Source organism: Tursiops truncatus, chromosome 13 (assembly GCF_011762595.2).
Source record: "Tursiops truncatus isolate mTurTru1 chromosome 13, mTurTru1.mat.Y, whole genome shotgun sequence".
Classification (NCBI taxonomy): domain Eukaryota; kingdom Metazoa; phylum Chordata; class Mammalia; order Artiodactyla; family Delphinidae; genus Tursiops; species Tursiops truncatus.
Genome location: NC_047046.1, coordinates 83,421,344 through 83,493,432, shown reverse-complemented (window position 1 = coordinate 83,493,432; position 72,089 = coordinate 83,421,344). Strand labels below are relative to the sequence as shown.

Here is a 72,089-nt window from a genome sequence, read left to right as displayed (position 1 = left end):
GTAAACTGCTTATTCTCTTTGTGAAATGTTTATCTTTCAAAGTTGGAAAGCAATAGATATTGCCAGATCAAAGCAATGGAGAAAACTGTGTAGAGAGCAATACGCTTTGCTTTTTATAGGAAGCCAATGTCTTTAATTTTATCAAAGTAATATATGCATTGGAAAAAGCATAGAATTTATTATCAAAATACCCAAATGAAAGACTGGCCTAGCCCTCTGCTTATTAGCTGGTTAACTTTGGATAAAATTATATAATATAAAATCTTAGAAAGTCAGTTTTATCACTTCTAAAGTGGTGGTAACAATATTTTCTTTAAAAGATCATTGTATGGATTAAATAAGAAAATGTGAACTTGCTTTTTAAAAACTCACACTCTATATAATGTTTATAAAAAACACATTTGTTTTCACAAAAAATCTTCAATAAAAGATATGTCTTGGGCTTCCCTGGTGGTGCAGTGTTTGAGAGTCCGCCTGCCCATGCAGGGGACACGGGTTCATGCCCCGGTCCGGGAAGATCCCACGTGCCGCGGAGTGGCTGGGCCTGTGAGCCATGGCCACTGGGCCTGCGCGTCCGGAGCCTGTGCTCTGCAACAGGAGAGGCCACAGCAGTGAGAGGCCCGCGTACCGCAAAAAAAAAAAGAGATATGTCTTGAGCTAATTATTCCCCTTATACCAATATAGAAATGGAAGTTAATAATGTTTTAATCTTGGTCCAAAATTATTTTGTATAGATATAGAGAATTCTAAGAACTGGGCTATAAAGCAAAAAGGGTCAAACGCTCAAAAGTTAATCACACAGTGAAATGCATGACAAAAAGCTGGTGGCAACTATCTAACATATATATATATATATATATATATATATATATATACACACACACACACATACACATATATACCTCAGTTTTCTAATCGGTAAAATAGGAATAATGATAATATCTACTTCATATGGTTATTGAGGGGATTAAAAAATAATACATGTAAAGTACCTAAATTAAGACCAGGTATACAGTAAATACTGAAGACTTGTCGGCTGTTCTTCTCTTAGTTTTTATTTGTTTGTGCAGAGCAGTGGTTAGTTAGCACAAAGTAAATATTCAGTGGTGGTGAATTATGAGTGATGGAGTGTATGAATATGAGCATTAGGGTTTTTTCCCAAAGGGTCTCCTAATTACCTTCACGAATATTTTATTATCGTATGCATTTCTCCTCTAAGCTGCTTGTTGGAAATGAACTGGATTTACAGCTAGGCATTTTTCTTTAAATAAACTGTAAAATTATTCAATTATCACGAATATAGGCATATTCAAATACTCTAAAGTTAGTTTTTTGGAATGATAGACTATATTTGTCTAACAGAGTTCAGTTACTTAAGATGCCCTAGGAAGTCAAAGTACTTGTATTATGATGATAAACAATTTTCTACTTTATATCATTAAGCCTTCATTAATAAACTACATGTCTGGCCTGAAGGTTTCCTCTCTGGGGACTCATTTATTTATGGTTTCAATTGACAATAGTGTCTGTAGACTCTTGAGTGCTTTAGCATTTGTGTCTCTGCTGGCTGGCTCCAGATTGTGTTTCTTCCTTCAGAACAATTCTAGGGGAATAAATAGAGCCATTCTCCTGATCATGGACAGCTTCACGGGAGGTAGAAAATAAGGTTTCTTTTATCTGGCTTTTGAAAATTCTGTCCTTAAAAATGTAAATAACTGAAAATTCTTGCATTATCTTTTGGGCACTCTCTGAGTTGCGACCATATATGTGTTTAAATATTTGGCCAGCCTTGTCAATTTCATGCATGATTCTATTATGGCTAGTTCTTTTTTTTTTTTTGCAGAGCACAGGCTCCGGACGCGCAGGCTCAGTGGCCATGGCTCACGGGCGCAGCCGCTCCGCGGCATGGGGGATCTTCCCAGACCAGGGCACAAACCCACGTACCCTGCGTCGGCAGGCGGACTCTCAACCACTGCGCCACCAGGGAAACCCATGGCTAGTTCTTATACTGGGTGAATGACACGTGTCTTATTAGGAGGACTTTGTGTTAAAATTGAAAGGTGAGGATGGAAACCATTCTGTAACCAATCATTACATATTCCCTATTGAAATGATTTCCAATGTTCATAACACACTCAATAATCAAACTTAAAACACATATAGCCTTATGGACCTCTATCATGATTACTACTCAGATGAATTAAAAATCATTATCCATTCACTTATTTAATAACTAAAGTATGTAATAAGTGCCTCCACACAGTCTCTGGAAATTTAAAGATAATTAGCAATATCACCAATCTTAAGGAAGTCATGAAAGAGAGAAATAGAATTTAACATTTTATAATGCAAATTGGTTTAGCGAAGGTTGTTATTAGAGAAAAAGATAATAAACATTCTATTTTTCCATCAATTCAGTATTGCTACCTTATTTTATCAGAATCATAGTGATATGCTGGACCTCTTTTTAAGCAGGAATGCTCTTTATTTTTGTTATTATAATTTTGTTTTCCTTTCTTGATCCCCATACTACACTGGCTCTATTCACTACAGTAGAGGTGGAATATTATAATTTAGCATTAAGGCATGTCCAATACCAGTTCCCTAACCATACGTATGCCCCTGTTTTTCTGAACTTTTAAAATTCTTTGAATAAGACTTGCCCTCTCGTGATTTTAAACATGTGGTTCTCTTCTCCAGGAGCACACATTCTTTTCACATTCAGGAAATTTTTACTTCTCCTCTGGTCCTTCAGATACCCTTGTTAACTTCACCTGATACTTTTTTGACACATTTAGGTTAAGTTTGATGTCCCTGCTGTAAAATTTCATATCACCATATACTACTGGGTTATGGTACTTATCACTCTGAATTATAACTTCTGCTTGGCTGTCTGTCTTCCCAACCCCACTGTAAACACCCTGATGAAAGGGGTTTGCAATCTGGCCCACCTCTGCGGTCCTCATGCTTACACGGTGCTGGGAATATAGCAAGCCTTACATCAGTCATGAAATCAGATATTCTGTTAAGCATGTAAATAACACTATAATATTAAGTGAGTGCTTACTGCGTGCAGCTTAGTGCTGAGTCATTTATATGCCTCGGTCTTATTTAATCTTCTGGAAGTGCCATTACTGCTCCCAGCATGGGAATTATACTACAATCCTTTTACAGGTTTGGCAACTTGTTCAAGGTCACAAAACTCGTAAGTGGCACAGCCAGAACCGAAACCCTGTCGTCTGTCTGACAACTAAATCAACACACTTGTATGCAATGGATATGTTAATCTCTGATATTTAGCAGAATCATTAGTACTAGGTTCACATTTGCATATGACCCTTGTGGTTACCTATTGTCAATAATTAATCATGCCTCTTTACCAGTTTCAATAATGTTTTTGGGCTACAGTTTATTCTATGTGAATAAATATATGTGGCAATTTCCAAAGTACAGGAAGCTTTAAGAGAATGACACAAGTACAACTAAAAATAGACATCGGGGAAAATATTTCTATGTGAGTATCACTTTATAGTTATGAAGATAGATATATGACCATCAGCTATGCAGTTTTTTTCTAATAAAGGATGAAACAGCATTGTCTTTTGAACTATTCTATTTGAAGCATATCGCCCACATAACAGTAAAGTGTAAGATTGATAGATACAGAGATGGATGGATTTTATTATAAGTGCTCATGAATCTTAGTATGATGGAAGCAACTGGGGGTGATCAAGACACATTATCACTGAATAATGGAAACCGTTCTAAATTTAGATTTGTTTTTTATTTACGTTACTCCCCGTGGTGGCTATAGATTTTTAAAAGAGAATTTGAAAATAGCAAAACTTTTTGTTAAGTAGATTAAAAACCATGAAGAATAGAACTGTTCTTATGTTTTCTTCCGGTGCTTTTAACTGTTATCCCTTTTGTCTTCCAAAGCAAATGTTAACGGCTGCAAATGTTATAGAGACAACAAACGAAGGGCACATGAATCTCCACTTTGTTATTATCTTTATACGAATTATATACTTTTATACTGATCTTTATGACTATTGTTGGGACTACATGTCCAAAATCAGGGTGTTACAGGACCACACTTCCTCCTTCCTTGCCTCTTCTAGCTTCTAGAGGGGCCGGCAGTCCTTGGCCTTCTTTAGCTTGTGGAAGCATCACTCCTATCTCTGCCTCTGTTGTCACGTGGCCATCTTCTCCTGAGTGTCTCTGCGTCTTCATTCGGTGCTCTGGTCTTACAAGGACACCAATCATAATGGATTCCTACCCATTATGGATTACTAATAGCATACGATCTCATTGTAACTTCATTACATTAGCAAAGATCCTACTTCCAAATAGGGTCACATTCTTAGGTACCCAGGGTTAGGACGTCAACACCATATCCTTTGGGGGCCACAATTCAACCCACAGCAATGCTTAACCAGATATGTACTCAAATTCAATCAGGAGAAGTAAGTACACGCTCCTCCGTGTTCTGGGATTCCAATCTGCAATATGACACTTTTCAATGAAAGGATGCAAAGCTATTGCAGTATTCAGATCACAGAGTGAGTAGAAATTAACAATGAGATGAGGACAAAGCAGTTTCTTTCTGTTACGGGCTTCATATTATTTAAGGCTTTTTATGGATCTCTAACTTAATTTTTGAGTGAATGACATATTCACATATTTTCCCATTTCTGTCCATCTGCTATGTTGTTGTTGAACGAATTAAAAGTAATTTGCAAACATTTTGGCATTGAACACCTAATAATTTGGCGAGTGTTGCCTAAGAATAAGAACTTTCTCTTACATGACCACAAGACCTTGATCACATGAAGGACACAGAATATTAGTTCAATATATTATCTCATATATTGTTCATAAATAAATTTACCCATTTTTTCACAAAATTATATTCGTAGCTGCTAATTTTCAAACCAGATTCAAAGTGTTCATGGATTGTGTTTGATCATCATGTCTCTTCATTCTCTTTTAATCTGGAAGAGTCTCCACATCTTGTTTTGGTCTTTCGTGACACTGACATTTTTGAATAGTCTAAGGCAGTTTTTCGGTAGCATGATTTTTCTAATTGTTTCCACGTGGTTATTAGATTTAGTTAACATTTTTCCTTTTGCAAATATGTTTCACAGGTAATAATTTTTATTCCCATTACAAAGTAAATAATATCACTTGTCCTGCTAATTAATGCTTATGCTAAGCTTGGTCACCTGGTTACTTTAATGATAAAGCTAAATTTTTCCCTTCATAATTATAAGTAATAATGTGATTGAGGCTTTGAGATGATATGAATATGTTGTATGTTTGTCTTTGGCACTCAGGGTGATGCTTAGTGGACTAAACTATTAATTTTGGTGTTGGTGTTATGATTTTTTATTTTAATGATTCTTTCTATGTTCTTGAATGCATTTTTCTATAAATAAGACTTTTTCATTTTCTCCTTTCTATCTTTTATTTTCTTGGTCCCTTGGTCTCTTGCTCTTTTTACCATATTATTGTAGACTCACAGAACCTTATATTTTCTCTATTTTTTCTAAATCCTGGGGTGAACAAACTACAATGCAGAAGCTGAATGCAGTCCACCAACTGCTTTCATACAAACTGTGAGCTAAAAATGTTGTCAGCAATTTTTAATAGCTATAAATATACAGAAAAACACTTCATGACACATGGAAATATAAATTTCATATGAAATTCTAAGAGGACAGGAGAAGTTGTGTGATGAAGCCAGTTAGAGCTGGACCAGAGGAGGAGAGAAAAACCCTTGTCAGAGATCCAGCTCCTGCAGCAGAGGTGTGAGTGAAGCTAGCAAGAGCCTGAAGAGATACCCCTTGTCCTCTTTCTTCTCTCGTGCTCAGATGCTCTACCTTTGCATCCCACTGGCCAAATTCAGCTAGAAGACAGGTATCAAAGGGGTCCTCAGGTCAGTCTCCGGGACCCAAAGTAAGAGTGTACAGAAGGAATGGGCTGGGGGCTGGTACAGATGAAGAATAGCCAGCATATTGAAAGAGAGTGATTTCTACAGGAAAAAAAAAAACCAGTAGCATAAATGGCGGTCTAAGTCAGGTGCAATTTTTATAATGAAATCAATAGTACTTGACTGTATACTTAAAAATCCCAACTTCTAAAGTGAAATAAAAAAGCACAAATACAGTGAAAAGTATTTCGTTTATTTATTTATTTATTTATTTCAACAAATACTTGCAAGCTCAAGAAAGTCAAGCTTGAGAGAGTCAAAGTGTTACCAGACATCTCAAGGTATTTGTGATGTGTACTTCGAAAGTTCGAAAAATTTCTACCCCAAATAGTTAAATATTCTTTTTTTGAGTATTTGTAATATGTCACAAGTGATTTATATCCTTTATCCAAAGCACTGAGATATTGTTAGTATTATTCTCATTTTGTGGAAAAAGAAGCTAAGAAAGATGGTTAATTTAGATCTCATAGCTAATATCAGAGCTTGATTGAAATCCAGGTCTGCCTACTTCCCTCGAGCAGTTCTGTGCAAGTCCCTTTTCCCTTTACATGTACATCCAAGTGATTCAGGCTCGTACAATAATAAGTGCACGGATGGCTGGGAAATACAATATAACAAAATAAATTCATGTTCACTAAATTTGAGTTTCAACCACCATATTTAACATTTTTTTTTTTTTTTTTTTTTTTTTTTTGCGGTACGCGGGCCTCTCACCGCTGTGGCATCTCCCGTTGCGGAGCACAGGCTCTGGACGAGCAGGCTCAGCGGCCATGGCTCACGGGCCCAGCTGCTCCGCAGCACGCGGGATCTTCCCGGACCGGGGCACGAACCTGTGTCCCCTGCATCGGCAGGCGGACTCTCAACCACTGCGCCACCAGGGAAGCCCATAACATTTATTTAATATCTATCCTTTTCTTACTTGAAGAGATTGTTAAAAATCATGTTGCACTGTAGGACATAGTTCTCCCAGGGATTTCATAAGTGAACTTGGCTGGCTAATTTTTCACTCTTCAAAAATATGAAAGGAAGTGTTGAAAGAAATAAATAATAGAAGAGAATGCATGTCAGAGAGTCATTCCACTTGGCTTCCACTACCACATGTAGCGGTTACTTTAATTGTTGTCTGCAAGCAACATTTTCAGTAATTATAAAACTTGAATATGCAATTACTAGGTGCCACAGGCTTTGTGGCTGTTCTCAAGGCCCTTTTCAAATGTAAATAGAGCACAAATACGTCTACACACACAAAGAGTCTCGTCCCCTGCCATTTGACATGACTAACATAATATGCCCTGCTATGTATTTAGGGATAAAAGCTCTGCTTCTCCTTACAATATGTCGTCAGGAGAATGTCTCAGTAACAGTTGTGTAACATGATTCCTCTAAAATCTCTTGTGTTCAGTTTCTACTCCTGTGCTCTCTTAAAATGCCAACCAATACTGCAAACTGCGTTTGCAGTCCCAGACACCACCTGCTGTCTCCTCGGTGCACCGATGGCTTGTCTGATGAAAGGGTCAATTTCATCATATGTTTGGACTAAACAATGGAAATCTTCAGGAGTCATTGTCAACGCAAGTTTCCAGTTCTGCATAAATAACTAAGGTACCCTGGGGAACGAGGTTGGATGTTGTGATCATTGGGTATATTTTTCTATAATTTAGTGCAAAATCACATTAGCTTTGAGCTTTCTTTCTGGATGCTTTTCACGGCTAGATTCTGTAACCAGTGAAGAAGGCAGGAAGAAATTTGGATTCCTCAGAATGTCTTTAATCCACCTGCCAAAAGCAGGTACCAGTTCTTTTGAAACAGATTATTTCTGCTTGTTGATATGGAATCATTAATCTTGTTTCATCGAAATGTGACCTGGAATTGTTGCTCCCCGCAGCTCCCAAGAAACCTCGGTGGTGGCTTTTCCTCCAAGTGTGTTAGTGTCTCCCTCACTGAGTGGTGGAGTCTACTCCTCCAGGCCTGGATTCTAAGCTGGCTTGTGGACCAATAGGATATGGCAGAAATTGTACTGGGCTAGTTCTGGGCTTAGTCTTTGAGATGACTGGCAACTTCTGCTTTGTTTTCATGGAAAACCCACTAAAGATAGATGCCATGTAAGCAGCCCAACTAATACAGTCATGGTGTAGGACATCCAAACCAGCCACATAGAAAGGACGTGGGGAGAGAGAGAGAGAGAGGCTGTAAGAGGATACTAAGCCCGCAGGTGTTCCAGCCATCTCTTCCAAGATGCCAAACATGTGAATGACAAACCGTCTAGTGAAAATGACATGTATGTAATTCATCATAAACATATGTGGTGAATTTTATGTATCAACTTGGCTAGCCCATGGTACCCAGGTATTTGATCAAATGTTATTCTCGATGTTTCTTTGAATATATATTTTAGATGAGGATAACGTTGAAACCAGTAGATTTTGAGTGATGTAGATTGTTCTCTGTAATGTGGGTGGGCCTCATTCAATCAGCTGAAGACCTTACTTGATTAAAAATAAAAACCACAAAAAAGGCCCATCAGAAAACCACAACAAAAACCTGACTTTCCTAGAGGAAGAGGGAATTCTTCAAGCAGATGGCCTTCAGACCCTAACAGCAACCCTTCTCTCAATCTCTAACCTGTTGGCCTATCCTGCAGAATTGGGAATTGCCAGCCTCTACAATTATATGAGCCGGCTCCTTTAAGTCAATCAATTAATCTCGATACAGATAGATAGATAGGAGAGACACATCCCATTGGTTCTGTATCTCTGGGTAACCCCGACTAATATAGATTTATATAACCATTTAAAGTCTCTGGAAATTATCCAAAAGGCAGACACCAAATGAAGAAACATTTATTCAAGAACATCTACTAAAAATCTGTGATAACAATACAATCACCTCGACTTCTCTCTCCCCATCCCCAGCTCATCAACAAGAAGCTAGTCACATGAAGCCCAATGAGCCCACTCACCACCCGCCCTCAGTCTAGGGCCACAGTGTTCTCCCAAGAGCAACATACTAGCGAAAAAGCAGACGCACTCCAAACATCCTTCAACAATGAATAAGCAAAACGTGGCAGGCATATCCACAAAATCGAATATTATTTGGTAATAAAATTAAATAGCATATTGGTATACGATACAGCATGGACGAACCTCGAAAACATTATGCTAAGTGAAAGAGGTTAGTCACAAAAGACCACATATTGGTTGATTTCACTTCCACGCAATATCCAGAATAAGCAAATCTATAGAAATAGAACATATTTTAGTACCTCTAGGCCTAAGGCTGGGGGAGGAGTGGGAGCCCCAGTGGGTACAGTTTCTTTATGAGATAATGTATTCTTCAAAAATTGTTTGTGTTGGTAATTATACATCTTCATGAATATACGAACAACCAAAGAACTGTGCACTTTACTAATGTCAAATTATATTCTAGTAAAGCTGTCAAAAATTTGAGGACATGGCATAGCGTCTTACAAAATTCTTTTAGCAGGCCAGGACGAAAAATCCGGATGAGTACGGTTGTGAATCATTTCCTTCTGAGTCCTGGTCTAGCTTAGGGTCCCCAGTGGTGGAGACACCTTTATTTTCAGCACTTTTCTCATCTGCTGTAGTCCTTCATGCTTACTTGTTATCTTAAACCTTACATTCTAGACCTATCTCTGATGACCAGGACCCATCTCACCTAGGACATGGTCAAGGATTCCATTATGGTTTATAGTGGAAGGCCAAGTCTACCGATTCTACATGCCTTGTGATTTCCAAAGGGAGGCAAAGCCAAAGCCCAGAGCTTTTGACCTGCTCAGACAAACCTCCCTGTTCTCCGGCTGTGATATAACTGTGCAGTCTGTGGTGTGTGCTGCTCTGCACTGCTCAGCACTAACTAACCTTCAGGCCTCTGTCCAGATTTCAGGAAATGCATGCAGGAGCCAAATTTTGTCATACCCACTATCTCTTTTCTTTTCACTTTTTAAATATTAGACATCAATAATGAGGAATGAAAGGGCAAATTCCATCTGTTCTTACTGTAAAGAATCCAACAACAGCTGACAGATGACTTTTTTTTATCCAAGACAGGTAATAATCTTGACAATCAAGAGACATTATACTAAACCCCTACTTCCAACTAGCCATTGAAATATATATTTAATGTTGAAAGTTATTTACATGAAAGCATTGTAAAATGTCTTTTTTTCCACAGAGTCAGCTGATTCCGAATTGTTTCCAAATTTCTTTAAAAGTTTAAAAAATTTCTATAAGTTTTCATAAATTAATGCTTGCATGAAGAAATAAAATTTAATACACTTGAATATTAATTTCCTACTTCTAGTTATTCTATTTCTTAGTACTTTTATAATTGCATATAAGCTATGGAGCTATTCAAGTAAGAAGCTTACTGTTTTACGTAAAAATCACTATAATTTAGAGGAAAATTATACCACGTGTTGATAAAAACCTGGAAGGTATATGTAGTCATTCTAAACCCCATAAAACATACTACTGCAAGGTGAGTGGGAGTAATCACATTTCTCCTCTGCTCTTAACTTCTGTGTTCGGATTTTCCCTCTGCAAAGAACAGGAAAAGGATTTAGCTAAAATTTCTCAAAACTGATATTGCCTCATGGAGACCGGTAACTTTTCAGAGGGAGCAATGGAAATTTTCTTCACTAAAACCCAGCCCTGTAGATTCAGCCACATTCCCTGGGACACAAAGAAAGCCACGTCTAATAAAACTACCCGCAGGGGCTTCCCTGGTGGCGCAGTGGTTGAGAGTCCGCCTGCCGATGCAGGGGACACGGGTTCGTGCCCCGGTTCGGGAAGATCCCACATGCCGCGGAGCAGCTGGGCCCATGACCCATGGTCGTTGAGCCTGTGCGTCCGGAGCCTGTGCTCCACAGCGGGAGAGGCCACAACAGTGAGAGGCCCGCGTACCGCAAAAAAAAAAAAAAAAAACAAACTACCCCCAAATCCCTCCTCTGTCTCTGCCCATGTTCATGTTGAAACTATACTCATTTGTCAAGACCAGATTAGGTCAGAAAAATGCAAATTTGAATTGTGAGGTTGAAAGTATGTCAGTGTCTCTTTAGTTTCCTCCATTTAGGTGTTGCATCATTTTAATTTTATTTTTTAATTGTAGGTATTCTTTCAGCCATCCTACTAAGGCAGTTCTCAAGCCTTTCAGCAAATTAGAATCAGTTTGGGGGCTTTAAAACAATACCGGTTGCTGAGCCTGACATCCAAAGACTGATTTAATCGAGTAGAGGTAAGTTCAAACCTCCCGAGCAGATTCTAATGCCCATTCAAGGCCGAGAACCACTACATAGTCTTGTCTGTGCACATTATTTTCTACAGTTTGAACCGGAGCCATTGATTCATACTGGAAACCCTTCATTTGGAGAGTTGCCTGCTACCTTCTTGGGCATTTCCACCCCTTTCCTTCTTTCTTTCCTCATTCCTCCCTTGCTTTCTTCCTTCGTCTTTTCCCTCTTTCTTCTCTGTTCTTTCCTCTTTCTTTCTTCATTGTTATTGAGAATATTGATACTCAGCAGCTAGGTCACTGTACACCAATTCCACACTCTGAAATTTTCATTTCATTCAAGAACTATCTATAATAGACTTTATCATTCACAGAGACAGGATGTGAATAATGCAAGGAAAGAAAAAAAAGAACATAAGTAAGAAGTTTAGAAAATATTTCCTTGAGTTGTTTAGGCTTTATTTCTAACTTTTTTAGAAATAGTGGACACAGCTTTCACTTCCTCTCTTGTCACACAACTGTATGGCTTTTACATTAAACATAGATTTGCCATCCCTATTCTCTAGCGTCTATGGAATATATATATATCCTGTAATATATAAATATATTATCATTATTATATATATATAACTCCTGTAATAGGACATAGGAAAAATATTTTATAAACCTCAGATTCAATTGGTTTTGTTTGAGTGAGTGTCTGCATTCTTGTCTTTCTCTTCTTCTTATTATTTTTCAAAAGTTCATCTTAAATCTCAGTGTCCTGATACAGTTAGTGAAATATTTTAAAAGCATAAGTATATGTTCATCGAGTCTAAGTAAAAAATCAAATTTTTGACATACGAGGCCATAAAGTTTGCTCTCATACATCCCTTGATAACAAAGAATAAGGAAGACATCACAGCAGATCTAAACAAATTGGGTCAGTCAAAGTAAAGAAAGGAAGAAGAGATAAAAGAATTAAGAGATTGGAAGGAGAACTAATATTCCCAGTTTACAAAGTGTTCACCAAGGTATAGCATCTATACTTGATGTATGGAAAATTATACTGTAGGTCTATCATTTAGTTTAAATGCATAATCAGTAGAGGAAATAAACATGGTGATAAAAGAAATGGTAAGACAAGGAGAAGGGAGGTGGTTCAATGACAGTGCGGGTCTAGCCTGCACAACAAAATGCCCATGTGTGCTGGTGATGGAAGGAATAGTGAAAAAAAATACAGGTTAGAGACTTGGACACATTTATGACACATGTTCAAAACAAAAATCGTCCTGAAAGATAAAGTGATTCTCTCTAGCAGCAGGACAAGTGAAAAACATTGTGGCCAGAGAACATTTCCTTTTATTAAAAGCAATAATTTATTTTTTACTTTTTAATCTGTATATGTAATATTTTTTAAAACCTACTGGTTACACAATTTAAGTGTTTGGAATAATTTCATTTCTTTATCTTTCTCCTATTGGTATAGCTCTTAATGTTTCCATTTACATCTTGGAACCAAGCTCTACTACTCTTTGATTGCTTGCTTTCGTTTTGTGTTTGGTTCCATGCAGCAGAATTTTGAATATTAGGAGGGACGTCACATAGTTATTGGTTTATGTGGAATATGGAGTTATAAAAGATAAAGCTTCCTACAGAATCTGTTTTTCTAAAGAAACAGCTTCTCTTCCTGAATTTCTTTATTAACTTTTTAATTGTGAAATATTTCATAAATGCAGAATATTTAAAATATGTATTGGTGTTTATTTAAAAATGCTTTAAAAACAAATGTGTAACCAGCAACCAGATTAATCAATAAAACATGGCCAATGATTTGACTTTATTGGTATTTCTTTGATTAGTAATGAAGTTGAACATGGAGTCCTCTAATTATCAGCCATTTGTACATCTTCTTTTGGGAAATACCTGATGAAAGCTTTGGTTCCGGGTTCTATTTTTCTTTTTTTTTGTCTTTTTTTTTTTTTTTGGGGGGGTACGCGGGCCTCTCACTGTTGTGGCCTCTCCGGTTGCGGAGCACAGGCTCCGGACGCGCAGGCTCAGCGGCCATGGCTCACGGGCCCAGCCGGTCCGCGGCATGTGGGATCTTCCCAGACCAGGGCACGAGCCCGTGTCCCCTGCATCAGCAGGCGGACTCTCAACCACTGCGCCACCAGGGAAACCCTATGTGTTTGTTTTTAATTGCTTAGTTATTTTCCCCATCTTTCAAGTCATCAATACCTAAACAAAGACTACAGTGCTCACTGTGTGATGTTGCCAATTTTTCCAAGTAACCTTGGTTACAGCTACAACTTAACAGATTTATTTTCTATGATTATTTCTTTATTAACCGTGACTAAGGATTATATGCAAACAGATCACTATTTACCATTACATGTTATTTCAGAGATGGTGTCCAATAATTCAAAAAATACTATTTTCTTATTGTCAAGCTATCAGGGAATATGATATACATTGAGGAATTTAAAACCTTGTAAAGCCCTTGCAGTAAGACCAGCTGGCAGCCATTCTGCCGCAGAAATGAAAACTGAGATATTGTAACTTTACCATTGAATGGTAGGATTGGCCCCAGGGAGCAAAGAGCTTTTGTTTGTACAGGAAAATTGCTTGGTAGTGACAGAGATTCATTTCAAACCTTTCATGAAGTTTTGTATGATTTCCCAAGAGATGTCTCTAGGGGTCAGAGAAGAATGGGAAACACAAATCTGGCCCTTCTATTCTCGCTGGAAGGGAAGAAAATTAATATAGGGGAATTTGAGCTGTATCCATTTCACTCAGAGAACAAGCACTTGTGTTAGGAACTGTTTTTTTTGTGAGACCCTTTCACCTCCACCCACTTCTATTGCCCAGTTTCACTGGCGTCATTCTGACAAAGAAAACTGATGGAGTCAATCATAATATGAATATGGTTGTTTGTGTTCTTCTTCTCATAATACCAATGTGTGTTTGGTTAGTCGAGGTGGTCAACACTGGTGGTCCCAGTACCTACCTCAATGCTGGGCACAAGGTAATAGTCAAATGGTATTTGGTAAAATTTTAATAACCTTTAATGTATGCTAATAAACACAGATGGTAATTTAATAATTGCTTAAAGGAGAAAAGTGTAATATATAAAAACGATTAGCAAGGAGACTCATGTTTAATGGTAAAAGGATAACATAATACAGCTTCTATGGGAAGGAATTTGAAGACATCCAGCACAATTAAAAGGCAAATTCTTTCACGCAGACATCACATTTCTCAGAATTTATTTTTAGGATATTTATTGCAGCACTCTTTAAAATATTAAAGGATTAGGAATTGTATAAATATCTAAATACCTCATAAATGAATTATGATGCTTTAATATAATAAAATGCCATGCAGCTCTTAAAAATTGTCAGATCCATGCATGACCTCTCATAGAATTTCTAAAATATACTAATAACTGAACAAGTGAGACACAGGAAATTATGTAGAGTTTGCTGTAATTTGTGAAAAATAACAGAGGTGTGTGTGTGTGTGTGTGTATGTGTGTGTGTTTATACACATTCATACAAATACATTTAAATTTGTGTACACAGTCAGTACTCAAGATACCCAAGAAAAGTTGTCCCTGGAAAGATAAATGAGTGGCCAAGTGTATATGGAAGGAGGTGAGAAGGAGATTTCCTATTTAATTTTGTGCCATTGTAGTGTATTGTGTTATCAAAATAATTAAAACTTATTTTAATATTATTGCAAGAGCAAAAATACAAATTAAGACAATGAAGTAAAGATATTTCATGTATTTTTGTTGTATCAATTTTGTTCTTAAATGTATGGAAATCACTTCAGTATTTGTTCAATTTGAAACTTTTCAGAAACTGTCAGGATTTTGCACCATTAATTTGGAAAACTCAAATTCAGGAAGTTCATTGTTGAAGATAATGGAGGTAACTCAGTGGGTGAGATGTCCCTATAAATATATTTCAACATTAATGAGCAATTAAGTGAACATTTTGAATTAAATAATGTTTGTTCTCATTTTAACAGCTCATGATTCACAACCATTTTAAAGGATCTGTTTGTCTAAGTAAGTCTGTTTAAAAATTTCCCTTAAATTACTATATGCGACCAGTAACTTGTGATTTTTTAAAAAATTGACTCTCCTGAGTCATATTGTCAGGTGCTGCATGGTCATCTCAGTGGGGACATTTCAAGTAAAATCACTTGAGTTTTGAAAAACCCTACTCTTTATCCTGGAACAATAAAAAGCATGTTTATTCAGAGTAGAATATATTTTAGATCATTCATGAAATTATTGCAACATGAAAAAGGGGAAAGGGAGAAGAGAACAATTCTTTATAAAACTAATATCAGCTATTAAAAATAGAAGTAATGATAGATTAGAAAAATCATCTTGGAACTGCCCATATAATATCTGATTCTGGTGAAGATTGTCAGCAGATACTAAAAGACAGGAAGAGAGATGTTTGAAAAAGTTATTCCAGTGGGGCCCCAAAACCCCCAACGCTTACTCATTAATAACAAAGGGAAACATTTACCTGTACTTGGAAAGAGTTGGTAGTCACCACGGTCACCAAGTGAGTACACTCGGCATGGCCAACATTTCCAAGATGATATTCTTCCTAATATAACACTTAAAAAGAGCAAACAATAACCTAGTATTGCTGAGGAAGCATTGTTTCTCTGAAACTCAGTCCTGAGGTACATAGACAAAACCAGAATGTGGGAATAAAATCAACAATTTAGCATGACCTTGACTTTCAAAAAAAAGATGTCACAAAAATCAAACATGGGGTGACTTTTGTAGATTAAAACTCACTAAATGACCAAACATAAAAACCAAATATAGCATGCAATCCTTAATTATATCTTGGATCAAATCAAGAGAGTTATACAAATATATTGGGCCATAGAGGAAACTTGAACATGGACTGATTGTAGCTCGTAGTTCACAATTCTTGTTGATTGTGTCAGATCTGGTAATGGCACTGAATTTATGTAGAGAATGTCTCTATGTTTAAGAGATGCATGCTGAAGTATGTACGTCTGTAACCTACGTTCAAATAATTATACCCTGTATTGGGTTACACACACACACACACACACACACACACACACACACTATATGTTTTTATTTATAAATATAATCAATTTGAACACAAGCATGTATCTATGTATCTACGTATCTATCACTACCACCTCTTTACATATAAAGATATATAGACAAATGTGTTTCTACATATTCATATCTATGTCTATCTAAAGCTTAAGATTCATTTTTATGACTGTATGTCTGTGTCTACAAACTCCATGGCTGATCTCTTCATGGATTAAAACATTATATACATTAATAGCAAAATTGGAAAAGAGAAAATGACCAATTTGACAGTTATTCTCCATTTTCTCCTTCCCTAGCCTAGATGTATTCTCCAATCTTCTGTGCCTTAATCTATTGTATATTCCAGTATGGTGATCTCTAGAGACTGTATGTTAGAATCCTTTGCTTCGAAATTTTTAAAAGCTGATTTGCATTATAATATGAAACACGTTTATTTTATCTTTTCTTGAGAGCACTGATTATAATTATAATTGTGTTAGCATTATTGTGAACAAAGTAATGTGCTGAGCCCTGGCTTAAGTGTTTTTCACGTGTCTGATACATTGTAGTTCACTACTAGTAGGTGTTTATATATATAACAAGAGCCAAAGGTGTTCTGTAGCTACAGATTTTCTGAAGATTCCTTAAGGTTTTGTTGAAAATGAGTAAACTTCCATGATGAAACGTAAGGCATGTGCATTTTGCTTTACATTAACACTTACATAAATGTATGTCTATTGTAAATAGTATAGATTAAGATTCTGAAATAAAGTGCTAGTTTTCCCTCACCAGAGATGAGTCAGCACCTTGATCCCAAGTGGCCAAGTGTCTATGTTAACCTACTCCAGACTCATCTTCTCCCCTGTTTGACCTCCTCGCATTCTGTAGTTTACTGTTCATCCTCCCACACTGTTGATTCCATCTATGCTTGGATTGACTGTATTTTTCTTTTTTTTTTTTTAAACTAGATCCTTACTCTATCTACAATTCCCCTTTCTTCTTTGCCTTTAATATTTATTTATTTATTTATTTTTGGCTGTGTTGGGTCTTCATTTCTGTGCGAGGGCTTTCTCTAGTTGGGGCAAGCAGGGGCCACTCTTCATCGCGGTGCGCGGGCCTCTCACTGCCGCGGCCTCTCTTGTTGCGGAGCACAGGCTCCAGACGCGCAGGCTCAGTAGTTGTGGCTCACAGGCCTAGTTGCTCCGCGGCATGTGGGATCTTCCCAGACCAGGGCTCGAGCCCGTGTCCCCTGCATTGGCAGGCAGATTCTCAACCACTGCGCCACCAGGGAAGGCCTGACTGTATTTTTCAGTAGAAGAATCCTAAAGAACTCTATGCTTAGATTCACTCAAAGTTCTCTATAAATTGCCGTCATGAATTGGATTCTAAGGAAATTTTCTTATTTTTAAAACAAGAGAATTTGCTTAACACAGGAACGGCTGCTTTCAGCTGTAAATCTGTCCATCTCTAACCTGTGAATAGTAATTAAGATGTTGATGAGGAAATAATATCGTGCAATTCTGAATAATATATCCTAGGCTCTGATTTGAATCCCACTGGCTGTTTGACTTGGGCAACTATTCACATACTCTGTACTTCAGTTTCTTCATCTGTGATATTGGAAGTGACATAGTATCTACCTTATAGTCTTGCTGAGAAGATCAAATGGATAAACACATCTAAAGGGCATAGAAGAATAAATGGAACACAGAAGTCACTTTATAAGGTTACCATGGTTATTACTTGTAGTAGTATTATCAGCATTATCATTTTAGGCTTGTTGATTTTTTTTTTTTTTTTTTTTTTTTTTTTTTTTGCGCTACACGGGCCTCTCACTGCTGTGGCCTCTCCCGTTGCGGAGCACAGGCTCCGGACGCGCAGGCTCAGCGGCCATGGCTCACAGGCCCAGCCGCTCCGCGGCATGTGGGATCCTCCCGGACCGGGGCACGAACCCGCGTCCCCTACATGGGCAGGCGGACTCTCAACCACTGCGCCACCAGGGAAGCCCAGGCTTGTTGATTTTTGAATGGAATTCAAGATGAAAACAAATTTTATTATAGAAGAAATGTATGGATGTAGTCAGAGAGAAAGTTCATTACAAATGCCTCGTTTACACCTCACTGAAACTGTTGAAAATGTTTCCCTACTTAAACAGTTCATGCTATCATAATGTCTATCTTGCCATGGAGTGAATATTGCCTTTCAAAAAGCTCTGTTCTGGATATATATTCTTCAAACGCTCATGCTTGTGAAAATGAGACAATGTCACTAAATGCATTAAAATATCACTCATTAGTATGAAGATAGTTTTAAGAGAAAAATATGTTAATAAGTGCTTTATTAGACACCCTGATATCTGTATTTGAAATAATCTAGTGGAATAGTGATTGCCGCACAAACAGATTTTGAATAATGATGCTCAAATACTACTTCCAACAATTAATATATTTTAAAGAATTTACTGTTTTCTTGTACAAAATAACACACACCCTTGAGTTCATTTGCTCCATGAAGTGAAACCATTTAAGCCACTAATTAACAGAAAGGTCAATACACAATGAATAAACCATCCTCCATCACTGAAAGATGTTTCTCAGTCCATCTGTTGATATTAAAACCTTTTGGGCCTTCAAACATTGTTACAAATGTTTCTTTTTAGTCCAAGTGAAAATTTTTACTAATTTCTAGAACGTGATGCCAAAGGTTACATCTGGATATTGAATAACTCTCTAATTCCTAACAGCTGACATTTGTAAGGGTAATCATGTTTGGGAAAAATAAAATCACTAGACTGTATTTTGAACCCCTGCGAAGGCAAACCTAGCCTGTTGACATCTAGAACAGATCATTTTGAATATCTTCTGCTCTATATGACAAACTTGTTTTGGTAATAAACATAAAATGTGTCACATATTTCAAAAGAGGTACAGGCGTTGCTTTAATTGTCTCCACTTTTACCCTATTAATTAATTAATAGATCAATATTTTTCATGTTGGCAAGGGCATCTCCCTTGAAATTCTTATGGAATTCAGAATAAGCAGGAGCTAGTGGCTGGTTTCACAAATATATAGAAGTAATTGCAAGTTCCTCAAAATTCCTGCAGGATAAGAAGTATGATTTTTATTTCAACAGTTTCTATATCTGCCTAAAATTTTGTACTTTGATTCTTTGGTTTCCTTGAGCTATTACATTCGTTTATATAAATAAATGCCAAGTAATTGGTAGTTTTATTTACTAAAAGCAAAACGTCATCAGAAGTTATACGTTTGGCATCTAATTGTGCCACTAATGTTTATGTTCTGAGTCACTCATTTCTTTTAAAGAGAGCATCTCAATATTAAAATAGAAAAATAAATTTCAAGGGCTTCCCTGGTGGCACAGTGGTTGAGAGTCTGCCTGCCGATGCAGGGGACGCGGGTTCGTGCCCCGGTCCGGGAAGATCCCACATGCCGCGGAGCGGCTGGGCCCGTGAGCCATGGCCGCTGAGCCTGCGCGTCCGGAGCCTGTGCTCCGCAACCGGAGAGGCCACAACAGTGAGAGGCCCGCGTACCGCAAAATAAATAAATAAATAAATAAATAAATAAATAAATAAATAAATAAATAAATAAGTAAAACTTCAAGTTTGAAAATATTCAAATTCGTCAAAGATTGTATATAAATTGCACCAAGTACAGATCATTACACCTCACACTTCACACTCTTTAAAATTTTAAAATCAAATTTAAAAAGTGGCAATATAGATTTGAACTCTTAAAGACAAGAAACCCCGTTCTTTTCTGGGCTTGGTATCTGTTCCTAGCACAACACACCTATGATATGCCAAGGGACATGAACATTTATGATGTTGTGTCTTTGGAGACAAGGAGAAAGATTTTAAATTAGTGACTTTTATTTCAGTATGAGAACTGGGTGACATTCCCCAATGCAGTCTCACCGAACTGGTTCTTATAATACATGTGAAAAAAAATTGAAAGGAAGAAAATACATTATAGGACTTCCCGTGTGGCGCAGTGGTTAAGAATCCACCTGCCAATTCAGGGGACATGGGTTCGAGCCCTGGTCCGGGAAGATCCCACATGCCGCGGAGCAACTAAGCCCGTGGGCCACAGCTGAGTCTGAGCTCTAGAGCCCGCGAGTCATAACTACTGAGCCCACACGCCACAACTACTGAAGCCCACGTGCCTAGAGTCCGTGCTCCGCAACAAAGAGAAGCCACCGCAATGAGAAGCCTGCGCACCACAACAAAGAGTAGCCCCCGCTTGCCGCAACTAGAGAAAGCCTGCGTGAAGCAACAAAGACCCAACGCAGCCAAAAGTAAATAAATAAATAAAAATTTAAAAAAAGAAAATATAATATCAAACCCTGCACTAATAATTAGCTGTTAGAATTTAGAAGGACTTCATCCTAATTTTAAGGTAGGTGGAGTGGAGTGAGAAATTTACAAAGATTTCATCACCCATTGAACTGAGATTTGGCTTCATAAAAACAGTAATTGGAAGTAACTAGAAAGATGTTTTCTACCTCTTTCTCCTATCTATCCCCTCACCTAAAATATACTAATTTTCCCCTTCATCCTTCTTCTTTTAACTTTCATTTCCCTAACACCCACGAAGAAGAGTCTTGATAAAACAGTGTTGGGTTTATTAGCCTTACTATAGTGACAGAGAAACCCCTTAACAGAATCTTAACAGAAATGGGGATAAAGGGATGATAGTGTTAGGGTTTCAGCAGTTTTGGGGTTTCCTTCATAAGGAAAGTGTCCTTGGTAAGAAATCTATTTGCCCAGGTGTTTGGGTAAATTGTTCTGCAGAAACTTCCTGAAGTAAATAGTGAGGTTAATCAAAGGTTTACAGGTTTTTCTTCCTGAACAAGTATTTTCTAGAACAGAATGGTCATGTGGACACAAGTGTCTCCGTTCACAGGTAGGTCTGACAGGGAAGCTCTGGGGCGCAGGGGTACTCAGCTCTTACCGTCCTGCCCTGTGAAAGGGGATCCACTGTGTTTCCTGTTAGCTTTCTCACCTCCATTCCATTTGTCAATATTCATGCTTTTAAGCAGAAATTCTAAATCCTTATAAATGGTAATAGAGGGAGTTAGCAGTGCTTTCTTCTGTTCATCTAAGAAAACGTTACAGGTGGGGAGAAAAAGGGAAAATGCCAGCTGCAAGTTGAGTTTTATTCTTTCTAACGAAATTATCAGTATCATGACCTAATTAAGCAGTGGAGATTTAAGGAAAAGTGTTCTTCCCGGAGAAAAATGAGGTGCACTAGAGAAAGACATGATAGTTGGGGAATAGAAAGGGGGTCTACTTAAAGGGACCTGCCTTCAGATGTGGATCAGAGTGGCCTAATATCACAGCACAATGTGCAGGTACCAGGATGCAGGAGAACCTTCCCCTGCGTCTGAAGATTAACACCTAGCTTGGCCTAATTGCTATGTAGTTATAAACAAACAAATTAAGACACAGATGTTTAATATTGCAGAGCAAGAGTGAAAGAATGCAAAGGAATATTGATAGAAATCATAACAAATTTTCAGTTTAACAGATTGTTACCTGGGGGGAAAGGATTAAGAGGTTTGAAGCTCTGCAATGAATACTGCCCAGTGAATAAGTTTTATTTAATTTATGCATGACTATGAAAAATTTTCCATGTATATGAAAAGTAAAAGGATTAATACGTTGAGTAAAAATATTCTTGACTAGTGAGCATGGGTCATTGATTTATTATGAGGCAAAAAAAAGATCATTGATAAAGAAATAAAAAATATCGGGGAATTCCCTGGCTGTCCAGTGGTTATGACTCCATGCTGTCACTGTTGAGGGCCCGGGTTCAGTCCCTGGTTGGGGAACTAAGATTCCACAAGCCGCATGGTACAGCCAAAAAAATAAATAAAATAAAAAATATCTAATTAAATTCCTAAAAGTGAAATACTTATGACTACTAGGAAATAACAACATTATATGTACATAAATGCATATATTTGTCAACCCTTTAAAATTAAAAATGACCCTCCTCAGAAACTCCTAGTTATAAAATAATGACAATGTAACCATTACCTATCAAAATATGTGGAATGAGAAAAGCCTATACTTAGTAGATGAATCATGTTTCATATTTCAAATCAAAGCACTACAAAAATATTCCACTCTAGACAACACAAGGAATGTTACGGCCAGTACTGCCCTGAGAAAAAAGCCAGTAGAATGTTCACAACATTTTTCAGATTGTGAACTTAGAAATTGGTAAAGATTGGTAGTGATAGCAGTACATATTTTTCTGTATAAACATTAATATTTATGCCCGATTTTTGAAGCTATACCAACAATAATATAAGATATATTGGGGGAAATTAGAGTAAGATAATTTTAATATTCTCATATTATATAAAAGGGGAGTAGAAATAATGAATCATTTTAGCCCTCAGTAATTTAAGCATGCATAGCAAAATTTCAAGAGGAAGTCTGTTAAGAAGCAAGGCAGAGTTTATAAGTTACAAGCATTGTAGGGAAACATATAATAAGAATATGAAACATTGTGGGGGAAATGAGAAAGTAGACAAAATAATGAAAATAAAGATATCACTAACACATATTCACAGAACTATCATTTCCAAAAGAAGAGACTGACAAATTCACCATTATTATAGATAATTTTTTTAAGCTGGCAAAAAGTACTTAAGGTTAGAGAAGATTTAAACAACATGCAAATTGATTTGAACAAACATACATAGAATTGTATACTGCCAAGTTAGAGGATGTGAATTTTTCCAAGGCATGAAACATTACAAAAATTGCATACACAATAGGCCACAGGTTAACACATTTAAAAAAATAAGGGTCATACAAGATAGGTTCTTTGATTAGAATGCAATTGGTCAGAAATCAATAACCAAAAGATAAAGTTACCATTGAACACCAAAAGAAAGCCAAACTTCAGAGTATTTCATGAATCAAATAAGAAATAACTTCGAAATTACAGGGAATTACCTCATAAACTCTGCCCAAACCCAACTAGATATCAGGCTTGAAAGAATTGTCCAGCCTGGATCCTAAATCCTTGTAAATTCTCTTCCTTAATTTCCTCAGTTTGAGACATTATTAAGATTCTGTCAAAGTAGTGTTCTCTCTTACTGCACCAAATCTAATAAGCTTCTTTTTTCTTGATTAACATGTTTTCCTGAAGGCTTCTGGGGAGTCAGCATTTGACAGAAGGCATTTCATCTGGAATTACATTAAGGCACCTTAATAGATGAGCATTAGTGAAGACCTGGATTTCTGTGTTTTCGCTGAATTGGGATGAATAAAAGTCTCACAGCTAATATTTTTCTGCCTGTGTTCAAGACAAGGAGCTCAAGTCTTTCTTCCACAAAATAGAACCGAACGGTAACAAAAATGCTACCTATCAAAATTCAGTGATGTAGTTAAAGATGGTACTATGGAAGTTTAGAGCTTTAGATGCATAGTTTAAATAAGCAATAACTCAGACTTAAGAATAATGATGCAAACATCCAAATGAAGTCAGGAACAGATGCAAAAGATACAGAATACACTCATTGACAAAGAGAAGTAAATGATAAAGAGAAAAAAGAAATGCATTAGAAATCAAAAGATATATTAAAGGGTCTCAAAAGATGACCCTTTGCAAGCACTAAAATGTTTTAAAAGTAGACCTTTTTACTTATCACAAATTGATAATCAAGTCACATATAAAAAAATATGATAAAAGGGGCTGAAGCCAGTTAGCCTGATGTGAACCTTTTAGATAAGTTTAATCATCCTTCAATGGCAGCCTCTCTAAGACATTTTTAAAATACAAAATTGAATTTCTCTTCTTAGAGAATGGAGTCAGTCTCTACTGATCGAAATAAGAGAGGGCGGAAAGCATAGGTTTCTTCCTTTTAGAATTTTTCTCCTTTTATACTGAAAAGAAACACAAAATTCATATTGGCAAAGCTTTTATGATGCCTTGTTTATCACTAGATCTTTTCCTGGTTTCATTAGATCTTTTTCCTGATTCCAGCTACTAATTCTGTTTTTAACATAAAGAATGAAAAGAAATTGATTATTTGGTACAATGACAGTTCATCCCAGGTTTAATTTTATCACCCACAGGAGTGTGTGTGGGAGAGGCACATCTATCTATCTATCTATCCATCTATCATCTTAATCATCTATCCATTTTGTTATTTAAATGTACGCATGACAGAAATGAATAACAAAAGACACTCTTTAATACCAGATACTCAGGGTAACAATAAAGCAGATGTTTTCAACCTCAGTTGACAAGGAATCTGCTCTTATTGTTAATCTGCATTTGCTATTGAAGTCACAGCAAACTCAGATTTATTCTTCTCTGTGCTTTCCATTTATTGCCACAAGGACTAAAACCTTGAAGTCCTAAGGTTTGAAACGGCCTGAATGTTTTATTGTTCTAAACATTTTCTATACACACCTAAATATTTTTCTCAGATTATGCATTCCAGAATTTTTTAAATTTAAGTATTCATGATCTCCTCCTCTATTATTTAAATAGCATTAAATGCATATAACAATTGTGGCAATATTCAGTGACCTTTTGGTGTGGAATAATATTTCACCTAGGCAGAAGAGTGTAAAAGAAAACCTTGGTCTTATAAATAGATGAACTGATATTATACACCAGCCCTGAGATTATTTCTGCTGTTTAAAAAATATGTGGATATCTTTAAAAACATCTTTGTAGCTAAATGCAGTCTTTGATTTTGACATGCATTTCTTAAATTATGAATGGTTTTCAGTACTTTCCTTATGTTTTTTGGACAATTTCCAATTGTTTTTCTATTTTCTGTGAAATAATTGTTCATATTCCTTACAAATTGTTTTACTTGGTATAGTTTCTTTTTTTTCTGTGGAATCTTTGTAAATTGAGAATATAAACCTCAATTTGTCTTATGTTTGTCTTATGTTTTTCAAACCTCTCTCAGTATCTTGTTTCTTTTTGCTTTAGTTATTGCAATTTTCTCTATATGAGATTAAATTTATACGGAGACAATTTTATTTTTTTTCTTTTATGGATTTCCTGTCTTCCTAGGAAAGCCATTGACACTTCAGAACTAGAAATAAACTTATCCAGGTTACTTCTCGTATGTTGAAGGTTTCATTTTATTTAATTTTAGCTATTTGATCGATATGAACATTATTCTGCTGTAAGGTGAGCTCATCTTGTTTATATTTATTTGTAAATGAAGAGCTTCATATTTTTTTCTGTAGCTAGAAATATCGGTTATTGTATACCTACCATTCCGCACTGACTTGAAATGATACTGCGGTCTAGAATACGTCTGGGACAGATTTTATTTTTCAATGGCAATCACAACAGATATGATCCCACTCTCCATGCTTTTCTTTCTACATGGCAGTGACACTCCTCCATGAGAGATGCGTCTTTGCTCCCTCCCCTTCAACATGGCAACAACTATGTATCCGATTTGGCTAATAGAATATGGCAGGAGTGATGCTCTATGACTTCTGAGGCTTGGTCATAAAATACACTAGAGCTTCTTCCTAGGCTAATGGGAAGTCCTTGGGAGTCCTGAACCTCCAATGTGAGTCCAACCATCCTACACCCACCAATGAGTGGTGAGATCACAGATAAAGTGAGAGAAATATCTGAGGGGACTCAGGTGTTCCAGCCCCCAGCCGTTTGAGTCTTCCCAGTCTGAGGTGAGGCAGGTGAGCAAGGGTACCTTTAGATGCTTCAGCCACCAGCCTTACAGACATGTGGGTGACACCGAAAGGAGAGAGGAGCTAGCTGCCCCTCTAAGCCCTGCCCAAATTGCAGATTTGCTTATGAAATTTTGAGGTGGAGTGTTTTACAGCAATAAATAACTGGAATAATTCCTACAGCGCTTTCATTTCATCTATTCTGCTATAACTCACTGATTTACTTTTTATTCCTCCATAGCTATCAGATTTGTAAAGTTTCTCTACCTTTAAAAAATAAAATGTGGGGCTCCCCTGGTGGCACAGTGGTTGGGAGTCCGCCTGCCAATGCAGGGGACGCGCGGGTTCGTGCCCCGGTCCGGGAAGATCCCACATGCCGCAGAGCGGCTGGGCCCGTGAGCCATGGCCGCTGAACCTGCGCGTCCGGAGCCTGTGCTCCGCGACGGGAGAGGCCACAACAGTGAGAGGCCCTCGTACCAGAAAAAAAAAAAAATATATGGTAGAAAAAAATTTTCTGTTTTACAGAAAATTTCTTGGACTTTTTCTGTCTCTTCTTGTTTGTTCTTTCTTTCAGAAAAGCAAATTAATTTAATACCCTCAAGCAAAAAAAATAAAAAAAGAACAACAACAAACAGAACCAATAAACCCTGTTTGGTTAAATTGCTATCCCGTTAAATGTTAAGCACAATTGGGGGATAATTGTTAGTTTCATTTCATCAGCTGCAAGACCGAGCTATGCTTTAAAATTTATTTACATCTTTATTTTGATTTAAACAAAAGCTTTTAAAATTTTATTTGTGCAGGTTGTTTTGATATAGACTATTTCCTGGCAATGGGTACTCAATAAATTTAGCTATTGTGGTAGGTTTGTGGCTTTTTTTTTTTTTCTTATTTGTAAGGCAATCTTTATTTTCAATGTGTTCTTTTACCGTTGTAAGGGGATTTTTAATTCCATTATATTGATATCTTAAAATGGTTACTTCATTTTTACCATTGATTTCTGCATATTAATTTTATTACTAGTCACTCATTACATTCACTTTCCATTTATAAGATTTTAGATGATACTTTCTGGGGTTTTTAGTTATTCAGTGAAGACATGTAAGCCAATAAGTTATTCTTTAAACAAAAACAGGTATCTATGTGTTCCTATCCTGCAAATAATATTTTTATTCTCATTACTGTCTCTAGCCTCTTGGCAGTAACGCAGGGCAGAAGGAACATTCCATGCAGCAGGACTTGCTAAAAGCACAAGGATCTCAACCTTCACAAGCCTCCTGTAATAAAAGCTCATTGTTTTCCAGTCCGGATCTCTTTGCTAGTAACGCCAACAGCGATAGCAGTGAGGCAGAATGATATGTATACCGTGGTGCTTGCAGTGGCTCTGAAAATCTAGCGGGAGTTAGGAGGAGCCTACAAGGACCCAGGATGCCCCGCACACAGGTGTGGTGCGCTCCTGGACCATGCCAGCAGCTGCCCGCAGAGCTCTTCTTGGCCCACTGAAACAACCACTCACAAAATTCTCCGGTCCACCTGTGAGGTGGAGTTAGATAGAGGTGATCTTCCATAACACCAGCAACTGCTCTATCGCCTCGCTACAGTGCTACTAATAGAAGGAGAGGACAAGGTAATCCCGGCACCTGGGAGCCACAGCCCCGCCATCCAACGGTGTCAGCGCCAGTCCAGTCCAGCTGACCCCCGATGACAGTCTCGCACCTTAGGGTCACAAGCAGATACAACAGGGCTGGCTTTCTGCAGCTTTGTTCAAGCTCCTCCTCCTTGCCCTCTGACACAGCCCGTGTAATCCACCAAGCACGAATCTGCATTTAATTATCTTCTTTCACTTTTTCCAAAGTGTAAATCAAGTAAACGTATTGCTTATAAAATTGTGACTATGTTCACATTTTATTTCACCACTGATTATTTTTATGTCCCTAGAGTAAATGTCCTTGTTTGTTTTTATAATGTCCTCAGTCTATTAGGTGCTTTCTGGGGTCAGCACTTTAAGGGCAGGATTTCTTGGATTCATACAACGATCAAGAAGTAGATACTATTATTAAACCCATTTCTCAGTTGAGGAAAGTGAAGGGTTGAGAGATTGGGTAACTTGTCCCAGGTTCCAGCTGGTTAATGAGGAAGGCTGGATTCCCAGGCAGGAAAAGTGAGTTCAGGGGAATGAGACAGGCTCACGCCACACTCTCTTGTCCCTGAAGATTCCTTGTGAGGGGTAAGAGCTGAATTTCGTCAAATGCATTTTAGAAATTTATTGAAATAAATGTTTTATGTTAACCTGTAGTAATATGTAGATATATATGCTTTATTGAAGAATCCCTGAATTTAATACAATGCTGAATTTACTTTATTTTATTTGCATTTTTTCACATTGCTATTTTATAACGGTGATTGCTCTAGAGAATTATTGTAATGCCTTCTTTATCAGGTTTAAGTATTTCAATTTTGCTGACTTGGTAAAAACAAGAAAGATTTTTTTTCTCATAGTCTCTCTTTTAAAAACATATCTGAGTTATTTATACTGTAGGTCTGTGTCTTTAACAGCATGTAAGAACTGCTTAAAGGCAGTATTTTGTGTATATACTCCTGCTGTGTGTGATATCTGTAGTGACAAAGATTGCTGGAATTTAAAAAAAAGTCCTAAATTGTCTTCATGTATATAGAATTATGTTTGTTTTGTTATGGTGGTGGGAGGAACGGTTACTTGATTTTTCAATTCCAACTTTGCCACGCGGGCTGTGGAATTTTTAAGTTTCGCGGGGGTATTATGGGGCGATGCGAAGTTAGCACACTGCCTGACATGTAATAATCGGTGAGTAAATATTAGCTATAATATAATTATCATTATGTGTACAAATTCTAGTGTTTTGGAAAAAGACAGATATCCACCTAAGTGCTTTGCTTTTGTTTTTGTATTTGTTTTGTTTTCTGATTGACCCCTTACTTGTGGTGGACTCAATATAAAATAGGATTATTTAGATAATTAAAATCTTATAGATGCGTTCACATTCAAAATCTTTTTTCAAAGATTTATAATACTCTAGATGGTTTCAAATTTTGACACACTGCAAGTGATTCCTCCCTAACAAGGTAGAAGAAGAAGGTTTTTTATAGGTCATTTGTAAAGGCATGTATTATTTTAAATTTGTATTAATTATGTGAAATGATTTGTGTATCTTTTCATATCAGGGATTAATATATTCAATAAATTTTGTGAAGTCCTGATACAGATCTTAAAAATTTTAGCCACTAAGCTTTTTTTGGTAAAATAATTCCAAATTGAGTGAATTTTATATATCATAAGCTTTCATTTTTTTCTGGGATAAATGCCAAAGTGCAATTTCTGGGTTGCATGCGAGTTGCATAATTTTTCGTTTGTTTTGCTTGCGTGTTTGTTTTCAGAAACTGCTAAGGCCTTTTCCACAGTGGCTCTACCATTTCCCATTTAGACCAACAATGTATGGGAGTCGGTTTCCCCACATCATCAGCATTTGGTGTTGCAACTATTTTTTATTTTAGCCCTTCTGGTAGGTGTATAGAGATATCTCATTATGGCCTGAATTTGTGTTTTCCTACCAGATAATGATTTTCAATATTTTTTGAGCATTTGTTTGCCATCTTTATCTTCTGTGACATGCCTGTTCATGACTTTGGACTATTTTCTAATTTTTTTTTTTTAACTATTGAATTTTGAACTTTCCCCCGTCCCCCCAAATTCCAGATACGAGTCCTTTGTCACATATGTAGTTTGCAAATATTTTCTCCAAACCTGTAGGTTATCCTTTTGTCCTCTTTACATGATCTCTCACAGAGCTATAGTGATTAATTTTGATGAAGGCCAATTTATCAATTATTCCCCTTTTATGGATCACACTTTTGGTGTCGATTCTAAAAATTCTTCATCTAAACCCAGATCCCTAAACCTGTCTGTTATGTCTTTTTGTAAAAGTTTGGTGGTTTTACATTTTATATTTAAGGCCAAGATCCATCTGAGTTTTTGTATAAGGAGTGAAGTTTATGGCAAGTCTCCATTTTTTGCCCATGGATGTTTAATTCCTCCAGCAGCATTTGTTGAAAAGGCTATCCCTTCCTTCATTAAATTGATTTTGCACCTTTGAGAAAAATCAGTTGGGCATATTTATGTGGGTTTATTTCTGAGTTCTCTATTCAGTTTCACTGATCCATCTGATGCATCTGTCCCTCCACAAATACCATATAGTCTTGATTATTACTGTACCTGTATTAAACTTTGAGATCAGATAGACTGAGCTGTTCCACCTCATTCTTCTCCCTCAAACTTATTTTAGTTATTCTAGTTCCTTTGCCTTTCTAGAAAATTTTAAAATAACCTTGTCTAAATCTACAAATAATCTTCCTGAGATTCTGATAGAAATTGCCTTAAACCTATATTATCAATTTTGGGAAAATTGACATCTATACTATGTTGAATCTTCTGAGCCATGAACACAGGATGTCTCTCAGTTTACTTAGAGCTATGATTTCTTTCATGGGCATTTTATAATTGTTAGCATATGGATCTGTACATCTTTCGTTAGATTATTTAAAATGGAGTATTTCATTTTCTTTGTAGTGATTGTGAATGGTATTGTGTTTTTAATTTCAGTTTCCACATCTTCATTGTTGGTATGTACATATGTGAGTCATTTTTGTGTGTTGATTTTGTATCCTGTGACCTTGTTTAACTAACTTGTTCATTCTGGGATTTTTTTTTTTTTTTTTTTGGTTTCTTGGGATTTTCTATAGACAGACGTCATCAGCAGATAGGAGCTGTTCTGTTTCTTCCTTTTTCCTCTGTATTTTCCTTTTATTTCCTTTTCATGCCCTTTTGTTCTGGCTATTATTCTTATTATTCAGTTAATTTTTGTCCTGCCTGCTTCCATATGTTGTTATTTTCTAAATTGGTATTTTAGTATTAGAAATAGTATAATCCATTTAGAGAGATGATAGGAAACATCTTTCTATCCCTTTTACAGGAGATCTTTCTATGGCATAGAAAAATCAAGAGTTAAGAAGGTCTTTTTGAATGTGATTCTGCTGTTTACTCTTTGAGCTTCGGAATGTTGCATTAACAATTTGAGCCTCTGATTCCTCATCTAGTAAATGGAATAATAGTACTTATTATAGGGGGAAAGGACCTTTCGGCTCATTTTTACGAACAGACGCTTCTATTACTCCATCCTGGTTGTCCTCCAATAGAGGATAATTTAAAATTCAAACTTGATTATTTAGAGCTCAAGACAATGTTTTGGAATAATTATTGGTGGTTGATGTCATTCTGTCTTAAAAACCCAAACTCATCTTTCTTATTCCTTCTTAGTTTTAGGGGTAGTCAGACCCAGGCGGAGTCTACAAGCTTGGGGAAGACCAAATATGTGAGCCCATGAGTACTATAGGTTCTCTGTAGCTGGTGGATCCATAGACTTTAGGTCCCTCTTTGATCCTCCCTCTCTCTCTCTCTCTCTCAGTTGCTCTCTCATTGAATACAGGAGCTCAGGCCTACTTAAACACAGTGATTGCTTACTGTAATGGGAAGATCTAAGTCAACATTGCTAATGTCCAGAGGTATTTATTTCCTAGAGTATCCGTGTAAATTCTGACACTATCAGCAATCAGTTTATCTCATATTTAATTCTATCAAATCACCAATTTGTTTTCTCTGCTGCATGCATAAATCTAGAGCAGAGATTACAAAATGCACAAAATTAGATTTAGTTGCAATTTAGAAATGCTGTCATCCATGGAAACTCATGTCTCAATTATCACATTTATGTCGGGTTTTTTTTTTTTCTTTTTCTAATTAAGGCTAGTGGAAGTTGTTTTATTTCATTCTAGTGTTGTTTCTGTATTTTGGCAGTCTCAATCCTTTCTCTATAAGAAGGCAATTGAACTTGATTTTTAACTGCTGAAATGAAGCTAAGATGCACATAAAATTTTTCTTTTAATTGTCATCTTATATTTACTAAAATATTTCCATGTCACAAGGCACTGTAAGTTACTCAGTTCTGAAAAATTCATGATAATCTGAGTTTCAAGTGAAATCTCAAGCTATACTCGTATAAGATTCAAAGCATAAAATGGCACAGAGTTGAATGTGTAATGACTTCTATTTTTATTAGCCATACTGTAGCTTGTAAGCATTTCCATATCCCATACTGTGTGACTAGTAACATAGATATATGTAAAGTAATCCAGGGTTAAGAGTAATCCACTCAAGATATCTTTACTGACAATGTGCCACTGATTTTGAATGCAAACCTTAAAAGCACAGGTGTTGGGCTGTCAACAGTTATGCATTTTTGACTGATTACTGCATTACCATGCTATTGTATAAGAAATATCTCTAGACAGGCAATTGCCTTGTGAGATTGATCTAGACTCACAGGTGAATACAACTTTTAAAAGGGTGGCATGGCTGTAATTCTTTACATGCTAGAATTGTCATCCTAACAATTTCTTCAAGGATTATTGGCTACTCTATAATCTGCGGCTTGTATGCTGAAAAGCATGTAGATGTCCAGTTACAACTCCCTCCCAGGTTAAAACAGAGTGGCTGCATCCTTGAGAACTGCACGTAGATTACCTAATTATCCTCCTCCCCTTAAAACATTCTGTCCTCGTGCTTCATCTCTAGTGCTATTTTCCTTGTTCAGAAGCATGGGCTTCATTTTGGACATTTCCTGAAGCTAATTGATGGACCGGGCAAAGCTTCAGTGTCTAATTGTCATGGTTCAGTCACCCTGACTGCACAGAACTGCTTCCTGCTGGTTCAGTCATACTCTCACCACACAGAACTTGACTCTGACAGTGGATAAGCACCGGGGCCTCACCTGTGCCTCACTGTGCCATTTTCTGAGTTCTCCACTCTTTTAAACACCCCTTTCAGTTATACTTCCCTCCACCCCTTCTTTAATGATGATCTCCTTGCAGTTGTTTAGAAAATCCAGATGATGAGATAAATATCTTATTTGTCTCTAATGTGGATTTTCTCAAATTCTGAATTGCCAGAGAAAATCACCTGAATGTCCCTCTGATACGTAATTCTTAGCAGGACAAAAATCCAAATCGATTGTATTCAAATTTCCTATCTCTTATAAGCTTTGTCAGGAGTCTCTTTCTTTCGACCTCACATTCTCCGCGCTGTGCAAACTTTCACAGTCTGTGAGGTGCTCTCTATTTAATGCTTCAAAACACTAATAATTTTTCAATGAATTTCTTTTCATTTTTTCCACATTATATTTAATCCCATAAATTCCAAGCTTGCCTAGACCTTTGAAACCCAAATTAGGATTATTTCGGCCATAGATATGTGATAGTATGATAGGTTTAGTTATATTGTGGTTAATAAAATCTCAGCCCTTATAACAAGAACTTATTTCTTGCTTAAGCTTGAAATCTATAAACTGCATTCTTTCCATTCTTCTACTTGGAATCCTGCTTGATAAGGTTCACACCATATTTTCTAGTTGTAATGCAATGTGTTTAAAAGCATGTGTGTGTGTCTGTATTCTATAGATTCTAAGAGTTTGGGAATTAATAGGGGAACTTAGTTTGCTTTCCCTCTGAATCTAGAACATACTTTTGAACAAATTATTTCAAAACGTACTTTTTGAAACATTGGTAGGAAAGGTTTCGATTTCTTAGCGAACAGGATTTAATATAAATAAGTTTCAGTTATTTACATTGACCATAGTCAATGAGGCTGAAAAACGTCAAAGAAGATAAACACAGATGCTTTGAAATAATACAGATTTTGCTTGTAGGGCATACTTACAAATGGCTAACTGCAGTGTTTTAAGAGTTTTTATGTCCTTAATGCTTTGGTTGCTGCATTGAATATTTATATTTTGATAGTTTTATGTCGTCAGAGAGAATGTTGCTCTGTTTCTTTCTTTAGATCAGTTATAATTAAGTTAGCTCTTAAATGTACCCATCAGGGAAACAGAAGTTTTCCTGACCTTCATGATTAGATTAAATCCTTATATACTAGACATAGTTGCAGTTTTTCATTAATACATGTCATTATTTTATTATGTTTATCCCATCTACTGAACTATAAAATCTATAAGGGTAAAAGACATCAATATTTGACTGTCAGTGTACTTGTATTAGTGAAGCCTCAATACACTAGCCCCTTGACAAAGATTTTTAACTAAATGGATCAATACAACGTATTTTTGAAAGTATTATTTTATAGATATCAATCTTGTAAGGGGCAGATAGTATGATTCAAGCATATTCAATCTCTAAGTCAAAGAACATTTCCAATAATTTGAGAAGAATGAAAATAAATGATTTTCCATTTTAGCTTTTCAAATTGTGCCTTTCTTGTGAGATTAATTTCTACCCCAGTGTACATCAGTAAAAGGACTAGCACATGTACTTATATATAGCCCTTGTTATAAAAGCCAAGGCATTTTCAATTGCAAATGATGGGCAGTTTTGCTCAAGTGATACAATAGGATCTACTGAGTCATGAAACCAAGAAATACAAGGATAAGGTTGACTCTGGTAAGATCTGTACAAGGAGATCCAAACAATGTGAAATGTGATAAAAAATTTAATGTCTACCATCTCTCTATCTATTATCTATCATTTTTCTATCTATCTATCTACATATCTATCTATGTATCTAGCATCTCTCATGTATTTTCTCTCTCTCTCTGCTCCTCCCCCCACCTCCCGAGCTCTCTCTCTCTCTTTCTCTTTCTTTCTCTCCTTCCTTCCTCCTCTCCCTTCTCTCCTCTCCTCCCCTCCCCTTGCTTTAGATGTCGTTGCTGTCTTAGGATGTGGCATTATTCTCAGACAGGCTCCTCCAGAGTGATATAAGAATGGCCCCTGTCAATTCCCATCTTACCTCCTTCTCACCAGCGATACAGGATCAACAGAGCCTCTCTTTCTAAATAGCAGTTGCAAAGTCCTCTGATAAAATTCTCTTTAATCTATGATGTGTCACATGCCAACTGCTGATTCAATCACTGAAGCGATTAGGCTCAGCCTTGGGACATTTGGAGTGAGAACAGTGCAATCTAAACAATGATTCAGAAGGGGAGAAAAGAGGTTTCCGAAATGATTTGCAAGGAAGCAAAACTATGTTGCTGCAATAGATATGGTAAGGATGGTTAGGGGTGGCTTCCTTTCTGTCTCTGAGTGGTTTCATTCCTGATTCTAAAGTGTGACATAACAACAACTTGTCTTTTATACATTCAGTGGGAAAAAAATACCCCATTGAATGCCTCATTTTACTTTTGACAGTCTTTTGGAATGTTTTTATTTTAGAATATCTTTGTTCCTTTCTCTGCCGCAGAACTAAGATTCACATATACCTTTTACTTAAAATCTTCTGAATCCAAATGTCAGAATTTGGAGAGTAGCTTTCTATTAAGCACATGATTGATTTATAGCTGTTATCGTGCTTCTCTGCGTACCTTTAAGTGAATTGCTTCCTTATGTGTACATTCTTTTCTTACCTAGAGTTGACATCGACTTAAACTACTGATTGTCTCTAGCATCCAAATGCCGTATGATTCCTCCTCTTCTGATAAAAATAGAGCATAACTTGGAACAAATTTTAAGGTATTTATAACTATTGCGCTTCATTAATTATTGATCTACTTTTATTAATTAATTTGTACATGTATTAAAGTATCAAAATATTGTGAAAATAAGTGCTGTGGAGGATACAAAGGAATACATACAGTCATCTTTGTCTTTTTAGGAACATGCAGTTTAGTTGAGGGGATAGTCATAGTAGCATTGTCAACAAACAGTGCTTCAAATCTGAACCAGCATGAGATAAATTTACAGGAATTCAGATCATTATGAGAGAGTGTTTGCTGGGATGGCCACATGAGGTAGAACTTTAAAAAATGTTTTTACAATTTTGCATGTTTCTTATCAAAATTTCTTGCCACAGAAAAACCTTGATGATAATATGAAACAGTAGCATGGCTGACTTTATGTTTTGCTGAGTTGATGGTTTCTTGTTGTTGTTTGTTAGTTTGTTTTTGCAGGTCACTAAATGGAGCTAATGTCCAGGGTTGGGGTGCAATAACACATAAGTAGTTAAACAAACTAATTTCTATATTTTAGACCTATATAGACTCTAACAAACAACGTGTTTTTCAATTTATTGAACTCTATGAACTATAGTCAATTTAGGTTATACCTGTTAGTAAAGATGATGATGCTAAAAGTAATAGGTAATAGTTATTGACTTTTAATATTTTACTTATATGAATTCACTTAATTATTTAATTATTACAAAGCTGCTGTTGTTACCTTTTACTTTAAACTATGAAAATTGATAATAACATTTTCATCAGATTATTGATTCTGGTATGTTATTGCATCCTAGAATTTTTTATTTTTATTGTACAATTTGCTCATTAAACATATATCCATCTCTATTTTATAATTTTTCCTGTATTTTTAGCTATAATATAGAAGCTGCTCAATTTTCAAAATGCAAATAAAATAAAATAAAATAAATCTCTCTTTTAACCTTGATTTTGAAAGGTTATCTTTCATTTCCTAACTGACTTGGGCAAACAGTGAGTTGCTAATTTTTTGTTTTAATTTTCAGTTGGTTTCATTTCGTTTAGTTATTTCACAAAAGGAGTAGAATTACATTTCAAGGAGAATTTCTTATAGATATTTCCACAGTTAAGTGGGATTTTGTAAACTAATATGTGTTATACAAACTTACAGAAACATTAGATTTGCTATTTATAATTTCCTTAAAGACGTTGCCATAAAATTTATCAAGTAAAATTCAACTGTTTCACTGCTCAATTTACAGTAAAAAATGCTTCACATGTTCTAACCAAATGCTTTAACTTACAATCATCCGTTAATGTTTTTAATTTCATAATTTTCTAATGAAATAACTTGGCTTTGTATCAATTTCATTGAAAAGAGACAAATCAATAAAAATCGTATTTATTTATTGATATTAGGGATGCATATTTTTGTTCTGTATGAAGGAACTTCTTAGTATCTAGGTTCCTGTTAACTAATCATACATTTTCTCTTAGAAAACAGCATGAGGAAATGACACAGTATGGGTGTTCATAAGGCAAATTACATTTGTAAACATGTGTTTGCATAAATGACTCATTTTCCTGAAAGGGATATAAATGATTGTAATTACCCTACTGGTATCTTCACTTATTAGGCATGATTTTTACAAGTTATACCTTCTCACTGACTAATAGTTATCACCTATGAAATGGCATTAAAAAGACACCTGTTAAAATTTTTTAATGACTATTAAATGAAATTACACATCAGCACACTGAGGAATATGTTTGGCGCATGCCCTCGCTCTATATGCTTAGGTGTTGTTTTTACGATCTTTAATAGTACGTGTAGTAATTATATTGTATATTTTCACATACTTGTTTTTTTTTTTTTTTTGCGGTGCGCGGGCCTCTCACTGTTGTGGCCCCTCCCGTCGCGGAGCACAGGCTCCGGAAGTGCAGGCTCAGCGGCCATGTCTTAAGGGCCCAGCCGCTCCGGCGGCATGTGGGATCCTCCCGGAATAAGGGAATAACTGTCATCAATGTCTTTGTACGGGTTATTCTCTTAATGCCCTGGAGTACATCCAGTACCATTGGCAACATGGACAGAATCTGAGAAGTAGGTTGCCCTGGAACAAGTAGAAACATTGTCTTCCTCCCCACTTAACTTCGCATCTCTCCACCAACCCTCCATGTTCCTTTCGGCTTGACTAAGCTTTAGACAAAGGCCTTCCTGATTCTAGGACCCAGACCACCCCCCTTTTCTGAGAGCATTTACTTTAGAGAACTTGTAATTGTAAATCCTTTCTCTGCCCCTTTGAGATATAAATCTATAAAAGAAAATCTTTTGCCAGTTTCAAGACCCAGGGAATGTCTTTCTCAGTGACTTGGGATCCATCCCATTGAGATGCAATCCTCAAGAAGAAAGATGCCACCACCTCCCAGTCTTTGTGGGACAGGGTAAGCCTGCCTCTGATGGTTACTTCTTGCCAACTTGTAAAACTACCTTCTGTGATGGAGTGATGAGACAGTTTCCTTTTCCTTTAGGTAGGAAACACGGTGGCCTAAGATTCCCCCTGACCCTAGCTCTTAAAAATTCTCCAGCCCTTTTCTTTTTCAGTAAATTTGAGCTCAGACTGAGTTCTCGCTTCTCTATTGCTATAACCTTGAACAAGGTCTTCCTTGCCTCTTTAAATTTGCTCCGTGCAACTGGTGTTTTGACAATATTCATGCGTCTCCTAACTGCCTCTTTTCCCCTTTCTGTCTCTGTAGCCAACTGCACATCCGTTTACATTTACACCTATCTTTGGGTGTACTCAATGGCAGTAATGAAAATATTTGCCTTCTGTTAAAACATTTGGTCAGTTGGGTAATCTAAACAGACAGAAAGTGGCCTATAATTTATACGCTCAAAGGGAATCTGTCTCTGCTTCCTCATTAGTGCTTTCACATAGTCTTTTGAGAGATGAGAAAATCACAGTCGAATTCTTCCTTTAAAAATATGCCATTTGGGGACTTCCCCAGCAGTCCAGTGGTTAAGACTCTGCCTTCCAATGCAGGAGGTGTGGGTTCAATCCCTGGTCGGGAAACTAAGATCCCACATGCCATGGGGTGCAGCCAAAATCTTAAAAATAAATAAAAAATAAATAAATAAAAAGATGCCATTTTAAGAGAGTATGAATTTTCTTTTACATTCAAATAATTACATACCTCATTAGGGCTTTCCTGGGAGTTTATTTGCCCCCATATATGCAGTTTTCTTATGATATAAACTGGACTTTTACATACATAACCAGAAATTTTTATCTTAAAATTTCAAGTAATATTTTAAAAATAATTTCAAACTAACTAAAGTACAGTGAGAGTTCTGATCAGTGTGAAGGCAAATGAAAATAGGAAGGATAGTGTCAGTGAGGAAGAAAATGAAGGTCGGGGGGGGCGGGGAGTTAGCAGCAGCTACAACATACACATCCGTGTGTGCCACGGGGAAGTTCTTGAAAAAAAGGCAGCATTAAATAGAATGGGTTCAGGTGAGCAGAGTCGGCCATGACCACAGATTTAATATTAAAATAATCATTTGCTCCATTATAAAGAACTGTTTGGAAGGTCAACATTCTGATGAAGGAAATGATATGAATGAACCTTCAGGATTTTTATTTGATAAAATGGACACAGCTTTGGTGAATTAGAAATGGCGGGGGATGACCCTAAGCTTAGTCTTATGGAATGAAAAGATTCTTGGGTCCATTATTTATATGGAGGACTGGAGGAGAACCAGTTTTGCAGTAGAGGGAGTGAAGATCATGGCTGGGGGCATTCAGAGGAGAGGGACTTCAACTAGGAAGTTGGATACCTGCGTGTGGAACTCAGAGGTGATGTCTAGGTTTTTAAAATAGACGTATCTCATATTCGTGCAGTTTATAGCCTTGTTTATGTTCATTGTTTAATGGAGTTTCTAGAAGGAGAGTGCCACGCACTTGATCAAAAGTGATATTCCTCTATCTGGAAGCCTGTAATCTTAGGTCACATGCAAGTATGGGAACAAAAACGTTCACTGAACAATGTTTTTAGTTAAATAATCCCATGGTCCAAACGTCTGAGAAGTATAGAGCAGAATTAGAGGCCTAATAAGAATCTTTTGAGGAAGACAAACGAAAACAACTTTGTTTTGGAAAAGAACAGGGGACTGTCCCATCCAGGAGAGCCAGGGGCTCTTTTAGGCTTTGGGAAGAACTAGATGCTAGAGCTTTGACAAGTCTTTTAACCTTGAGACACCACAGGACTGTTAGAGATAAGGATTAGATGGGATAATGTCAGAGACTTCACAGTTTAATATTCTAGAAATGCATTATTTCTACTGCTCTTTGAATATGTCCCCCCCCCATACTTTGTATCTTAATTTTCAACTTAAATTATAGCGTACTTTGGCATAGCAACTGATGGAGCAATCTTTCATATAAGATTTTCTGCTACTCATTGGCATAAAATGGAAATTATTGAGACTGCTACAGAGCACCAGGTTTTCCCCCATGGGTCCGTGAGGAAGTTTAATGTTCTCAAAGGTAAAATTTCCCAGGAGGAAGTAAGTACTCATTACCATTTTTCAAAAGCTGTTAGGATCTCCTTGAACCATAAAATGTAATTTTTCAAAAAGAGAAAACACTGTTGTTTCCCTTGGTAGGTGATAATTTGCTTTAAGTCACATAAAATTATCACTTTTATCATTCATATTGGGTCTCCCTAGCTAAATTAATGAGACACAATAAATTTAAATTTTATTTATTGTATTTCTATGAGATCAGGAACAAAATTGATATGCCAATGATACCAAAATAATATAAAGCAACAACTCACACAAATATATTTATGAAAAAACCCGCGATTTTTAAGAAATTTTTCTCAATGACAATCAGTTTAGTTTGCCCCTAAGTATTACAGACTTTTTTTTTTTTTTTTTTTGCGGTACGCGGGCCTCTCACTGTTGTGGCCTCTCCCGCTGCGGATCACAGGCTCCGGACGCGCAGGCTCAGCAGCCATGGCTCACGGGCCTAGCCGCTCCGCGGCATGTGGGATCCTCCTGGACCGGGGCACGAACCCGTGTCCCCTGCATCGGCAGGCAGACTCTCAACCACTGTGCCACCAGGGAAGCCCCAGACTTTCATTTTGAGGTAAGCATCACCAAGTGTCATCAATGTTCTGTTACTATCCCAAAATACATTTACAAGCAGTATTTGTGCTAATGTACAGAAATTTAATAAAGGGAAATGAAACACCTCACCATTTAGTTTACCTACCACGTTTGGCATGTACTATAGTGATTGCCCTGAACTATCATGATTTCTGTTCACGTATCACATTTACTAGATTGCCAAGCGATCACTAAATGCTGTTTTGTTTAGCTTTGGATACCACCATATCTAGTATGTAGTTGGTGCACAATGAATACTTACTGATACGCATAAGCAATCCTGGGTCCTGGCCTATGTTCCTGTCCTTCTGTTAAACATACTGGGCCTGGGTGAAACGCTGAGCCGGCTGCACTGGGAAATACTTTCTCCTAGAAAATTAGCGTGTGAAGGAACCAACACCGCTCGCTTTCAAGAAGTTTGCCTTCCTGTGTCCACCAGTCCAAAGCTACAACATCCTGAATGCTGACCCATCCCGATCTGGTTTAAACTCATCCAGGTGAGACCCAAAACCCTATGAATATCGTCCCCAAATTTTCCTTTTTTGAGGTATTACTAGGATTCCAGCAAAGGGGTGTTCCTCCTTATTGATGTAAATCTAGCAAACTTTGCTTGATCAACAGGTTTTTCTGGGACCTTTTGAAAAATTGATGGTCAGTCACTGTGGATGTTCCACTAAGATCAGATAGAGACATTCTCAGGGCCACGGCTCAGACCCTTTACTCAGAAACTTCTCATTTCCTGGAGGTGTCTGGACCCTCCCTGTGGTGTTTCTCTGATCACAATGGTAATACACGCCCTGCATTGTGTCTGAACTTAAATTTCCTTTTCCAAGTTCTCAAATGTAAATTCCTTTTTTCAAAGGAAATTTTGGTTACCTGAACCAGTATAAAAATTCTTATGCATGGGGAAAGGTGCCATTCTCACACACACAGACATGCTGACATGTTTATTTGCAACCTTGAAGTTTGTTGAAGCGATATAAAATGTATGCTCATAGAAAAGCAGTTAGCTAGACAATTTCTGCTTCCTGTCTTCTATTACAGTTTTATTCTGTGACCATATAAACGAAAGTTGTGTATTTTGGTTAAAGTTGGTAAAGTATTTTATATTTTATAAAATATAATATAAATGGTTAAAACAATATTAGATACAATGGTTATACACTATGACTATGTATATAAAAATCAATATCGTGGGTTCCTTAAGAAAATGATTACAGTTCATTAAAGTAGTAAATTCAATGAGACTCATATTTATTTAATATGCAAAGAAAGTTAATATTTTAAGCTAAAGTTCAAAGTTAAATTCTCGTCTAACAGATTTTTTATATTATGTTTGGGTGGGTCTAAATACACACATATGAACTATACTAAAATTAAGTAAGCTAGGAGTGTGTCATCAGGATTCCCTTCAGGACGTCATTGTGCGCCTCACCAGTACGTAATGAACTCTGCCCACTTCCAAGCAGTCCCCCACCTTGCAAAGGTCACCTCACAACCACCCGGCTCAGGCCCCCAAATCACATGAATACTTCCTCCAAATTTCCTTGTACTGAGAAAACGCTAAGGTCATCGAGGTGGCATTCTCCCATACTGTAATAAGTCTAATAAACCTAGAATCAATTGCTTACAATTTTATCCAGTAGTCTTGTGAATGCAATAGTTAGCAGTATCCATAATAATTAAAACAAAATTTACATGATACCTATGGATAATTTTTATGGAAGATATTAAACACAAATTTCTAAAAGATAATAGCATTTTGAAATTCAAGCACCATCAGATTTTAACCTTAATAATATCTTTATGACATTTTTAATATACCATACACTAAATGAGTTTAGAGAACTATCTCTCATTGACAGACTATTTCAATTATATGAAAAAATAAAGGTTAGATTTTTTGCTTGAAAGTATCCTCTAAAAAACATAACGTGACTTCTCTGTTATTGACAGATAGATTAGCCGTGAATGTAACAATTTCTACTTTTTCTTCTTAGAAAGATTGAACCAAAAGCTAGGTCATTCGGCGGTGCCTCTGCCGTGTGTCGGGGGTGTGACAGAATGAGAACACTTACAGCCCAAATTAAAATGTCTCCCAAGTGATTCTGAAATGGAAAAAATAAAAACCAAGGTCAGAAAAATGTCACCATTTGAAGAAGCTGTCAAGCAGCCTCCAAGGAAATGTGTCCAGACGACTTCTATATATACATAAAGTGAAGCTAGAGGCTACAATTCAAATGTGCTTTCATTAAGCCTATCAGGGATTGAGGAAAGACATCTTCCTCTGTTTCCTCTAGGAAGAAAGGGTTTACATTTGTTTCCTTCTCAAATTCTCTCTACTCCTCCAAACTTCTGGGATGGGGATCAAGGAATTGCCTCTGTATTATGATTTCAAAAGGGGCTCTTAATGTGGCATGGGGCATCAGGGGAAGAAGGGCATTAACAAGGCAATGAACTTGCTAGGTCTTTGCAGCAGGAACTGTGAGACCAATAGGTCCAGGAAGTTCTTACACAAACCGGCTCCCTCACCAGCAAACTCAAGTACCCCCCTGTCTACCTATATGTCAGTTTCACATATCTGCCCACATTTTGGTGTTAATAGGTGTGTTCATATAAACTACGGATTTCCAAAATTTGCAAGGATCATGGTCACAAAGTTTTAATATTTGTCTTAAATATGGGATTCCATAATCTTAGAGTTGATTGTTTAAACATTTACAGGAAAATGAAAAAGTAAATAAAGATTTTACAGTCATGAGGGAAATGGGTGATAGAAAATGAATCATTTACTTATAAGTGACACAGGGGTAGGAGATTGCACTTCCTGCCCAGGTGGCAGGGACAGAAACTGAGAAGGAGGTGAAGCTCTGATTGCAGAACAGAGTCAAAGGGACACAGACAGATCTTGGGACATATTACTCCCTGACTATAGGTCCACTAAACGCTATTCCTACAGACAGTTGAAACCTCATGTCCGGGCTACCCTAGCTTGGTGCTCCATGGTAGTGCCTTAATTGAGCTGCAGTTGAAGGCTGTGCCCTTGTCTCTTATCAAAGGTTATTATATAGAAATAGCCACATGAAGAAAATTTTCTTATCTTCAGCAAAATTGCAGAAGGATATTCCTCATTATAATAGTTAATGTCTCTTTTGAGATTTTACACAGTATTTTTTTTAACATTGAATACCGTATGTATCTACTTAGCATGTTGTATATGTATGTGTACACACACACACACAAACACAGAGTCTGGCTTTCAGGTTTGCTTTCTGAACGAAACCTACATAAAACCGTGTTTGGGTTTTATCTTATCTTCTTGGAAAAGCGAAATTAAACTGAATCGTTTTTTTCTCTTTGGCTCCTAACACTATTTTCTCCTCCCTTTAAATCATTTTACGTGTTTCTACCTTATTGTTTTTTACTTTTATTTGCTCAGATTTATGTGTGTTTTTTTAAGCAAATGTAAATTTTTGGAAGTTGCCAGGGAATCCATGAATATTCACAGAAGTGTTTTGAATCTATAATAGTGATATATACACATTACAGATGTACTTGTAGATGGAGCAACTGAGCATCAAAATGTTAATGAACTTGTTCATAGTCTCACAAGTGACTGAGAGTACAGGAGATTTGACTGTCTCTGTCCAAACAGATCCGGTCCTCATGCTGTGCTACACTTATTTTTACAGAGGGTTGCAGGTCGAGCACCCTGCTTTCAGTTCTCTCCCCGTGACCTCTCTCAGTGCCTGAAACTCAGCCTTGTTTAGTTATGTTCAGGTGGGGCTTGGAGGCTTTCTCTATCTTAAATGTCAATTCCACAATGTAAAGACCTCCTTCAGCCTCTGTCGGCAGGTATGGTGCTAGAAGCTGTAGCTTTCAGACGGGCACCCCAGGAGGAAAGAGATATTGAAAGATACATGAATACGAAATGTAAATTCACTTAAAAGAGAGTATTTCTAGTGTTTGTCATTCAGTGTTCTGCAAACCACAAAGTAGATCAATATATTCTGGACATTATTTCTGATGTCTGTGTTATTAATACCATCATAAGATTTCCTTTTAAATCACTTTTTATGAGAAGGAAATAAAAAAAGTCCAGGTGGAAGCAATCAATCTAGGAGAAGCATCAACTGCAAAAGGAAAAAGAAACAAAAAGGACTAAAATGCTAATGATGGCGAAGTGATTCTGAGGCAACTGGAGTTGAAATATTCAACGTTGCTATGCATTTATTAGAGAGATTTATAGAGATTTCACTCTGGTTTGATCTAGTCTATACAAAACATAAGAGACTAAAAATATACACTGCCCCAAAGCGGGGAAATACAAACAAAACAAAACAAAACAAGAAGGGACATGTGCCTTTTGAATTTAGGATTTCATGAAATTTTGTGTTACTTGCAACATGAGAAAAAGAAACAACCTATTTCAGGGTTCATGGTAAAGGACGGCAGAGCCAACTGCCTGGGAAGTGGAAGACAGCTGGCATGCACTACATCATCACCAAGCAAAAGTGAGGTTCCCATGGCAGTCACCACAGCAATGATGGTATTTTTTAAATGTATACAATTTGAGAAGGTAAAGGAAATAAGGACAGCAGAGATAATGACAATGTAATATTATAAGTACTAAATGAGGTGGTGTTCAGACCATTCCAGAAGAAAGGAAAACATGTTACTAGATTTGGTTTTCAACGAGCTAAGAGCTGTCTGCTGCTACCACAAGGAAAGAGCGTATTTTCAGCCTGGTGCACAGAAAACACTACTAGATTTGGAATTGTGCATGGCGGAGACATAATGCTGTAAAATTCAAGTGAACTAACTTTGGGGAGAAATAAGCAAGGCTACTGAAAGGAGCCCAAATTCAATTCTATAATTTTTAATTTAGAAGAGAAAATCTTGAGTATTTCTCTCTCTCTCTGTCTATCTATCCTCTCCTTACAGAGATGAAACTATGCATTTAAGAGAATCTATTATTTCTTGTATTACTAAAGCACAGTATTTGGAGAAATAGGCTGGAGAAAAAGGGAAACCACATTGTATTTCAACTGGGAAAATAGAATTGGAATATGTAAGTCTTCCAAAGGAATTTGCCTATGAATGTGTGTATCAACATCCCCCCACCAGAGTGGTACGCTTGTTAAAATTGATAAACCTACACCGAAACATCATTATTACTCAGAGTCCATGGTTTTCATTAAATTTCAGTCTTGGTGTTACAGATTCTGTGGGTCTGGGCAACTGTATAATGACATGTATCCTCCACATTAGAAGCATTGAGAATAGTTTCACTGTCTTAAACGCCTCTGTTCTCCAGCTATTTACCCTTTGTCCCTCCAGTCCCTGGAAAACACTGATCTTTTTATTGTCACCATAGTTGTGCCTTTTCCAGAATGTTATATTGTTGGAATCATACAGTGTGTAGCCTTTTCAGATTGTCTTCTTCTACTTAGTAATAAGTATTTAAAGTTCCTCCACATCTTTTCATGGCTGGATAGCTTATTTCTTTTTAGCCCTGAATAATATTTCATTGTCTGGATGTACCAGAGTTTAGTTATCTATTCACCTACTGAAGGACATCTTGGTGACTTCTGTGTTTTGACAGTGATGAATAAAACTGCTACAAACACGTGTGTGCCGTTTTTTGGGGGCATACGTTTTCAGCTCATGTAGATGAATACCAAGGAGCTTGATTTTTGGATCATATAGTAAGAGTGTGTTTAGTTTTGTAAGAAACAGCCCAACTGCCTCCCCAAGTAGCTTCCAAAATGGTACTGTTCTGCACACCCACCAGCAATGAAGCTTTCAATTTTAGCTTTCTTTCCTCTACTGACATGTACTGTAAAAGATCTCTATTAATTTAACCATCAGTAAATATCTGTTCCTTACTGTGTGTTAGTTTTGGTTTTGTGGAATTCAGGAAGGGAGGCAGGGATTAGCTTGATTTGAAATGGTACAAAGAGAAAATGACAGCCATGGCAGACAAATGTAAGAAGAGGCAGTGGTTCCCTGGAAGAAAGAAATAAAGGTTAGTAGGATCCATGGGAAACATCAACCCGTTGGTAATATGCAGAGATATTGTATGTAAAAATGATCCTTGGATTCCCGTATTATGCTGGGCGTGAGCTCAAATAATCTTAGTCGAATTTTAAAGTAAAAGTAAAGATGAGTAGACGCTCCCACATTTCTTACATTTTAAGGTATCTCTCCAATGTGAGATGCACGCACAATGAGGTCTGAGTGATTAGCAAAGACTTTTCTACATAACTTATCCTTATATGTCTTCTTCAGTTGTGAATTAAAAACTTTCTCTCATGCCTTACATTTAGATCATGTTTCTCTCTGGTGTGCTCTTACATGTACAATAAGTTTGAAAACTCACTGAGAACTTTCCCACAGTTCCTGCATTCATAAGTCTTCTCTCCAGTGTGAGTTCTTATAGATACTCTAAGTTGGTAGGAACAACTAGGCTTTCCCACGTTCCACACTTTCATAAGGCTTCTCTCCACTGGGAGTTTTCATAGGTTTCGTGATGGATGAGGAACGAACAAAGGTTTCCCCACCTTCTTTACATGTATGACCTTTCCAGTGTGACCTCTGACGTGTGCCCTAAGATGATGCACAATCATATTCCCACAGTCCTTATGTTTATAAGGTCCTCTCCATCTAAGGTTATTACAGGAGTCCTCAAATATGAGGGACGCTTGTAGGGTTGTCCCTTATAGTACTAGGAGTTGTGTCCAGGTGGGATCTGCTATGACTTTATGGGATGAAGGATCCATGAGAGCATTTTTCACAACATTCACAGGGTTTTATCCCTGTAGGGATTTCTTTCAGTATAATAAGATTTGAAATCTGGATGAAGGTTGCCCTGCATTGATGATTTTACTTTCATAGAGGCTATCCATCAAATGACTTCTCAGATGCCTCTTGTTCTTGTGATGAACTTGAGTGCCATAGCATTGACAAACAAGGCAGATGGAGGACCTCCTGGATCATCTGCAGGCAGTACTGAGACTCAGCACCAGGGATGTAAGAGTGTGGACTGAGATAAGACATCCAGCAATAAAGTCTCCCAAGGGGAAACTCAACCCAAAGAGGTGCTACTGGGATATCCATCCCTAAGGAGGAGTCATTTACTGGTTCAGATACTTGAAGGTCTCTCTTGTCATCAACAATTCCACCCAAAAGTCAATTTAAAAAGGCAGAGAGCTAAAAGGGGCAGAAGCAGTGCTACCTTAAGAAATTTGCAGTTGGGTAAAAAGAGCTTGAGCTACAAAAGCAGGCAGGGTATGTGATATTCATCTACTTCTCTGTTTGTATTTGATTTTTTCCCTGCTGATCCCTGATGTTTTCTTAGATTGTTCATTTAACTCTTATTCTTGTTACAGGTGAAACCAGGATAATAAGGCACACGAACATTGAATCTGAATAACGTTATACACACATTTCTGAATAATAGACCAGAGGATCTGAAAGAAGCTTAAACAAGCAATTTGAATATAACAACAGCTTAAACAATTTAAAGGGCAATTTTGAAATCTCTTAATATAAATAAATGTTTAAATTTTAGCTTGTGTCTCCCAGAGCAGAGTAATTGCTGATGCTGAAAGAAACTGACACTTATTCAAATCCCATCTTTGCAGGACAACATGTTTCAGAGCATTTGTCATCATTTCCGATTGCTGGGTTCCACAGTGACAGCTTGGAGAAAAACTGCTTCTGACGTTGCCGTGTACTCTTAAATCTCTGGAAAGAACATTCTTTAGAGAGGCTTTTCCGTGACTGTTTCCATTTAGCACTTGGTCTAAAAAGAAATAGAATTTAGAAACTACTGATCTTGGATCACATCGTAATCTTTTGTGGCCTTGAGGAGTTTCTTTGTTCCTCTGTGAAACTAGCACTTAATCTTGCTCCTATCACCATCCTCCTTAACACCAACCTTAATATACAGTGAAAGAAAAAAATAGAACTAAATCCTACCGTTTGGTATACGAGTTTCAAGGAGGAGTTAAGGAATATTAAATATTTTGAAATTCAGTTCTTAAGTTAGTTTCTTTAATAAAAACTAATAAATAGTTTTCAGAAGTTTATGGTTATCTACAGCTGTATATCTATCTATACACTTATGATCTATCTATTTAGTCTATGAAGTTAACAGGAAGTCTCCAACTATTACTGGAGAAATGAGACAACCTAAAGAATAAATACTTTCTAAAAAATAGTGTATAAGCACAGAAACTATATTCTTGATGATTGCTTTCAACCGTTGTATAGATTTTGAGCTACAATTTATATTAGAAGTACTTATAAAAAGAAAAAAATACTTTTTCATTAATGCAAACTTGTTTTCATCCAGGAGTAAAGAAAGAAAGCAGGTGAAGACAGATGTCACAAGAATATACCGGAAAGTGGTTTTTGTCCTGCCCCTTTTTATTTGAGTTCCCTAAATATGCCAGCTTTGGGAGAATAAATAAACTGACCCAAGATCACTGGATAATCAAATTAAGCTACTGTTCTACTAAGAATATTGGGAAAGAACTATGGAAATAAAATCTGTAGTGTAGTGTACTGCTGAAGATAAAAAACTTCCATGTAAAAACTTCAAATTTTATAAAATATAGTATTGAGATTAGGAGTTTTGTTATGTAAATCCAAAAGAAATCATAGGGATTTAAGTGAAATAAAGCAATGAATATAGAAAAATCAACAAGACCTCTAAAAGAAATGAAGGCCAATCATTTTATTCTAATTTAAATTTGATTTTTAGAACTTTGTTTTTTGTTGTTAAAAACTGCAGCTGGGTTTTCTAGGATGGGTAGTTCTGTGTTTAGATGCATTTGTGTTCCCTAAGAATGGAAAAATAAATACAATTTTCTTTATAAAATTGCAAAGTGGCAATGATATTTGTATGATTAATGTTAAGTATAATGTTATACAGAAAGTGATTTCAGTAAAGCTTTGTAACACTTTAAATAATAATTTGTATTGTGTAACATATTGTGTCATGTGTAAGAAATTTCTGATTATTCAGTCTTCAAACAATTTATAATTGAGTCATCTAAACATGAAAATAATAATTTATTTGGGATAGTAACAAAGTCATGTTAAAAATAACATAAAGAAGAGAGAGAGTAATTGAAAATAAAATGTTCAAAGGTCCTAGCATTATTAAAAATGATTAAATAAGAATTTACATTAGATGGTTAATTCAGGGATGAATTTTGTGGTAAATCAAGGATAAAACAGTGCTTGTTGAAATTAGGATACAAAATATAGGTTAATTTAATGAATTACAGAATAAGACATGTTTATATATAATATGCAACAGAGATCAAAAAGAAATTAATAAAGTAATAAAATTAATGTATACGTATAAATATGCAAGAAAAGAGTATTTAGAGCATTCTATACAGCACCAGACATGTGCAAAGCAATGAAATTTGGAAAGCACTATAATTTCTATAGCTATGAAGTAACATTTTCACATCTGATAACTATATTAAAAATGAATTTATATTTTGCCACACCAATCATTTTAACAAATGTCACAAAACCCTGAGGCAAATGAAAAATAAAAAAGGACCCCAACAGAAGGGAAAAACAAAATGATAATTAGGAAACTCAACCTAACAGAAAACAAGAAGTAGAGATAAAGGGATCTAAAAATGTTTGATCAAACATTGTTTGATCAACATTGAAGTGTTTTTGATTCTTGCTAATTTTTTTTTTTTTACCCAGGATCTTTCACACCTATTCAAACAGGAGCTATGAATGGATTTCTGGACTTAACATATTAGGGAAGGGGAGATCTGGACAAAATAAAAAAGTCAGTTCACTCATTTAAGGTTTTAATATAGGTTATCAAACTCATGGAACAAACAGGGCGTTGATTTAAAATAATTATGGAGTTTTAGCTTCGAAGGATTTAATGCATAATATTTTTGCCACAAACATAGATAAAGAAAATACATGGTAGCATAAGAATGATTTTTTTGGCCCCATTTACCTTCCGTCGTGCCCCTTGCAGAACAGGAATGACTGTAGCTTTTATCCTCTGGCTCTTCCACAGTTGTATGTCGGTAGTGTTGGGAGCAGGTAACTTACCTGTTTAGTTTCACAAGCCCACAGTCAGAGAGGAATGAGCTCCAGAAGCTGCACTGAATGGATTATACACAGGAGTCTCATGTGTACCTGGATCTGATTTAGGTTTGGACTTTGAGCTGATGAGATTTACATAAAATTTTGTACTGTCTGTTAATGAGATGATTCGATTTTGGTTTAGATGGTGCATTTTGGACTTCGAGCTGATGCTGAAATGGATTGAGACTCTTGGGAACCTTGGGAAGAAATGAATGTTGGAGAAAGATGTCCCCACCTTAAAACTAGGTTTTGCTTTACTCACTCTCCACCTACCCTTAAGGCCATGGTTCCTTAGCTCAATCAAATCTCTGGATCTTCTCCCCAGCAAAACTCAGAGTCGCACACCTGTACCATAGTTTACAATTTGAAGGAATTCACAAACAAGTTACTGCCCATTTATGCACTCTAGTAGAAGAACATCTCATTCTTATACTGCCATCATGCATGTGCGTGTTGAAAAAAACATAGCTATTACCAAAGCTATTGATGGCTGTCCAGTTGCTTATATGGGAGTTCACATCTTTAACATGGCATACAGCATCTTTCATAACCTGGGTCCACTTTTATCATTGCAACCTCACTTCCTGCCCCTTCTTCCTCACTTCCTTCTTACTATGGACTCTGTCCTTTAGTTACACAAGACTATCTATTCCCATAGGTCATGCAACTTTTATAGCTCTTCTCCTGTACTTATGCTATTGCCTCTAACTGGGGTTTTCCCATCCCTGCCTCTTCTCTACCTGTAACATCCTGCTTATTCTTTCCAGCCAATTTTAAAAAGAAGAGGTCTTTTTAAAGACCTTTTTTGATACATACACTCCATTCCCAGGCCAAAAAAAAAAAATTTCCTATGTACAAGTGATGTAACATTTATTACATGAATTTATAATTGATTATGACTTCAAAACCATTTATTAACCACTTAACATGGACCAAGTACTTCACCTCGCCTTGGACTAGAAGGATAAATAGGACATGCTTACTTCTTTCCAGAACTCAATCTACTGAGTATAACACGATGTAAATAAAAGGTATAAGTTACTGCCTCTGCTCCTGTGATAACAACAGGGCCATTTATGTGAGGTATTATGAAAGGAGAGATGCAGAAGGGAAACGGAGGAAAGAAAGTATGTGAGATCTGAGTCAAGGATTCATTGGTGAATAGAAGTTTTCCGGGCAGAAGGATTTTCATGCCTAAGAGAAAACCAAGGATCCAAGATATTCTAAAGAAGGAAATAGTATTTTGCATTTGGGGGACTGTGAAGAGTTCGATATGATATGGTACGAGGTGTATCGAGCAATTCAGAACAATAGGATTAATTCTAACGGCCAACCTTGGCCAAAGCTCTAGTATGTGCTGGGGACTTTTAGCTGTGTGTATGACATGCTGCATTAAATGTATTCTTCATAACAAACTTCTGTGATATATTATCCTCATTTTACCAAGGAGTAATGTTTAAGGGATAAATAAGATCAAGGTCATAATTTGGTATCCTTTAAATAAATGTACTTTATTCAATACTCATTTACTTGGATCAGAGAAAAATGCATTATTAACAATAAATATACATTTATCTCTTCATGTTTGAAATAATAGCTTACTATGTATACTTCTCCCTCAAAATGCACCTGTTAGATCAGCATCTTTGTATCTTTCCCTTGCCTTGTATTTGCTCTTGCGCTAGGAAATATTTCTTAACTGATTCTCTGGGGAAAAAAAAAACGAAAAGGAAAGAAAGAAAATCTCTGTGACGCCTGGAGGTTGCTGAGGTCTGTCGTGTGAATACTCCCACCCTGGGTGCGTTCAATCCAGGGATGAAGAGTCATTGACTCAGGGTTGGGGGCCGGCCCGCAAGCTCCTCACCAGCAACTCTGCTCAAAGTCTCACCGGCCATACCTCTTCTTTTTTCTCATCCTTGAGATTTCAGTTCTCATAGTGAAGCGGTGTCCATTATGACCTGACATTCCTTATATCATACGATGTCCTCCTAATGGGTCTTTCCGCATTCTGTTGTGATTTTATTTAATTATTGCCTCAGCTTTCTAGGTCTCTCTCCCCACGCTAGAATGTACACTACAAAAGGGGAGGAGCCTTATCTATTTTGTTCATCACTGAATTCCAAGAGTATCTCAGCATTTGGTATTAAGCTCAAAAAATATGTGTTAGATTAAAAATTTGGCCAGAGATGGTGTCATTGAGGGACCTACAACATCTTTAACAAGATCAATGGCTTTAAGACAAGTGAGTAAAATGACACTGTTCTCTTTTATTGAGAGATGCAGATGGAGATCACAAAACCATGTTCTACTAAGTCAACATTTGTCTTTTGTGCTTTATTGCAGGATGTCCATGTGCTTTAATGGAGGGGGACAGAGCAAAGACTGGCAATAAAGGAGCAAGTGGAGGGTCCCACGGCTTGCTACAATCCCATCAGTCACAAAGCCTTTTTAAATTTTGTGTCACCGTTATGGGGTTCAGAGGAGTCTGGACTATAAGAGACATCATTATGTCAATGTTTAGTGAATTCAAATTAATAAGGATTAATTTTAAGGTGCAGGGTGACGTGATAAAAAGAAATGATTTTCCAGATCCTCTTGAGTTAAAATTGGGAATACGAGTATATCATTTTGCTTTGCAACTTGGTCTTCACAAATCACTGGATATAAGCATACTCAAATACCACTAAATTTTCAGGGTCAGATACAAACTGTTTGGGAACTGCTGTTTTATTGGGTGAGCTGTGCCTTTCATTAGTTCAGTTAGTTTAAGAAAACCAGCCCACAAATTTTTGACGTATGGTGTTGGGTATGTGTTGACTGTCTCGTTTTGCTTCCAATAGGAAAAAATGTTCTTATGTGCATTTGTGTTCACGCCAAGATGTTTAATTGTACTTTATGTATAGAAGTTTTTCAAGGTAATCAAGCTAAACTGCAAAGAGTATTAGAAGAAATGAAATAATAAAATCCTGTGTCTTTAAAATGATGAAGAAAACATTTATTTTAAAAATATGTGTTAATAAAAAAATCATGCTCCTGTGTTGCAGCTAACTGCTAATAGCATTCGGCTGTGGTGAAGTTGTGTTTCGAGCAGTATAACATTAAACAAATGCAATGCAACGATGAGTAGGGAAATTGTATTGATGGCTTAAATCATGACAGTTGTAGGGATTTATTTTTAAAAAGGGCAACATAGGGAAGAACTGTTAGGCACATAGAGGCATTGTCTTCTTGATATGCATTTATCCCATTGATTTCTGTTACCATTTTGCCTCAAATTACCCTTCCTTTCCATGTTCCTGATTTCTAGTGTACCATCATTGCACCTCTTAATATCATTTCACCTGATTATTTTCATTCAGAAACTAAAAGTGTTTGCTCTTGATATTGCACTAATTATCCTAACAACGCCATGATTTCCATTTAAGCAGCAGCAAAGCCCCATTTTCAGGAAGCCTTTTCTGGATGGAACCATGGTTGCCTTTCATCTAGGCACGACACAGCTTTGAACTTTCCCCTGCTCGTCCCAACAGTTTGCACAAATCCATGTGCTTCTTCCTAGCGCTAATCTACTGTTTATCCACATCACTGCTGAGCGCAGGCTTCAGTCTAAAGTTTCGTTTTTCCAAGTGTTGAGTCCATCTCACAGAATTTGCATCTCTCCATGCACAGGAAACAACGAATTGTTTTGTGGAAGGTGTTAACTCTCTCACTTCATGTTTTTGGCCCCTCTATATGTCTCATTACTCAATTACATAATAGTTTCTCTCTTTTTCTTTCTCTCTGGCCTGTGCTTTCTAAAAGATTCTAGTTAGCCTCTGCATTTGTGAGCAGCTGGAAACAGAATGGAATTCAGTTCGTTATATGGAGTGCTTTGAAATTCTCTCTTTGGCTGGATTTGTAAAATGTAATAGAGGATGTCATGGAGGGAACTTATTTCAGAAATCCAGAGCTCATTTGCATCCGTATTGTATTTTGTGTCAAGGATTTAGGAAGGTCAAACGTTGTCATTGAGTAGACAGAGGTCATTCTTCCCTGCAGACAAAAATTCTTGATGATATTTATTCATGAACCAGGACAATCTCAACAGAAAAATAATTCATTGCCCAAAATATCTTTGCTGAAAAATTCAAATAGCCAGATGGTAGTCGTGCAGCCTTATATCCTTTCAAAATATGCTGTAGTCAGCAGATTACAAGTCAGTGAGAGAAAGAGAAGTTGATATTCAGTCTAAATGTAATATGATCATAACCATCTATCTCCTGTATGCAGAGAGGATAAGAGGACAGAAAAAAATAGTATTTTCCTTGGTACAGGTGATGATATTTTGTGCTGAAAACAAATATACTTGACTTTGACTCCAACAAAATGTATTGTTGGAACATTTATAAAGATATGATGAAGGCCCTTCTATATCATAAAATTCAAAAATTTAAATCCTAATTGTTATTTAATATTAAATGCAAATCTATCAAGTCTTTTGTCTTATTTTGCTAATTAAGATTAAATATTACTTGCCAGTTGAAGGACTCCAAACAGTCACTACCTAGCTCTTGAGGAAATGTTTATCCAATTCCAGTGGGCTTCCCTCCACTCTATTTCTTCGGCTGATATAATACAGAATTGGGGCTTAGGAATATTCTGACCTTGAAATTGGGACATACAATTATAACAGTTGTAGTATCTTATAAACACAATTGTCCACGATAGACTGCATTTCTTCTTTAAAATTTTTAATACGGGGGCAGAGAACTTTCACAAGTTTGAGAAATGTGGTAAACGGAAATCATTTTAGCCAGACGTCTGGTTACACAAAACTTGAATTAAAGAAGCAGCATATAAAAGATTACCATATCATTTTAGAACAAATATATTTTGTTCTACAAAAATTTATATAAATTAAAGGTAAACTGTTTGTCAAGGTAGAATAATTCAGGTTAAGAATATTTGTGTCTATGCTCCATCATGCCCCAGGGCCTTTACATATGCTTTTCTCTTTCTGGAATGTGCTCCCTCCTTACCCCAACCTCCTGTCATTCATTTCCACATATGTTAACTTTACCTCTAGTTTCAGTTATCAACTCGAATGTGTTTCCCTGGGAGGCCTTGCTTGCTCTGTCTCCTGCTCTCATTTGAAGCTTTCCTATTTAGCATTAGCTATAAATGCAACTTATAGTTATTGACATAATTACCTGATTGATGTTAGCCTCCTATTTTATTAATCATGGCCTCTGTAAGGGCAGGTACTGTGTCTGTTTTTGATTACTAGAGTATGTCCATAGTCAGGCATAAAAATATTTGTCAGAAGAATAAGCTTGAGTTCAAGAAGGTATATTTAATATCTTTGATATTAAATGTAAATAAGTTCCATGGGAAAAGGGGTTTAAGGGAACTTGTCTGTGTAGCTTTACAAATATTGCCCTTTGTAATTTTTTGGGTTAAAAGCCTGTGCCTAGGGAAAAAATTGTCAAACTTGCATTGGAACATGGACCATTCCTAGGAAGATGTGTTTGAGATCCATCTTTGATATGTTGGGAAGTTCAATAGTAAGGAATGCCGTTAAAAAGCTGCTCACTAAGTAAATGAAGAATCTGGATCAGCTCAAAACCCAGAACCAGAACAGTGAGCCTCAACGTTGTCAGTCAACAGCCCCTTGATATAATAAATATGTATCCTGATATAGAAGTCATGGTAAATATAACTGACCTACCCACATTTATTCAAGAAAAAATTTTGAGGTCCTAAATAGAAATGATAGTAAATTAAAAAATAAAATATACCTTTAAATGTTAAAAAAGTGTGAACTACAACTGGAGACAAAAACACATTATGTGTTTTGAAGGCAGAGTTAGTGATTCAGTGGGAACATACACGAGCTTCTGAGGTTCTGGTAACATCCTTGGTATAAATGGTTACAGAAACCCGTCAAGCTATAGAGAAGGAGTTTGTTAAACCTCAAGGGTGTATAATAGGTCATAATCGTCAAAGTAAGGATTATTATAGATAAAATTATCATTGATAGATGAACACCACTTTTGGTGATTTAATTCTTACTTTCTCTATTCCCTCTTCCTATTTGTATCTACCAGCCTTCAAATTGTCACATATTTTGCACAGATAATTATTATTTTCTATAGTTCTCTTGACGTATAGAATGTTGCATTCCTAACCCAGCACTTGGATAAGGAATAGTAGGCAAGGACACCATTTAGGACATATTAAAAATATGAAACTCAGAAAAGCAGGTTGAATATTAAAATATAATTTGAAGTGATTTTAAAAGCATGATAGGACTAAAATCTAACCAAAACACATAAAATAAAATGCTATATATTGTACCTGAATTTCACTCACATCACAATAACGTTGTACAATTACACAAAAAGAAATAACAGTTTGTGGATAACTTTTAAAATTAGAAAAAGGGTATTTTTGTTAATTGTCATTTTTCAAAGCTTTTCTTTTATACGGCTCCTTAGAGGCACATTTTATTCCTGTCTAGAACCACTGCTGTGTCTAAGTACATAATGGGGAATTATTTAGATAATTGAACGGGAATCATAAAAACAAAAGAAATTTAGGAACCTAAGAGGGGTAGTCCTGAATGTGGGCACAATCAGTTATTGTCTCTGTATTTAGAATTACATGATTCCAAGCACACAACACTAAGTACCCTCCACCAACTTAGTGCACATTTTGGCATAAAGAATTATATCTACAAAACTTATCTGCAGAAAAAGCATGGATGTTATTTCAGTAAATTTCAGTAGGAACTAAATGAATGCCTACTATGTTAAGATATTGCGCAAGATATAAAGACAAATGAGATATGGTGGAAGAGCTTCCAGTCTATCCACGGAGAAAAAAGATACCTTAGCACATACTTTCAAGACCACAGTGCTCTGAACTCCAAGAAGAAAGTCCTCACAGTTGCTGTGAAAGCTCAAAGTGGACTGCCCTTTATAAGAACTTTAGATCCAGAATAGAATTATTCACAGCTGTGCTCTGGCCTCACTCTCTCTCTCTCTCTCAGAAAGTGTATCTACTTCCTTAGCTTTATTTTTATTAATTCATCAAACTATTTGTCCTTCTTAAATCTCCTTCTTCAGCTTGATGGTCTTTCATTCATCTCCCCTTCAATTTTTCCAGTGGGAGACCGCAAATACCCCAAACTTTCCCTCTTTCCCAACTTCTCTCAATATTTACTCAACCAGAATGCTCTTTAAAAGACACAAATCTTATTATGATGTTTCATTGCAACATATTGATGCTTCCTCAGTCCTAAATAAGTTCCAACATCTTTTACACATTTCTCAAGTCCCACGTGAGTTGGCTACATCTGCCTCTGCTTGTCAAGAACCCTTATCTTTTATACTGAAGAGTAGGATTAGTTACCTTTTGCTCCAAGGGGAGACACTGCCTCTATCTTCTGAGGCCTTTGCTATACAAGCATCCTTGAAAAGATAGTCTGGAAAAAAATGGTATCCTGTAAGCATAGACATGCAGAAACATGAGACTTCCCTAAAGAACTGAATCTCCTCATATCAAGCAATACTCCCTCTTATACCCACTCTTACACATAAGACATTTTTGACTTTCTCATTTTTACCATGCTTATTTCTGGCTCTAAGATTTCAATTTCACTACTCCTTCTGACTGGTACTTCCCTGCCTGATTGACCCCTGTGCATTCTTGAATCTTGAATTCTTGATGCAGGGTCAATGGCTCTTTTATTTTCTAATTGTAGCAAAATTTCAGAAACATAATAACTTCTTAATATTTCTTTTATTAAGTAAGTGAATGAGGCCCACCTTGAGATTCATTATAATGGGAAACAAACAGTAGTCAGATGAAAACTGGTGTAGGTGTCGGTGCAGGGAACCCCAGACAGAGCGGTTCATAGGAGCTGAGCAAGCAACTTTCTGACGTCTAAAAGAAGCTTTCCTTATTGTCTTATCGTACTTCTTAATTCGTGTAGATTTTATCACTCTATCATTTGATTATGGTTGTTTACCAGCTTGTCATGGGTCTTCCTCAGCAGACTCTAAGTTTCATGTGCACAGAAACCACATCTAACCAATCCCCTTGTATCTCCAGCAGTTAGTGGCTGGGATACATAATTGCTACCCATCACATATTCTCTGAGGGATGATAGAATTGGTTGGAAGAAAGAGAGAAGGAAGTCTTAAAGGAAGGGACTAAAGAAAGGGGAATGTAGGAAAGAAAAAGATGACATCAAAGGCAGGAACACTAATAAAAAGAAAGGAAAAGATTAGCTCTTTGAATGTAGTTGTCAGGTTAGCTAAGTGGAGGGCAGGCATTTGAAGGAGAGGAAATGGATCTGGAGAGAATTGTAACACACAGAAAATGCACTTGGTAATGTACTGCTGCAGGGGGTCTGTGTCACCAGGACATAGGTTGTTGGCAACAGGCAGGGCTGGGTATCAAAGGTCAGTGACAGGGTTCCGGGGACCTAGTTGCAGGTTGTAAGAAAACCGTCAAAGTGGACACTGAAAAAAGGGAGCAGAAGTGGGGCAAAGAAGGATAACTTGACCGATTTTATTAAATGAGAGACAGCTGACCTTGAAATACTCACATTTTTTGTCTATGTTCCAGTTTTCTAAATAAATTTCCCTGCCTTTCATCTGTGTGTTCGATTTAGCCAACAGAATGCCTTCATTGGGCACCATTTTTTTCTTATGTAGTATTTAATTTAGGCTGCTTTTAGGGACCCAAAGAGAATGTTTAATATTCATGTATGTAGGTTCACTACTCACACTTTTAGTTAACTGTTTGCCATGTTCTCTAGTTTCAGAAATATCAAGAGATGAATTTGAGATGAAGTGTATTATCGCATCAAAATTTGCATATTGATTTTATTTTGAATATGATTAGGAAAGGAACATAGATCTAATAAATTCCAAATAAAATGCTAAAAATCATGTTAGGCTAAACATGGACCCTTTATTTTGACATTTTATTAATTCTAGACCCTTTTGACCATTAAGATAATCTGCTATAATATATTCTTATCTGGATATAATTAAGTTTCATTGCTGAATACATAGATTCCTAAGTGCAGTTTGCAATTTAGTCTCTGTAATTCACTACAGCTCTAAATGTAGTAATTGGGGAAAAGGATGTTACAATAAAGCTGCTATTGGTGCTGTATATTTCAGAGCCATTAGAATTACATCAAGTAGATAAGGATAATAATTGTAGTTATGATAAAATTTCACTGGTAATCATTAAAAATCAAACAAATGAACAAAATAAAACTCACATTTCTAAATGAGTTCAGTAAACCATAGACTTGTGGCAGCTTCTCACTTCCTCTGCCATTCAGTATTCTAAGATGAGCGGTCTTTCTTCCACTTAATTAATGTTTTGTCCCCAACTATGTTACATGCATAGATATAGTTTTCATGACAGCTTACCATTCCCCAGTATTGTACATAAAGCTTTTATCTTTATTTTGTGAAGCTTTTATTTTTATTCAAAAATTTTTGAAGGATACTAGCTCTTTATGTAAATTCTGTAATTTATTTATCCTGAAGTCTCACAGGAAGTTTGACTCTTTTCATTTGTGTGTGTGGCCTACTCTCTTTCATTCATTGATATCTTTGCATTACTTTTTCTCATCCGTCCTCATTTAAATGGCTTTGGTGCCAAAACTTTATGGAGTTTTATCAACTTTTTGCGTTTGTGTTTTTCCGTTATTAAGAGCTGTAAGAAATTGATGTCTAAGGCTCCAGTGTATGGGAGAGGTGAAAGGGCTCTTCTGGAAGAGGGGTAGCTGATTGTCATTGCTTACTGACAAAGGGGAGCAGCATATGCCACCCCAAAATATGCCTCTTTGGCATAAGGATTATTTGGGGCTGGTTATTTTTAGGAAACGACAGACACAGGAGAAGCTCTGAAAACAGTAGAAATTACCCTTTTTGTATGACTCATTTACATTTATAAGAGAAATCTTCATGTGTAAGGGTCTCTCCTTCTTTGTACCAGGAAGAAGATGACTAAGTCTCTAGAAAATCTTATCAGTAAAGAAGGCAATGGCTTAAATGTATACAACAACCTTATGCTTGTTTGCTCCGGCTTTTTGATAACCTCCCCAAACTGGCTCCCTACCCAAGCCCCCTACATCTTTTGCCTTTAGCCGGATGTGGTATTTAAGGTGGTGGCTTGGGTCATTTTGGGGAGTTATTCAGCTTTCATGAGTATACTTCAGTATTGCTCATTTATACTGGAGGTATACATGTTATTAAATTTCTGTTTGCTTTTCTCCTGTTAATCAGTCTTTTATTACAAGGGGATCTCAACCACGAACCTAGAAAGGTAGAGGAGCTTTATTTTCCCTTCTCTACACTGACATGGTCTTGGGTACATATTTCTTTGTTTTTATTCTACATATAAAGTCTGATGGTGCTCTTTTCTTTTTTCTCTGTAATGTGGTTTAAATAGTTTAAGATAAAGCAAGGGTATAAAGGTGTACAGTATTATCATTCATCTCTTTAGTCTCCGTACAAGTCACCAGTTTTATGCAAAGCTATTTAGTTAAGTCATTTAATCAACCAGCATCTATTGAACATTTATTATGAGTCTGGAGTAAGGTTAGGACTTGTAAATTGAGGTACGAAAGAAGAGAGTCCTTGTCTAAAGGAGGTGTGAGAGACCCACACATAACTACAACACTGTTTGATAGGTACTACGATGAAACATGGGTACTGGTAAATATACCCATGAAACTTGGGGGGAGGATTTGAAGGGGGTCCTTGGGAAGGAGTGGTCCTAGTCATTAGAAGAGGATTTTAAGCAGAGCTGATTACCTGACCATTAAAGAACAAATTGGGAATAAATCTTGGAGAAAAGAGGTAAGGATGTCCCAGGCAGAGGAACAAAAGTGTGCAAAACGCAGCAAACCTAGAGACAGTCCTGTTCTGAGTCCTGCAGGCTGAGCCACCTGGTGTTACGTCATGGTCTTTTCAGATGGAGGCAAAACATGAATTGGGAGCAGAGTATGTTCATGAAGGGCCTCAGACGCCACGCTGAGGAGTCTGCGTTAAGATAGGCACATGGCACTTTTGACAGATCTTAATCAAAGGACTCAAATTGTCTGTTCCACTTGTTAGAATATTTGAAAAGCTGTGTGGGAAAAGAATTGGTCTTAAGACAGGAAGCATCATTATGGGAAATCATTGAGTCATTTCAAGATCAAACCCTGCTTTCCAATTTAACAGTTTTCCCTTTTCTTGTCTCTCCATATTGCTCACCCTTCGATCTCAAGGATTTTGTTGAAAGAAACCCTTTTTTTTCCAAAGAGAGAAGATTTGTAAAAAATTTTGTTGATTTTCTGTTTAGGCCATTGAAGCCCTATACACGGGGCAGTTCAGAGACAGCATATAGAATTGATCTTACACTGAATAAAATCAATACCACATTTGTTTAAGTACATTGGAACCAAAATCCTTCTTGAGCGTTCTATTGAACCTTTAATTTGCCCATGAATATGTGCCTCACCATAGGAGACTGTCATACAGACCAAGGAGAGGGTCAGAATCAATACACCCTTCACTTTTAGCTGTCTTAGGATCAAGATAAGAGATTATAATGCTGCCTTAGAAATAATTACTTGATCACAGGCATGGGACTTAATATTCACCCTTACAAAAGATTGCAAACTAGTCTCTTAAAAAAAATCTCCATGAAATAAGAATTATTGCAACACACACACATACTCCCTTCAATTATTTCTTAATTGCTGTTCTTTGTAAAGAACAGTTAGCTACTCAGAAACTGTCGCTACCTCACCTCCACTGTGGCTAATACAGGACAAGAAAAGTACAAAAGATGATCTCTATCTTTAGCAACTTGTGATGTGTTTAATGAAACAGAATTAATGGCCATATAATATTTTTTGAAGAATACAATATAGGGTATAATCAAATGCTAAACTCTTTGTGAACCATATCTATGCGCAGAAGTTTCGAGGAAGGAGAGATCTTTATAAACTAAAATGATCAGGGAGGAATTCTTTAGGAAGGTGGGAAATTTCTGGCTGTGAAATGGGAGAAATTTTTGAAAATATTAATAATTGTCATTTGTCAAATAGTTACCAAGTGTTCTAAGTATATTTTGCCCGTTCCATAATTGGTTCCTTATAAATATTACGTGAAGATTTCTTGTACCCATTTAACAAGAGAAGGAAGTGAAGCACAGAAAAGCAAGATGGGGCACCACGGCTGCTAAGATCAGAGCTTCTATTTGCATCCAGGGTTCTTACCCTTGTGCTACTAGAGTTCTGACAAAGGAAAGCATGAGCTGAAGGGCACTGATGCTGTGGGTATTAGCTCATTGCCAAGAGTTCATATACTGTAACTGTTTTTAGAAGTAGTGATTGTTGAACTGAACCACCCATATTGTCTAAATATGCAACTTAAAAACAACACCTTGGTGATGATAAATTTCAGTCCTGAAATGGAATAATCATTAGGCCAAAACCAAGTGATATTTTCGAAAGCAAGATGAAACTGGTTAACTATCTAATCTACTAAACATAAATAATATCTAAACACTTTAAAACTTTGGATCTGCAAGATACAACTTTCCTAAAATCATACAGTTACTATAGTCTTACTAGAATAACATTTATAAAGCAAATTACTTTTTATTTCAATATTTACTGTGACAGAAAAGTATTATAAGTAGAATTATATTATTTATGCCTATCATGTATCATATGCATAAAATATTTCTAAACATAAATAATCTTTGTGGTTTAAGGCTTTTTTTTAACTTTAGTTTTGGCAAGGTCGTATCATAGGATACCATTTCACTACATGAGCTATCAAGGAAATTTGCTTAACGAAAGTATCTCTATTTACTAAAAGAAAACACAACTTCAGGACAAAAAAGTGAGTCCAGACAATACTTCTTTTCATAATTATAATTACATTACCTTGTTTCTAACACAGGAGAATTTTTTTTTTAAAGAGATTCTTTATGAAGTTTAATTTAGAGCATCCAAAGTTTTCTTATCAGTGTAGAATTTTTTTTTTTACATCTTTATTGGAGTATAATTGCTTTACAATGGTGTGTTAGTTTCTGCTTTTTAACAAAGTGAATCAGTTATACATATACATATGTTCCCATATCTCTTCCCTCTTGCGTCTCCCTCCCTCCCACCCTCCCTACCCCACCCCTCTAGGTGGCCACAAAGCACCGAGCTGGTCTCCCTGTAACACAGGAGAATTTTTGATGTGTGTAATATTCTCAGATTATGCGTTGAGTCTGTTCACAACCATCGGATAACCTGGGGAAAGATATTTTCAATGTCTAAAATTAGATATGAACAAATATCTTATATAAGAGAATCCTAGAAAATGTTAAGCTAAAAAGACAAAAACCTCAATGGGGAAATCGTCAAAAGAAGATGTAAACAGGCACTTTATATAAGGGAACTCCCAGAAGAATAGCAAGCATATGCTAAGATGCTCAAACTCATTAGTATTTAGAAAAATGCGAATTAAAAGAACGATGTAATATTGCTTTGGACTTCTTACGCTGGTAAATACATTATACACTAGGAAGTGGGAGGAATGTACAAACCTACTTGCACCGTGGTAAGAAAGTTCCTGCTGCAGTCTCTGAGGAGCAATTTGACGCCACACAGATTAAATTCAAGTCACATACCGTACGGCCAGCAATCCTGTTCCTGGGTGCAAACCCCAGGGGAAACCCTAACATAGTTCTGTAACAGGACACAAAGGAGATGCTCTTTCCAGTGTTGTTTGTGGTGCAGGAAATCTGGTTGAGGTGTGGCTAGGCACACGTGAAAGGTGCATATTATGGAGGACGAAACAATGCTCAGGAGTGATGCTCCAGCCGTGCACATTAGTTACATGGTGGATTTTTTTTTTTAAGTGCTGAGTAAAAACAATTAAGAAACACAATTTTGTACATATAGTGCACTGCAGGAAATTAAGATATCCTCAAACATGTGCATTTATAAGAAGACATATGAAAAAATAGAGACTATTAAATTCATTAGAATGGCTGCCTCTGGGGAACAAGGGAGTCATTGTTAAAGATTAGAAAAGGATTGTTTTTAAAGTGCTTAATTGGTTCAGTTAATACTAACTTCTGTAGAGAAAAATCCTGGAAATCTCAGTGGTTTAACACAAGAAAGTTTTATTTTTGATTCACATTGCAGTTCAATGAACATTTTTATGGGCAGGGAGCCCACAAGATGATTCAGGGATTCCATCCGCCTACAGCCAGCGACTCATGAGCCTGCTCACCAGCCATTTCCATCCCAGCCAGTGGCACAGGAATAAGAGTGGGGGGTTTTCATGGACCACGCATGGAAGGCACACCCGTCACCTTAGCTCCCAACCCTTGGCTGTGCGCTGCAGGTTGTGGACAGGGCAAGAAAGGCTGGGTATGGCTCATCAAATTGTGAGCTCAGCAAGAAGAGAAATGAGTTGCATGAACAGTCAGCCAGTTCTGCCTGGCAAACTTTCTGCACCTGTAGGATGAGAATGTGCCCTGAACTGAGACTTTGGATCAATGCAAATGTCAGCTCTGGGATGCACTTATCCCTAACTAAATACTCAAATACACTAAGTTTCATATCAAGTAAACCCGTGAACGATGAAGTAAAGTTATGAATACAATAATATTAGTCCAGGCATTCCTGTGAAAGCATGATGATTATTTGGAATAAATGTAATCAGTGGAGAAATACGATTTAAAAATGGATAAATACTTGCATTTTTACTCTTGTCTGTAATTCTACCTCCTCTTTCTTGAGTTAGTTGCCCCAGGGGAAGTTTAGTTAGCTTTCTAACCTGGGTCCAGGTCGCATTTGCAGAGGGTAGAGGACCCAACACCACAGCTTGTGAATCTGCCCTTGCTGCCGGCACAGTGACTTTGTTCCCTGCTTAGCCCCACCTCCTTTGATTGTTCCTTTCAAGGTACACACATTCAAATAGAAACTTATAATAATGAGTCATATAAATATTTTGCCAGCTGAATTCTCATTCAGATATGCATGATCATAAACAACTCTTACATTCCCGGTGTCTATAGAGATCTCTTGCAAACCTGAGAGATTGTTAAAATTAACAAGTATAATTACTTGAAAAATTAGAATGATCAACTATATTTCAGGAAAAGAACACATGGATTGGCTATTTTACAGAACGAGTGATAATTTTGCTGAGATTCCTGGGCTCATAATGCGGTATTGGCTAAACATGGTATGCTTTCCCCTGCAGGTATTCCCAGTAGATACATTGGGGGATACACAAAACAGCATTTATATGTTAATAAAATTTAATTTAAATGCAAGATAAATTTTAATCTTAATGTATATGAATTTTTTTGTTTCACCAACCAATAGTTTTGAGTATACATACAAGTAGATAGATAGATAAATATAGATAGATAGATAGTTATAGGCAGGGTTCAAATAATATGCAAAATGGAACAGTGGGCAAAGAGAGAGGGGAAAAAAAAGAGACAGATGCCATATATAATACATTTAATTTACAACTGCACAGTGGCTGAGAGCAAGCCTTTGAAACCTGGCTGCTGGAAACTGAATTCTAGCCCCACAGCTTACAGGGTGATATTAAGCAACTTACCCTCTTTTCTTTATCTTATCAATTGTTAAAGGGGAAAAATAATAATAGTTATCTTAGACGCACAGTGAGGATTCAATAAATCATATACCAAAGGTAAAGAACAATCCTGATCTGCACGAAGTTCTCCATGGTTAGGTATTGCTGCTGGTGGTGATGTTATGTAAGAAAACCACTGTTTGGGATTAGGTCAGACAATAAATCAGATTCCACATTGCATTTATTACAAAACATGAATTTGCTAAGTTAGTCTATAATAGCTCAGCTTCTCGTTACCAGCCAGATTCTACCTTTGCAAACAAAATCGACTGTCCTGGATTTGGTAGATTCCAGCCTAGATCTTAAAGGATTCTGATTGACACCCCTTGATAGCATAGGGTATACTAAATGCTCAAGTAAAGTGAAAGCCCCTTGGACAGACATTCTACCTTCTTCCTGAAATCCCACTCCTCTACTTTTTAAACTGTTTGTATTTATTGACTTTCTGGACATGATTATGTGATTTACCTTATTAAACATGCCATTTAAACTTACACTATTTTCTTTTGAATATTGTAAGTTTAAGCTTCTCAGAACAATAATCTATCACAAAGAGGAATTTTATATAAGTCTTGGTTGTGACTTTCATTGCAGTACTCAGTTAGATCACTTAATACACTATTGAGAAATATGTTAGGAAAAATATAAGGTAATTTATAATTGTCCTTAGGTGTTATTTCAATGGGTCAAATCTGATACTAATTAAACAATACATAGAGTTTCTGTTATCTATGCTATTCATATAATCTATTAATAATATCTTAAAAATTAAATTTGTGGTAAGAACTCCTGAACGGGTAATAAAACTCAATCTGGTTAAACCAAAGATACCATTTATCCTCTCTTTTTAATTTGTAATTACATTCTCTTCTCCACAAAACCCTACTATCACCACCATCAACATGGTGTCATAGAATAAGATACTAAACATTATCCTATATATAGGTAGGTAGCTAACAGACATCTGTCATTATTTCTCATTTCTTGCCAAATAGACTGGCTTGAAATTAACTTTTAAAAATCAGTCATATTTCTTATCTAGTAAACCAAAATTTAGTCTATGATTAACAACCTTATAACATATGTCAACTTATTTAAAGATTCAGGAGCTAGGATTACTTACAAAAATGAAAAAGAAAGGTAAAGATTTTATTGAATTTATCAGGAAATTACATTATTTAAATATATTTTATTTAATTAAGCTTTTAAAAAATAACTGTGATCCTTATTTGTAATATTTACTTTGATATTTTTTGGTCCTTAATTGCCCCATTAGCCTTTGCTGGAGCAAGCTGAAAGTGTTTTGGATTGGTTTTGACCTTAGGTTCTCACGTTTTAAAAGAAATGTCAACAATTTCCCTGCTTCACTATTCAAACACATAGCTTTTTGCTTAAAGAACTGTGTATGGGAGGAAAGAACCTATATGGGAGGAAACTGATGAGGATAAATAGAAACTTCTTTGTTTCTAATTCTCATTATTCAGGACATATATGCATCATACTACTTCCCGTGCTATATTGATGATTCTCTGTAACTGAACTGTCATTCCCCATTGGAATATGGGCGACAGAAAGGCAAGGCTACATTTCACTTTGTCTTTGTATTATCAGCACAGAAGAGGCACTCAGTAACTAATGAATGAATTAATAAATAAATGGATTCACTAGACTTTTTGTTTAGGGAAAGAACATATATAAGTGATCACTCAGCCAGAGACACACTTTTAAAGGGGTCAGAAAGATTGGATAACAAACAAAAATCAGGAGACAATGAAGTGGATGAAACAATTTTCCTCAATGTGATGATTGTACATCGTCAGAGTAATTATTGTTCACCAGGAGAATTGAATGCAAGTCACCAAATCATTTAAATGCCACCTTTATTGAAGAAACCTTGCCGAACCTTATAAAGTTGCTCTAAATTTTCAAATGTGAATCTTTAAATGAATCTGTATCAATAAGATTTATAATTATACATTTATTGTAAATAACGTGCTAGTTTTAATGGTTGCTTGGCCATTTATCCCTAAGCATTTTTGAAATTTTCATACATGTTAGTCGGATATGTGTTATTCAGTGGAATCTGACTAACTTGCTTTTTTAGTGTACATGTGAAATTAAAGATACTTACTGGAGCCACTGACTTCAACCTTCTCTCACCCTGGCAAACACCAAGTGGATCTAGATTTGTCCCCTGAGCCCCATGCATGTTCCAGCAGTACATCACTGCTCTGCTGATCTCGCTAATAGAACAAACAAACCCATTTTTCATGAGAAGTAGGTGTGTGGCTTCTTCAGTGATAACACATAAAAATCAAGTGTGTGTTTGTGAGGAGTATTTTCTAGAGAGCAGCAGACTGTGTAGACACTGGACAATTTGAGGAAATCATGAAGTTTTTAAATGATCTCAAAATAGTGAAGTTCAGCACTTATTGAAATTGCAGTCTGTGGTTTGAGTGAAAGTGTTGATTTAAAAAGAGTAGGGAATTCTGTGTAAACTTTAGAGACAGAAACCATCTATAAATCCCTCATAGCCTCAAGGACTTAATACAGGATCAATATGCCCAGCTGATTCCACATTTAGAATCTGATCATGCAACATGTTTTCTTTCCATATTTTCTTCTTAAGTTTTTGCCTTCACTTTATTTATCCTACTCAATGGTACCACTCATCCCTGTGTATTTAACTGGGATATTGTATGTAATCTAAAAATAGAAAGAATTTAGCTTAAATTAAATTGAATAAATCCTGGTACATACCATCTCTGACTCTTACGCTTGCCTTTTTCTGACTTTTCTATAACAAAGATTCTGGGGTATTATGTAAGTGAACTTAACGTACTTTAAACCTCTAGTTAACCTTGTGGGTAGGATAATGTTCATATTTTCATATGATTAAATATACAAAATTATCAATTCAAATTTAGCCTGGTCCTTCATTTATTATTTTTAGTTTTTAAGCTCTATTCCCTTACTTATGACCGCTATGAGCAATTCAATCTACTTGTTTTCTTAATCCTTGGAATGCTTGTTTCTAATTTAATCCTTCTGATTATATTGCATTTTAGTTTGTAGATGTACTTAAAGGGTCAACAGAAATTGATTATTCTGCCTTTTATATTTAGATCACTGATAGGTTTTGTGGAGATTCTAAATTTAAGTAGATAGGCATTAAACACTTATTGCATTATCAGGCAAATAGACAAGTTAGACGCTATAGGATACTGTCATTGTCACTTGATATAAGTTGCACAAAGTAAAAGTGTTGTAAAAAAAGAATGGTTGACAACTAAGACCTGATGCAGCCAAACGTATATAAATAAATAAATACAAGAAATAAATTATATAATTTTTTTTGTGTGTGTGTGTGGTACGCTGGCCTCTCACTGTTGTGGCCTCTCCCATTGCGGAGCACAGGCTGCGGACGCGCAAGCTCAGTGGCCGTGGCTCACGGGCCCAGCCGCTCCGTGGCATGTGGGATCTTCCCGGACCGGGGCACGAACCCGTGTCCCCTGCATCGGCAGGCGGACTCTCAACCACTGCACCACCAGGGAAGCCCAATTATATAAATATTAAAAATTAATTAATCATTTTTTAAGAAGAATAGTTGAGCTCTGGTCCTGGATTAATTGAAATTCCAGGCTTACTAGTATGAACTTTATTCTGTAAACAATGATGATATTTTGCAAATGTTGAGCAGAGAGCGTCATTATTATCAGAAAAGTTCTCTCAATAGGCATTATGGCAGCTGTGTGTAGAAGGAAATAATGTAAATAAAACATATAAGGCATAAGAATTAGAATAGAGACACTAGAATAGTAGCGTCACTGTTCTTTCTTTAATGAATGGTATTTGGTAATTGGTTGAATTCAAGGGACAAAAAAAAAGGATAAAACTATTCCAAGCTTTTCAACTGGCATAATTTTAATATCATGATGCATTTATATAAATAAGAAAAAAGCAAAAAGAATAGAGTTGGTAATGAGGATTAGTGTTGCATTTGAGATTCTAAACAGATATTCAGGTAGAGAGTATGATAAACATTCATTTAGAAATTTAAGATTAATCTTAAGAAGAATCAATCTCAGAACTACCGTTTATTGGGTGCATAAGATTCATCCGGTATTACATCCGTCACTGCTAGCTCTCAAGTTGATCCTACGTGGTATTTATTAATATTGTTTTTTCTTCCCAAAGATTAGAAATTTGAAGGTGTTTGGGTAAGTAATTTCATCGAGGCCACTGACTAGTAAGTGTAGGTCCCATGCTTTTTCCACTTCACAAAAGTTTGCGATACAACAGTATAGTTAGATCCATGGATAAAGGATAATCCCAGAAGTAACAGCAGAGAAGGAATAGAGATGGGAGAGCGGGTAAAAGGCACAAAAGGAGAATGAATGGAAAATTTGTCCTGTGGGTAAGTAGAGAACTAGATGAGCACAGAGTCGACAAGAAACGGGGAGAAAGTTAGAGAAGGAAGATAAAACAGAAAAAAAAGGAAGCATGATTTTGCTGAGCCGTAAACTATACCTCAGTCTGGATGGTTGACTAATGTTTATGAGTTATCACTACTTTTTACCCAGTATCCACAAAGATGAAAACATGCTCATTCTTTGGATTTGTGGAAAAATAATCTATTGCCTAAAAACATCATGAGAAAATGTAATCTTTTTTTTTTTTTTTTGCGGTACTCGGGCATCTCACTGTTGTGGCCTCTCCCGTTGCGGAGCACAGGCTCTGGACCCGCAGGCTCAGAGGCCATGGCTCACGGGCCCAGCCACCCCGCGGCATGTGGGATCTTCCTGGACCGGGGCACGAACCCGTGTCCCCTGCATCGGCAGGCGGACTCTCAACCACTGCGCCACCGGGGAAGCCCAGAAAATGTAATCTTTAATGAAGATTTCATAGAAGAAATAGTAGTAGTAGAAGGAGTGGTGGATACTTATTGAGGATTTTACTACTAGCATTGCTTTGAGGAGTTCACACTCATCAATATCTAATACTCACAATGTCATTATAAGGTGCATACGTTTTGCAGATGAGAAAACTGATGCCCAGAAAGTTTAAGTGACTGTCCCAAGGGAAACAATAAAAAATTTAAAAATCATATAAAAACAAACAAATAAATCTCATTAGTATATCTCTTCTCTTAAAAAATCATCATCATCTTTCCATGGAAGTTCCTGCTCTGCCTTTTTTATTCAATTTTTTTTTGCATTGGAGTTTTCTACCAACATATGAAGAAACTGATTTAAATTCATAAGTCCAGATTTACATGTTCCTAAAATTATTTTAAATTATTCTGTAAATTTTAGTCTATCTTGTACAGGATTTGTAAAGTATTTGACAATGGTTCTAAGCTCAGGATGGGATCAGAGCTTACAACGAAAATTCAGAGTGTTCTCATATTCGTAAGAGGATTTAATTTTATGAGAGAATTTAGATTTAGAGGATTTTGCCTTTGCAGACCATTGTATACTGTATTCGAAAATTTACTTTCT

At 36.5% G+C, this 72,089-nt stretch overlaps 1 long non-coding RNA gene across 1 annotated transcript; it reads left to right on the top strand.

Annotated features, from left to right (window-relative positions):
- The first annotated feature begins 37,933 nt into the window (after positions 1-37,933).
- Positions 37,934-55,305, top strand: LOC141276226 (uncharacterized). Its single transcript, XR_012325472.1, has 3 exons — positions 37,934-40,159; positions 40,587-40,745; positions 53,252-55,305. It is a non-coding gene; the product is annotated as an uncharacterized lncRNA (long non-coding RNA).
- Positions 55,306-72,089: the final 16,784 nt, after the last annotated feature.